Source organism: Salmo trutta, chromosome 13 (assembly GCF_901001165.1).
Source record: "Salmo trutta chromosome 13, fSalTru1.1, whole genome shotgun sequence".
Lineage (NCBI taxonomy): Eukaryota > Metazoa > Chordata > Actinopteri > Salmoniformes > Salmonidae > Salmo > Salmo trutta.
Genome location: NC_042969.1, coordinates 47,447,698 through 47,519,786, shown reverse-complemented (window position 1 = coordinate 47,519,786; position 72,089 = coordinate 47,447,698).

Genomic DNA, 72,089 nt, shown 5'->3' with positions numbered 1-72,089 from the left:
CAAAGCAGGTGATGTGTGCGGAGTTGGGGAAGGGGTCCTTCAAGATGCTGGTGAAAGCCTTCTTCATGTAGCTGGCTGAGTCGCTTACAAAAGCCCACACATTGTTAAAGTCAACCCTATTGTTGTTGAGACAGGAAATGACAGCTTGGGACACAGTGGTAAAGTTTACTTTATCCAAGAAAGCCAGGTCTGCTACAACAGGTCGCTCACCCACTGGCTGGAGTAGGATAGCGAGTGCACATCTTCTAAAGGCACTGATCATCTCATCAAGGATGACATAAATATCCTTTTCCTCTACAGCATCTTTTATGTCCTGCTCATATTGTGGATAGAGCTCTGGCAGGTAGTCTGTAGGCAGATCGGATGGCGCTGGGAAAGGCCCTCCCTGCTTGCAGTGTTTCTTCAGAAATGTGGATAACTTGGGCCCCTTCTTTAGAGGTATATCTGTCTGATTAATGTTCTTGTGAAGTCCAAGATTAACTCATTTCTCTCAGCTGTGGAGGGAGTCTTTGCCAGACAGGAGGCCAGGGTCTGTGTTCTTGTTTGGACTAAAACAAATGTAGAAAATAAAGAACAATGGTTACATTTGGTGAATTAAAATTTCTCAGGTTGAGTTCAATAGCAGGCCTATAGTGGATCTCAAGCTTGGAAGCTAAGCACACTCTCTCCTGAAGCGACACACACACACACACACACACACACACGCACACAGTCCATAAACCTGACAGCAGTATGTCTCACACACAATGACATTTTCAAACAATGATAGTTAACAACAAAGAAAGTCACAAAAAATATGTCAGTGACTTGCTGCTTTTGTAATTCCTAGCTTGTCACTTGTGATACCTCCACCACGTCGCTTTGGCTAACTTGTTAGCTAACTAACATTACCTCAACTAAGTTAGCTAGCTAGTTTAAATTACGTGATAGAGCTGGAGTGACAGCATGGGAAGCTTACCAGGCTAAGGTTAGCTAGCTAGCTTGCCACTCTATGTAGATACAGACAAAAAATATATTGTCAAGAACAGATATTAGCTAACTAGAACAAGCCTACAAGCTAGTTAGTATATCTGTAGCTAGCTAAAGCATCAGAATGTTTACCTGGTCCACTAGCCCTCCTATTTTTGTGTCGTAGTGACCTCAGGTGCTCCACCGCAGTTTGACACCATACGTAGTTGATTGAAGGCTGAAAGACTTTGCAGTAAGTACTGCTCCATTGAATGCTGGCAGACTTTGCAGAAAAGTACTCCTCCATCTTCGTACAGTTCAGCTGGAAACTCCCTGTCCCTGTCCCTGGCTGTTATTCTGGTCACCAAGTGTTTACTCCTCAGCTCCTCTGCTGTAAATCTGGCCATTTTTTGTTAGATACTTCTCTCCTCAGACAACTGTCATTAAAATACACAGAGCTGTCTGCACCCTGCACCTCTCACTCACACAGGAGAGGGGCCACACTTCTGGCTACACCTTTCGGTGATTGAAATACATAAATAAAAACAGAGGAAATTCAGCAACAACTCAAATTTATTTAAATGTGCTGTCAGCTGGCAGCTTATTTTTAGCTTTAGAATCCTATGCATTCTACTTCAAATTCCACAGATTTTTGTCGGAATTCGGCGTGCGCGGATTCCGTGCGGGTCTAGACATGTCTCACACAAACAGCACCGTAGAGTAGGTGAAACAAAGAGAGGGTCCTTGACAAAGGCTCCTGACTGACATTAGTAATGTAATCCCATCCAACGCCATTTAAGTCAAATGAAATAGACCGTGAGTCTCCTTCTGTATGTACATCACAAATGACACCATATTCCCTTTATAGTCCACTTCTTTTGACCAGAGCCATATGGGCCCTGGACAAAAGTAGTGCACTATATAGGGAAAAGGGTGCCATTTGGGACGCAAGCCTATTTTCATAAGTGACGGTGTGAGTTGAGAAACGGAGCGGCCATCCAGCTTTCAAGTGAGATTAACGGTGGGATAGCGCATGGTGATGGATTGGGATGTCAACCCCGTTGTTCACTTTGCATTCTCTAGGAGCCTCCTAACTGTGAAGCCAAGTGAATTTAAACAGCTCTTTAATATGTATGCCAATGATATATGGCAATACAATAGACCAGTGGTGGTGTAAAGTACTTAAGTAAAAATACTTTAATGTACTATTTAAGTAGTTTTTTGGGTATCTGTACTTTACTATTTATATTTTACTTTTACTCCACTACATTCCTAAAGAAAATAATGTACTTTTTACTCCTTACATTTTCCCTGACACCCAAATGTACTTGTTACATTTTGAATGCTTAGCAGGACAGGAAAATTGTCTAATTCACGCACTTATCAAGAGAACATTCCTGGTCATCCCTACTGCCTCTGATCTGGCAAACTCACTAAACACACATGCTTTGTTTGTAAATTATGTCTGAGTGTTGAACTGTGCCCCTGGCTATCCGTAAATATTTTTTTTTAAATAAGAAAATCGTGTCGTCTGGTTTGCTTAATATAAGATATGTTAAATGATTTATACTTTTACTTTTGATACTTAATGACTTTTTGAACCAATTACGTACAGACTTCTACTCAAGTAATATTTTACTGGGTTACTTTTACTTTCACTTGAGTCATTATCTTTTAAGGTATCTTTACTTTTACTCAAGTATGAATTTTTTTCCACCACTGTAATAGTCTAGCCTGGTGGGTCAGGGTCCCCCCAGTTTTATCATTGGAATGTGATAGTCTAGCCTGGTCGGTCATTTTTGTCCCCCAAGTTTTATCATTGGAACATGATATAAAAGGAGGCAATGGTGTGCTTTAGGACCATGCAGATATCCCGCCCACTTCTAAAACCAAAGTGGCACCCCTATAAATGTGGAGGTATTTTTTCCTATGAAGGGATAGCATTGTGATGCCATTGTTCTCCAAACACTGTCGGAGGCTGCCGCCAAACATGTCCGTTTGTTCTGACATCTTGTAACGCCCTGGCCATAGAGAGGGGTTTTTGTTCTTTATTTTGGTTAGGCCAGGGTGTTACATTGGGTGGGCGTTCTATGTTCCTTTTTCAATGTTTTTGTATTTCTTTGTTTTGGGCCGTGTGTGGCTCCCAATCAGGCACAGCTGAAGCTCGTTGTTGCTGATTGGGAGTCACACATAAGGAGCATGTTTTTCCTTTGGGTTTTGTGGGTAATTCTTTCTGTTAGTGTTTGCACCTGACAGGACTGTTTTGGCTGTCAGTTTTCTTGTTTTTTGTATAGTGTTCACGTTGTTCTATTAAAATTCTAATGATGAACACATCCTCTGCTGCACCTTGGTCTACTTCCACAGACAGCCGTTACAGAATTACCCACCAACAACGGACCAAGCAGCGGAGGAAGGAGCAGCACAAGGAGAGGCACCAGGAGAAAAGCTATCTGGAGTCGTGGACTTGGGAGGAAATCCTGGATGGGAAAGGACCATGGGCTAAAACTGGGGATTATCGACCCGCAGTGGGAGATCGAGGCGGCGAGAGCTGAGAGGCGCTGGTTTGAGGAAAGGGAGCGCAACGGACACGGGAGGCAGCCCCCCAAATTTTTTGGGGGGGGCACACGGGTTGATTGGCGGAGTCAGGCGGTAGACCTGAGCCAACTCCCCGTGCTTACCGGAAGCAGCGTGGTACTGGTAAGACACCGTGTTATGCTGTGGAGCGCACGGTGTCCCCAGTGCGCGTTCAAAGCCCGGTGCGCTACATACCAGCCCCCCGCAAGTGCCATGCGAGTGCAGGCATCGAGCCAGGGCGGATGGTGCCAACTCTGCGCGTCTGGTCTCCAGTGCGCCTCCTCGGTCCAGGTTATCCTGCGCCGGCGTTGCGCACTGTGTCTCCAGAGCGCTGGGAGGGTCCAGTTCGCCCAATGCCTGCTCTCCGCCCGTTCCAGGCCAAAGTGTACATTCAGCCTGGAGTGTGGGTAAAGAGCGTCCGTACCAGAACTCCAGTGCTCCCCCACAGCCCGGTTTATCCTGTGCCACCTCCCAGGACTAGGCCCCCAGTGGGTCCCACCAGTCAGGAGCCGCCAGAGCCGCCCGCCTGTCCGGAGCCGCCAGAGCCGCCCGCCTGTCCGGAGCCGCCAGAGCCGCCCGCCTGTCCGGAGCCGCCAGAGCTGCCCGCTTGTCCAGAGCAGTCAGAGCCGCCCGCCAGACTGGTGAGTCCTGTGCCTACGCCTAGGGTCAGGCCTCTTTCATGTCTCCCCAGCCTGGTGAGTCCTGTGCCTGTGCCCAGGGCCAGGCCTCCTTCATGTCTCCCCAGCCTGGTGAATCCTGGGCCAGAGCCGCCCGCCAGCCCGGAGCCGCCAGAGCCGCCCGCCAGACTGGTGAGTCCTGTGCCTGCGCCCAGGGCCAGGCCTCCTTTATATCTCCCCAGCCTGGTGAATCCTGGGTCAGTGCCGCCGGAGCCGCCAGGGACGCCCGCTAGCCGGGCGCAGCCAGGGACGCCCGCCAGCCGGGCGCAATCAGGGTCGCCGGGCGCAGCCATCGCCGCCCGCCAGCCGGGCGCAGTCAGGGTCGCCCACCAGACCTTCGGCGTGGCCAGGTGCGCCACCTAAGAGGGCGACGCCAAGGGTGGAACAAAGGCCACGTCCCGCACCTGAGCCGCCGCTGTAAGAAGGCCCACCTGGACCCTCCCCTTCAGTGTCAGGTTTTGCGGCCGGAGTCCGCACCTTGGGGGGGGGGTACTGTAACGCCCTGGCCATAGAGGGGTTTTTGTTCTTTATTTTGGTTAGACCAGGGTGTTACATTGGGTGGGTGGGCGTTCTGTTCCTTTTTCAATGTTTTTGTATTTCTTTGTTTTGGGCCGTGTGTGGCTCCCAATCAGGCACGGCTGAAGCTCGTTGTTGCTGATTGGGAGTCACACATAAGGAGCATGTTTTTCCTTTGGGTTTTGTGGGTAATTCTTTCTGTTAGTGTTTGCACCTGACAGGACTGTTTTGGCTGTCAGTTTTCTTGTTTTTTGTATAGTGTTCACGTTGTTCTATTAAAATTCTAATGATGAACACATCCTCTGCTGCACCTTGGTCTACTTCCACAGACAGCCGTTACAGAATTACCCACCAACAACGGACCAAGCAGCGGAGGAAGGAGCAGCACAAGGAGAGGCACCAGGAGAAAAGCTATCTGGAGTCGTGGACTTGGGAGGAAATCCTGGATGGGAAAGGACCATGGGCTAAAACTGGGGATTATCGACCCGCAGTGGGAGATCGAGGCGGCGAGAGCTGAGAGGCGCTGGTTTGAGGAAAGGGAGCGCAACGGACACGGGAGGCAGCCCCCCAAATTTTTGGGGGGGGGCACACGGGTTGATTGGCGGAGTCAGGCGGTAGACCTGAGCCAACTCCCCGTGCTTACCGGAAGCAGCGTGGTACTGGTAAGACACCGTGTTATGCTGTGGAGCGCACGGTGTCCCCAGTGCGCGTTCAAAGCCCGGTGCGCTACATACCAGCCCCCCGCAAGTGCCATGCGAGTGCAGGCATCGAGCCAGGGCGGATGGTGCCAACTCTGCGCGTCTGGTCTCCAGTGCGCCTCCTCGGTCCAGGTTATCCTGCGCCGGCGTTGCGCACTGTGTCTCCAGAGCGCTGGGAGGGTCCAGTTCGCCCAATGCCTGCTCTCCGCCCGTTCCAGGCCAAAGTGTACATTCAGCCTGGAGTGTGGGTAAAGAGCGTCCGTACCAGAACTCCAGTGCTCCCCCACAGCCCGGTTTATCCTGTGCCACCTCCCAGGACTAGGCCCCCAGTGGGTCCCACCAGTCAGGAGCCGCCAGAGCCGCCCGCCTGTCCGGAGCCGCCAGAGCCGCCCGCCTGTCCGGAGCCGCCAGAGCCGCCCGCCTGTCCGGAGCCGCCAGAGCTGCCCGCTTGTCCAGAGCAGTCAGAGCCGCCCGCCAGACTGGTGAGTCCTGTGCCTACGCCTAGGGTCAGGCCTCTTTCATGTCTCCCCAGCCTGGTGAGTCCTGTGCCTGTGCCCAGGGCCAGGCCTCCTTCATGTCTCCCCAGCCTGGTGAATCCTGGGCCAGAGCCGCCCGCCAGCCCGGAGCCGCCAGAGCCGCCCGCCAGACTGGTGAGTCCTGTGCCTGCGCCCAGGGCCAGGCCTCCTTTATATCTCCCCAGCCTGGTGAATCCTGGGTCAGTGCCGCCGGAGCCGCCAGGGACGCCCGCTAGCCGGGCGCAGCCAGGGACGCCCGCCAGCCGGGCGCAATCAGGGTCGCCGGGCGCAGCCATCGCCGCCCGCCAGCCGGGCGCAGTCAGGGTCGCCCACCAGACCTTCGGCGTGGCCAGGTGCGCCACCTAAGAGGGCGACGCCAAGGGTGGAACAAAGGCCACGTCCCGCACCTGAGCCGCCGCTGTAAGAAGGCCCACCTGGACCCTCCCCTTCAGTGTCAGGTTTTGCGGCCGGAGTCCGCACCTTGGGGGGGGGGGTACTGTAACGCCCTGGCCATAGAGGGGTTTTTGTTCTTTATTTTGGTTAGACCAGGGTGTTACATTGGGTGGGTGGGCGTTCTGTTCCTTTTTCAATGTTTTTGTATTTCTTTGTTTTGGGCCGTGTGTGGCTCCCAATCAGGCACGGCTGAAGCTCGTTGTTGCTGATTGGGAGTCACACATAAGGAGCATGTTTTTCCTTTGGGTTTTGTGGGTAATTCTTTCTGTTAGTGTTTGCACCTGACAGGACTGTTTTGGCTGTCAGTTTTCTTGTTTTTTGTATAGTGTTCACGTTGTTCTATTAAAATTCTAATGATGAACACATCCTCTGCTGCACCTTGGTCTACTTCCACAGACAGCCGTTACACATCTGCTCCTAAAAAAATATAATAAAACGTAAACAATATTTTGGTGAGTGCGGATTTTTCCTTCCTTCAAATAATAACATCCACCATTTTGTTAGGAAAAACTATTTATTGCATTAGCTACAGTGTACATTGCACATACTTGTTTTCTGTGGCAAAGTTCTCAAAAATAGTTAACGCTGTGGTTTCCAGCTGGCTCTGTGTGGATATGCACGGGGGGACATGTCCCCCCACATTCTGAAATTGCATTTTTGTCCCGCCAGTTTTATCAATGGAATGTGGTATAAAACGAGGCAACGGTGTGCTTTAGGACCGTGGTTTCCAGCTGGCTCTGTGTGGATATGCACGGCATCAAGTTTCCCACCAACCTGCAGAGTGGTCATTAACACTTTTCTTAAAGCCAAGACAATTATCCAACTTGCTATGTCATTGTTTTACTGGTCTACTACAAAATTAAATGTGTATTGTTAATCGCGCACAACATATTTTGCAATCCTACAACTACACTTTCCCCCACTTATTTTACATTTTAATTTCCCTATTTCTGAGTGGACGGCTCTATCTGCTGTCTGAAACAGGTGAAAGAGAAGGCAGGTAGGTTTGATTTGATTATAGTGTGTGGTTCTTGTCAGCCAATTACACGCAATTACTAATAGGGATCTGATCTCTTACATGTGCAAATTCAGCTTCTCAATGGCCAAGCATATTCCATGTGGAGTACAAAGACAGCAACACCAGGTATTCGCTCCACACCACTGCTATTCCTGATGCTAATAAGTCAACAATGTACTCTTTTGAGGCTGGGCATCTCATCAGCATATTTTGGTTTTCATCTGAAAGCAAGCATCCCAGGAGAAAAAATACCTTCAGCAACAGGGACAGTTCCAGTATGAATTTAATCATACATTGCATGCAGTTTGAATCGATTTGAATGTCATTTGTCAGGGGATGATTGTAAGCCTACTTTAAGTGCAATTGCAACAATATAATTGCACTTGCCTCCTTAATTTTCAGATTTTTTACATCAAATGTATTTCCCCTATTTTGACATTGGCACAACAGGTTTTGGATAGCTGTATAATTGATTTGTCACCGTTTGGGAGAAAAAGGAGCAGTTATTTTCTCTTGGTAACAAGTGTTCATGAATTTTGATGTGGAAAAATGGGCATTCTGGGATTGAAACAACAAAGAAGTGGTCACCCCTTAATGGTAATTTGAACCATGTCTTGAAGCTACAATGTGTGAGTTTACAATTACATTGTTTACAAACAATGGAGTAAAACAAGCTAATATTTGGGTTCTGCAAGACATGAGGTATGTATGAATTATATTCTTCAAGAATCAATGGCTAAACATCTGATAAAAAAACAGATGTACCAATCCCAGATTTCCCCTTAAGCACACATTGCTTGTGTAACTACAGAACAAGTGAGCACTTAATAAGGAGTTGGCAAAAATGGATGAAAGGCAGAATAATGAGAAAACAATGGGATAATTGAAGACGTTTATATTTCATGCATTTTTTTCTCACAATTCCTCTTGACAAAAAAAACCTATGTGAAAAAGACGAGGAAATATCACTCTGATGTCTGTCTGCAAACCATTTCCATCGCAAATCACCCTCCACAATTTTGTACAGACTTGAATAGCTCTTCTGCGCATGGCACTGTCAATTTCTGCAACAGGCAACTGAAAATAAAGAAACCCAATTGCATATTTGTCTCATTCCTTTGTGATGAAAACTTCAACCACTTCCCTGACAATCAGTGCTGGTCTGAAATAGGACCACAAGTCCAAAACACTTCACAAGATCAATTGTGGTCGACTTTAGGTTAATAATAGCCTATCTAATTTGACATGAGGAAGTTGTGATTAGTGTCTCACCCTACATAACACCTACTATATATAGTACATTGCGTGAGGCACAGCACAATACAGGTTCATCCAAATCTCTAAAGGAGCTCATTCTATTGTGGCAATATTTAACTAGCAACTAACAGAGAGAGAGTGACTTTGAAAGACAGCATCTCCATGGTTTGCTCTGACTGTCCCTAACTCCAGTGTCAAGTCAGTCAGGGGCATCTCTCAAGTCTCCTTACCCACTTACGGTGTCATTGGTTTGGAGGATACTGAAGCCATTGTTTAATCGGAACAGCGTCTGGCCAGTGCCTGTTAGGAAGAGCAGATAACGTCAGGATTGGGAGGCCTTTCCCTACCTCAGTGAGCTCCATACATCATCACAGTGCGCCCGTGACCAGGTTTCAGAAACACAATGCCTGGCGGTCAAGGGCAGGAGAGAGTGGAATAAATAAAACTCATCCAGAGCCAAAGATCCTCCGCTATTTCCCTCATAAAGACGAAGAGACCGGCCCTGTACGCAGAGAAAATGTAGGAGAAGATGGAAAAAAAGATCTGCCGAGGTGATTTGGTGGCGAGAGAGCCGGTAATGTTAAGCAGGCCGTTTCTACACTCTCCTTGGAGATGTTCAACTGTGAATGATGTAACTTTTGCCCTTTCATTGAATGACATTGTAAGACAGTCAGTCTTACAAGCAGTAGATCATCTGACAAGTTGTATTCGTCCATATGAGGAGGGAAGTGAAAACCCAGACTGGAAATGTTAGGTAGTAGTCTACCATTGATAGGATTGATTATTGTCACTGATGGTCAAGTAGTTTGTTCTAATTCAGTGGTTCCCAAACTTTTTATAGTCCCATACCCCTTCAAACATTCAACCTCCAGCTGCGTACCCCCTCTAGCACCAGGGTCAGCGCACTCTCAAATGTTGTTTTTTGCCATCATTGTAAGCCTGCCACACACAAACTATACGAAACATTTATTAAACATAAGAATGAGTGTGAGTTTGTCACAACCCGGCTCTTGGGAAGTGACAAAGAGCTCTTATAGGACAAGGGCACAAATAATACTCCGAGCACAACCCAATCCAGAAATCTGGCAGTGGCTTCTGATTAAATTCAATTTTCACAGAACCGCTTGTTGCAATTTCGATGAGGCTCTCTTGTTCAGATATCGGTAAGTGGACTGGAGGCAGGGCATGAAAGGGATAACGAATCCAGTTGTTTGTGTCATCCGATTCGGGAAAGTATCTGCGTAATTGCACACCCAACTCACTCAGGTGCTTCGCTATATCACGTTTGACATTGTCCATAAACTTGAGTTCGTTTGTACACAAAAAAAATCATATAATGATGGAAAGACCTGTGTGTTGTCCTTGTTAATGCAGACAGAGAAGAGGTCCAACCTCTTAATCATAGCCTCAGTTTTGTCCCGCACCGTGAATATAGTTGCTGAGAGTCCCTGTAATCCAAGATTCAGATCATTCAGGCGAGAAAAAACATCACCCAGATAGACCAGTCGTGTGAGAAACTCGTCATCATGCAAGCGATCAGACAAGTGAAAATTATGTTCAGTAAAGAAAACTTTAAGCTCGTCTCTCAATTCAAAAAATGTTGACAATACTTTGTCCTTTGATAACCAGCGCACTTATTTATGTATGTTGTAAAAGTGTTACATGGTTGCTGCCCATATCATTGCATAGTGCAGAAAATACATGACAGTTTAGGGCCCTTGCTTTAACATAGTTAACTATTTTCACTGTCGTGTCCAAAACGTTGTTCAAGCTGTCAGGCATTCCCTTGGCAGTAATAGCCTCTCGGTGGATGCTGCAGTGTACTCAAGTGGCGTCAGGAGCAACTGCTTGCACACGTGTTACCACTCCACTATGTCTCCCTGTCAGGGCTTTAGCGCCATCAGTACAGATACCAACATGAGCAGCAGCTACGTTTGGCTACATACGGACCGTTAGTGGAATTCCTGCAAGAGAGTAACGGTTAATGGTTAATGTGATTGGATGTTAATTATTTGACTAGGCTACATGTATTTGACATTGTGTTGTTATTTCACTGAACACTAGATGGTTTAATTTTACTTTTGGCAGTGAAACAAGGCTACTCAGGTGAGAAAAAAAAATTGCACCCAAATGTATAGTCCCGTTGGAAAAAATAAATGGACTGTTAGAATTTTCTTTTTAAATGTGAATCACATTTTCATTTGGTGTACCCCCGACGACATTGCGCGTATCCCTGGGAGTATGCGTACCCCAGTTTGGGAATACCTGTTCCAATTGATACTGGCAGTTCACACATATTATGTAAATGTAAGTTTATAGTGGGAACAAGTGTGCATCTTAAAGGCTGTGTAGTCAAATTTCAGTTTTTCCCGTGTTTTGTATCATATTGTTTAACAGCTGATGAAACTGTTAAAGTGTGAAAAAATGTGATCATTGCTATTTCTTACTGGTTGAAAATACAATGTACACAGGACCTTCTAATCAGCCTGTTTGCATGGGCGGAAGTTTTGGCTTGCCTGGTGACCAATAACAAACAACAAAGAGAGTTCAAAACCTCTCTGTCAATAACAGCTAGTTCTCCCCACTCAGACCACTCCCAGACAAATTCTTGCTTAAGAAACAGTTTTTTGGCGAAAAAGCTATTTTTGTCAATTTTAATGGAAAACTATAGTTAATATAAAAACAGCTGCATTGGGCCTTTAAATTATTTCAAATGTGATAAATGTGACACCTAAAATGTCAAATGATTCAACATAAAGGCTTGTATACACTAGCTACCGTGCCGCACTACACCATTTTTGCACAAGTCATCCAGTACTGTACCTCTGCATTCTACGCAATCTGAGGTGTTGGTAATAGAACAGCTCCCAAATGAAGGCTTGAAATGTAAACACATATGTGATCGGTTTCAGGAAACTTAGACGTATGTTGCGCGTCACTACTTCACAGGAGAACCATTTGAACTTAACTTTTTTTAATCAAAATGCATTTTTTGGCAGAAATTTCTTCTGGAACATGTGAACTTTCATGTGCCTTAATAACAAACTTGTCTGCTATCTGTAAATACAAATAAAATTGTTAAATTACGAGCCTAGTTGGTTTAGCCACAGAAAAAGTTGGCAACCTTCACACTAGCCATGATTGGCTGAGATAATGAGCGGGCTGGACATGCCGAGAGATGAGTTCGGATTGGTCTGCCATGTAGCACGCTTCTGTCTCTTTGAGCTGGTCAATATGTAATCCTTTCTAACGCGGCTTTTGTTGAAAGATATCGCGTAGTATAACTGCATAAGTGTAGCTCTCATAAGCTCTCCCCTTTCTGGAGGACCAAGTTTTGAAATCAGTGGAATTAGAGTATAACAGCTAAGAAGATGAAGAAAATACCTGTCTCCGGATTACATCTTCAAACTAAGAGCAACGATGGCATCCGTGACAGAGCGGGAGAAGCGTCCATCCATGTATACGGATAAGATAGTCTAGCTAGCTACATTTTCAGAAATTGCACATTTCTAATTTAGTCAGAAAGTCATTTTCATTTCAAGTTAGTGTACTGTTAGCTAGCTAGCTATCTAACGTTAACTGGCTGGCTTGCTAGCTAACGTTATGTGTAATCTGTGTAGTAATATTATTTGTATCCCAGAACCATTTGTTTTGCTAGTTATAGCCTAGTGTTAGCTAGCTAACATTGAACCTGATTGGTCAGCTACCTGCAGACTCATGCATGGTAGTAACGTCATGAGTTGGGATGAGTTGGGATTATGGGTCATTGCTAGCTAGCTACATGTCTTAACAAAAGACTCCACTATGCAAGTAACCATTGCAATAGAATGTTCATGATGTCACTGCGACAACTTTTGATAGACATAGCTGTAAATTCACTCTGGCTATTTCAGAGCACTCTCATCTGACTATGCTAGAGCGCAGAATAACTGACAAATTTACAAATGCTCAACACCTGTTGAATATGGCTGGTGTCAGTAAACGTTGTCAAAAAAGCATAATGAAATTATTGCCAGCAGCACAGTTGCAGTCACCAACGCTCTGGATAATATTTAAAAAACTTAACCAGGTGAGTAAAATGGTCAGAGTGAGCTGTTCTCTCATTTGTGTCTGGAAGTAGCTAGCAAGCTAGCCAATGTTAGCCAGTTAGCTTGGGTGCTTGACTGCTGTTGTTAAGACAGAATGCTCGGATCAACCATACTCCTCGGCCAGAGCATCCAGTGTGCGCTCTGAACGCTCCTTAACAAGAATTTAAGCTTTCTGCCAATATCAGATATGTCTATGTCCTGGGAAATGTTCTTGTTACTTACAACTTCATGCTAATCGCATTAGCCTATGTTAGCTCAACCGTCCCGCAGAGGACCCACCGATCCTGAAGAAGTTTTAAAGAGATTGGTGGTGCTAAAGCTTAAGAGGGTGTGAACGATGCTGAATGGGTGTAGACAAAGAAGAGCTCTCCATTTAAAAAAAAAGTGAGGTTACAAGTTTATCAACTTTCAAAGCAGAATTACTTTCCCAATGTTCCTCAACTGTAGTGTATGATATACAATTTCCTAGCTCTGAGTGTTTACTTTTATCCAGTTTAAAAAACATAATTTAAAATGTTGCTACATAAGACCGAATCGAGCCAGTCAGTCACATATTTATCATTGCACTTCCGTGTGTCCTTTCCTCTGCTTACCTAGCGCCTCGGCTGGGCAATATTGGGGAGTTTGCTGAACTGTGACAAACAAATGTACCATGAAGAGAAATCAATACTGCAGAGGTGTCAGGTCAGGTCTTCCCTTCTGGATTTTATTTTCAGTAGATTACAGATTGACCATAACCACAACAACAAACATTAGGTCTGTGCAGTGATTTCGTCTCCACAGAGTTTCACATTTCTTCAGTAACTGTAGATGAAATGCATTTTTCAGTTGACTACTAGAACCACGAATAAGAGAAACCCACCTGTCAACGCTGTCCTCCCTTGACCTAAAGGAGCACCCATTGACATCCATTTGGCCCACAGGATAGGATGAGTAAGGTCGAGGAAGCGAAGCGAGAAATAACATTCACACACACTCACACATGATTTGGAGGGAGGGAAAAACTCCCAAAAGAGTACTCACAGTCTGTAATGGCGTGTGACAGAAGCTTGAGCCCTCCGCAGTAGTATAACGAGAACTGATCGGGTCTGTCCAGCTTTTTCAACAGTTGGAGCACTGTAGTGGCCTTTTCTTTTCCCTTATCAAGCTCCTCCCATGCTTTGCTTTCCTGCCATTCTCTTTCTTCCTCCAAATCCACTTGGGTCAGATACTCTTGACGAAGAAAGGAGAGAACATGGGCTCAGAGACAGATGGCTTCTGAGGAGCCTAGTATGGGTAACCTCATTGCGGTGGATCAAAGGAGCGTACAGTAGGACAGTATGACGACCATGTTTCCTAATATGCATTCATATGCTGTAAATAGCATATGCTATAAACAGCTTGTAGGGACACTGATTAGAAAGAAGACAACGATGCAAGGAGGCCACACAAATATTCCCTAACCCTACTGAATTAAAGGTATCACCTACAGACACTAGTGTCTATTGAATTCAGTTATTATCTTACTTTTAATACACCATTTAGGGGAAGTTAATGAGAGGGTTTTCCAGAAACATTATCATCTTTTCAGATTTTTTTACCTTAATTTAACTAGGCAAGTCAAGAACAAATTCTTATTTACAATAACAGACTAGGGAACAGTGGGTTAACTGCCATGTTCAGGGGCAGAAAGACAGATTTTTACCTTGTCAGCTCGGGGATTCAATCCAGCAACCGCCCAATGCTCTAACCACTAGGCTACCTGCCGATGATGATGAGTCATAACATCTCCATAATCACACATTAACAGCAACAACGAACAACAGCTTCAAAAGTGTGAAAATGATAGTGTCATTATTCATTGGGATTCCATCAAAATCTAAATTGACAGTGAAATGAGCAAGCGACAAAACGCTGTTGGGACCATCTGTTTTAATGACACAAAATACGCTTTCCACAGTTGACGACAGCAATGATGTCACTAAGAAAAAAAAATGCTGCTTTATTGGCAAGGTAACAATGAGTGCCATCCAGCTTTGGGTTGTCATTATAGCCTTGTCCTTGTTACTGGGCTGTTATCATACGTAAATAAAAGAGGGTGCCTAACAGACCTCTCTGCTGAGAGGGGATGAATTGGTGGCAAGATGGTGGGATGTGATCAGGAGTCAGGACAACATCAAAATCTGAATTTTGGGATAGGTCAGTTTCTACAATATACAGTACCAGTCAAAAGTTTGGACACACCTACTCAATCAAGGGTTTTTCTTTATTTTTACTATTTTGTACATTGTAGAATAATACTGAAGACATCAACACTATGAAATACCACATATAGAAAATTGTAGTAACCAAAAAAGTGTTAAACAAATAAAAATATATTTTATTTTTGAGATTCTTCGAAGTAGCCACCCTTTGCCTTGACGACAGCTTTGCACACTCTTGACATTCTCTCAAACAACTTTACCTGGAATGCTTTTCCAACAGTCTTGAAGGAGTTCCCACATATGCTGAGCACTTGTTGGCTTCTCTTTCTTCACTCATAGCGTGACGTATGTTTGTTGTTGTCGAATGCTGTTGAATGCTGTCGAACGCCGAAACTGAAACCTGTCGACTGATGAAACCTGCACTAAAGACCTTGGATTAAAAGCTGACAGTGTTTTTGAATACTTTTATTTTATCTTGAAACCTGCGGCTCTTTTGGGCTAAATAGCTGTGTGCGCTGCTATCTGTCCCGGGATCCTGCCAGATTCCGTATAGGGGGAGAGACGCGAAAGCCCAGCTAACCTAGCTGGCTCGGCGGTCTCAAATGGAAGCCGCTATTGAACGTTGCAGGAGCTGTGTTTACTTAGCTTTGTTCCGGGACCGCGCTGACTTTCAATGTAGCAACTGCTTGCTTGCGGAGGACTACAGGTGCGAAGTAGCTACTCTTAGAAAGCAAGTAGCAAACCTACATAAGCTACTGGGGAACCCACGTCCACCTACTTTTTATTTTTCTTCCACACCATTACCCGGATGCTGCTCTGGTCTGGTGGAAGATTCGCCACCATGTCAGCTCTCCACAGCCAACTGGCTGGTGCTAGGCAGGGTTCCATCACCAAATGGGTCTCCCCCTTCCCTGGATATCAGAGCTCATCTCAACCCAACCAACCAACCATGGAGGTACGTCACTCGCCGTGGAAATCGGAGAAGGCATCCTCTGGCAACAGGAGTCTCCATGGAGATGTTGAGCCCGGAACTGACACAGACGAGAAACAGCTTTGCCGCCCTGGATCCAGAGGTTCCGGCGCCTTTGTCCTTGGTGGCTTCCCAATCAAGATCGGATCCGGAGGTACCTGCGTCTTCGTCCTCGGCTCTGTCTCCCTCTCCAGTGGCTTCTACCTCGGGTTCAGATTCTCTGAGCTTCGAGCCTCACCATACCGTGAGGCTGCCTGAGAGCCCGGCCCATTCAACATCACCAGCTGTCATCATAAGCAGCTCCATGGTGAGAGACATCTCGGTCCCCAAAGCAAAAACCCTGTGCTATCCAGGAGCACGAGTACTGGACATAACAGGCTGCTTCTGACTGTTCTACCACAGATGCCTGGAGCTGACATTGTCATAGTCCATGTGGGTTCAAACGACATCAGGAGGGCTAGCTTGGAACATTTGAAAATGGATTTTAAAGAACTGATGTTAGCATTGAAAGACTCCAAAAATGGCCAATAATTGCAGGTCCAGTACCATTGTTGGGCCGCGGGTGTGAAAGATTCAGCAGACTGCTGGCATTACACATCTGGCTAAAAGACTACTGTAGATCTGCTGGAGTCCCTTTAATTGATAACTTTGACACCTTCTGGAAACAGAAGATACTCTACAGGAATGACGGAGTCCATCCAAATCATCTTGGCTCCTGGACTCTGACCACGTATTTCAAGGCTGTGTTGAAACAATGACTGGTAAATGATCCAAGACCAGCTCATTTAATCCCTACCATTGTGACAATGAGTCATCATAATGCTGCATCAAATGTACATGATCTTAGGGGCATTGGCAAACACAATGTAAGTAATTTAATTTATGTACCCCTAATTGCACTGAATACAGCTATTGTAAGCAGTAATCATGCGCCTATAAACAAGAGTTACATTATTAGCACTGAGGCGGTGTGCAATAGTAGGAAGACCACTTTATGCAGCTCACCCTGCGCTATCAGCTCCTATGTAAATAACATGAGTAAGTCTACCTCTGATAAGCTTTCCAGTAAAGCATTAAAAACAATCAAGCAACCCATAAAAGTACAAAAAATAGCCCATATTAACATATGTAGCCTAAGAAACAAGGTCCATGAAGTCAATAACTTGCTTGTAACAGATGACATTCATATTTTGACTATCTCTGAAACTCACTTAGATAATACCTTTGATGATACAGTGGTAGCAATACATGGTTATAACATCTACCAAAAAGACAGAAATGCCAACGGAGGCGGTGTTGCGGTCTATATTCAGAACCACATTTCTGTAAAGCCTAGAGACGATCTAATGTTAAATACTGTTGAAGCAATATGGCTGGTTCATCTGCCTCACCTAAAGCCCATTCTTGTGGGAAGCTGCTATAGACCACCAAGTGCTAACAGTCAGTATCTGGATAATATGTGTGAAATGCTTGATATTGTATGTGATATCAACAGAGAAGTATATTTTTTGGGTGATTTAAATATGTACTGGCTATTGTCAAGCTGCCCACTCAGGAAAAAACTTCAAACTGTAACCAGTGCCTGCAACCTGGATCAGGTTGTCAGTCAACCTACCAGGTAGTTACAAACAGCACAGGAATTAAATCATCAACATGTATTGATCACATCTTTACTAACGCTGCAGATATTTGCTTTAAAGCTGTAACCAAATCCATAAGATGTAGTGATCACAATATAATAGCCATATCTAAGAAAATCTAAGTTCCAAAGGCTCGGCCTAATATAGTGTATAAGAGGTCATACAATAAGTTTTGTTGTGATTCATATGTTGATGATGTAAAGAATATCTGCTGGTCTGTGGTGTTTAATGAGGAGCAACCAGACGCTGCACTTGACATATTTATGAAACTACTTATTCCAGTTACTAATAAACACGCACCCATTAAGAAAATGACTGTAAATAATGTTAAATCCCCTTGGATTGATGAGGAATTAAAAAATGGTATGGTTGAGAGGTATGAGGCAAAAGGTATGGCAATTAAGTCTGGCAGCCCAACTGATTGGCAAACATACTGTAAATAAAGAAATCATGTGACTAAATTAAATAAAAATAAACTACACTATGAAACAACGCTAAATTATATAATGGATGATAGTAAAAAGCCTTGGAGCACCTTAAATTACATTTTGGGGAAAAAAAGCCAACTCGGCTCCTTCATTCATTGAATCAGATGGCTCATTCATCACAAAGCCCACTGATATTGCCAACTAATTTAATTACTTTTTCATTGGCAAGATAAGCAAACTTGGGGATGACATGCCAGCAACAAACACTGACACTACACATCCAAGTATATTGGACCAAATTATGAAAGACAAGAATTGTACTTTTGAATTCCATAAAGTCAGTGTGGAAGAGGTGACATTTTTTGTTGTTATCTATCAACAATGTCAAGCCACCGGGGTCTGACAATCTGGATGGAAAATTACTGAGGATAATAACATAAATTGAAGCATACAAGAGAGCGTGTGCCCTCAGGCCTGGAGGGAAGCTAAAGTCATTCCGCTACCCAAGAATAGTAAAGCCCCCTTTACTGACTCAAATAGCCGACCAATCAGCTTGTTACCAACCCTTAGTAAACTTCTGGAGAAAATGGTGTTTGACCAGATACAATGCTATTTCACAGTAAACGAACTGACAACATAATTTCAGCATGATTATAGGGTAGGACACTCAACAAGCACAGCACTTACACAAATGATTGATGATTGGCTGAGAGAAATTGATGATTAAATGATTGTGGGGGCTGTCTTGTTAGACTTCAGTGCAGCTTTTGACATTATCGTCATAGTCTGCTGCTTGACAAACATATGTGTTATGGCTTTACACCCCCTGCTATAATGTGGATAAAGAGTTACTTGTCTAACAGAACACAGAGGGTGTTCTTTAATAGAAGCCTCTCAAATATAAACCAGTTAGAATCAGGAATTCCCCAGGGTAGCTGTTTAGGCCCCTTGCTTTTTTAACTTTTTACTAACGACATGCCACTGACTTTGAGTAAAGCCAGAATGTCTATGTATGCGGATGACACTATACACGTCAGCTACTACAGTGACTGAAATGACTGCAACACTCAACAAAGACCTGCAGTTAGTTTCAGAGTGGGTGACAAGGAATAAGTTAGCCCTAAATATTTCTAAAACTAAAAGCATTGTATTTGGAACAAAACACTCACTAAACCCTAAACCTCAACTAAATCTTGTAATAAATAATGTGGAAATTGAGCAAGTTGAGATGACTAAACTGCTTGAAGTAACCCAAAATTGTAAACTGTCATGGTCAAAACATATTGATACAGTAGTAGCTAAGATAAGTAGAAGTCTGTCTATAATAAAGCGATGCTCTGACTTCTTAACAACACTATCAACAAGGCAGGTCCTACAGGCTCTAATTTTGTCGCACCTTAACTACTGTTCAGTCGTGTGGTCAGGTGCCACAAAAAAGGACTTAGGAAAATTGCAATTGGCTCAGAACAGGGCAGCACGGCTGGCCATTGGCTGTACACAGAGAGCTAATATTAATAATATGCATGTCAAAATCTCCTGGCTGAAAGTGGAGGAGAGATTGACTTCATCACTACTTTTATTTATGAGAGGTATTGACATGTCTGTCTAAACTACTGCCACACAGCTCGGACATACACACAAGAGGTCTCTTCACAGTCCCCAAGTCCAGAACAGACTATGGGAGGCACACAGTACTACATAGAGCCATGACTACTATTCCACATCAAGTAACTGACGCAAGCAGTAAAATTAGATTTTAAAAAACAGATTAAAAAAACACCTTATGGAACAGCGGGGACTGTGAAGCGACACAAACATTGGCACAGACACACACACACACACACAATAACATACGCACTATACATACACATGGATTTAGTACTGTAGTTATGTGGTAGTGGTGGAGTAGGGGCCTGAGGGCACACAGTGTGTTGTGAAATCTGTGAATGTACTGTAATGTTTTAAATTGTATAAACTGCCTTAATTTTGATGGACCCCAGGAAGAGTAGCTTCTGCTTTGGCAGCAGCTAATGGGGATCCATAATAAACGCAAATACAAAATACAAACTCATCCCAAACCATCTCAACTGGGTTGAGGTCAGGTGACTGTGGAGGCCAGGGCATCTGATGCAGCACTCCATCACTCTCCTTCTTGGTCAAATAGCCCTTACACAGTCTGGAAGTGTGTTGGGTCATGGTCCTGTTGAAAAACAAATGATAGTCCCACTAAGCGCAAACCAGATGGGATGGCGTACCGCTGCAGAATGCTGTGGTAACCATGCTGGTTAAGTGTGCCTTGAATTGTAAATAAATCACAGACAGTGTCACCAGTAATGCACTCCCATACCATCACACCTCTTCCTCCATGCTCACGGTGCAAACCATACATGCAGAGATCATCTGGTTGAACACAAAACTTTGGACTCATTAATCCAAAGGACAGAGTTCCACCGGTCTAATGTCCATTGCTCGTGTTTCTTGGCCCAAGCAAGTCTCTTCTTATTATTGGTGTCCTTTAGTATTGGTTTCTTTGCAGCAATTCGACCATGAAGGCCTGATTCACGCAGTATCCTCTGAACAGTTGCTGTTGAGATGTGTCTGTTACTCAAACTCTGTGAATCATATATTTGGGCTGCTATTTCTGAGGCTGGTAACTCTGGGTCTTCCTTTCCTGTGGCAGTCCTCATGAGAGCCAGTTTCATCATAGTGCTTGATGGTTTTTGAGATTGCAATTGAAGAAACTTTCAAAGTTCTTGACATTTTTCGTGTTGACTGACCTTCATGTCTTAAAGTAATGATGGACTGTCATTTCTCTTTGCATATTTGAGCTGTTCTTGCCATAATATGGACTTGGTCTTTTACCAAATAGGGCTATCTTCTGTATACCAACTCTCCCTTGTCACAACACAGCTGATTGGCTGAAACGCATTAAGAAGGAAAGAAATTCCACAGATTAACTTTTAACAAGGCACACCTGTTAATTGAAATGCATTCCAGGTGACTACCTCATGAAGCTGGTTGGGAGAATGCCAAGAGTGTGCAAAACTGTGATCAAGGCAAATGGTGGCTACTTTGAATAATCTCAAAAATAAAATGTTTTTATTTGTTTAACACTTTTTTGGTTACTACATGATTCCAAATGTGTTATTTCATATTTTTGATGTCTTCGCTATGTAGAAAATAGTAAAAAATAAAGAAAAACCTTTGAGTGAGTAGGTGTGTCCAAACCTTTGACTGGTACTGTATATGAATAGAGGGTATATAAAAAAGCAGTCATTTCTGATTAATCAGGAAGAACAACATCCCTGAAGATGGTGGGTTAGCCTAGGCCCTAGGGTTCCCCTACTGGCTGTGATTTTATTTGTCCCGCCAAGGTTTCTGAGCCCAATAAATGTATATATTTTGGAACATAAAAGACTGAAAAAACACCAGCAAATCAGCTCCAATTTTTTTACATTTAGGAAATCTGTTCCAAAGTATTCCCATGCATTTGTGATCATATACAAATGCAAGCAAGGTTCGAAATGATTATGTTTTAGTCAAATATTATATTTGTTTGGGCTTCTTGCAGTCAATTTGCAGTCTACAAATTATTTGTAATTATTTTGCGGCCTTCTAACCATCCGCTCAAGAAAAAAATAAGCCCGCGGCTGAATTTAGTTGATGATCCTTACCCTATGGTTACATGGGTCATATATAACCCCATACATAGTATGACTTTGCTGAGTTTGCTCATAAATTATTTGTGAGGCATCTATATAGTGTTTATGGAGATGTTATGAATGCTCTATAAAGCCTTTATGAATTGTAGTTTGTTTAAGTGGCACCATGAGCGAATCTGATTAATAGACTTCACTAACCAACATAACTTTTCAGCGTGTTATCTGCCTTACCTTTGACCATCTTTCCCATCCTGGCTCAATTTCCAGTATCTTTAGATAGTACATTTGCCACAGTAAAAAGAGATCCCCATAGAGACTGCCAACGGTCCGGACAACAGGCCCTCCGATTTGACACACTGAACTCTATCTGAGAAGTAGTTGGTGAACCAGAAGAGGCAGTCATTTGAGAAACCAAGGCTGTTTAGTCTGCCGATAAGAATACTGTGATTGACAGAGTTGAAAGCCTTGGCCAGGTCGATGAAGACAGCTGCACAGTACTGTCTTTTATCGATGGCAGTTATGATATCATTTAGTACCTTTAACGTGGCTGAGGTGCACCCGTGACCAGCTCGGAAACCGGATTGCAGAGTACAAGGTACAGTGAGATTCGAAATGGTCAGTGATCTGTTTATTAACTTGGCTTTTGAAGACTTTAGAAAGGCAGGACAGGACGCATATAGGTCTGTAACAGTTTGGGTCTAGAGTGTCACCCCCTTTGAAGAGGGGGATGACAGCGGCAGCTTTCCAATATTTAGGGATCTCGGACGATACGAAAGAGAGGTTGAACAGACTGGTGATCGGAGTTGCAACAATGGCAGAGGATAATTTTAGAAAGAGAGGGTCCAGATTGTCCAGCCCAGCTGATTTGTACGGTTCCAGGTTTTTCTGCTCTTTCAGAACCTCTGCTATCTGGATTTGGGTGAAGGAGAAGCTGGGGAGGCTTGGGCAAGTAGCTATTGTGGGGGACGGAGCTGTTGGCCGGGGTTGGGGTAGACAGGAGGAATGCTTGGCCAGCCGTAGAGAAATTCTTATTGAAATTCTCGATTATCGTGGATTTATCGGTGGTGACAGTGTTTCCTTGCCTCAGTGCAGTGGGCAGCTGGGAGGAGGTGCCCTTATTCTCCATGGACTTTACAGTGTCCCAAAACTTTTTGGAGTTAGAGCTACAGGATGGACATTTATTTTTGAAAAAGCTAGCCTTTGCTTTCCTGACTGACTGCGTGTATTGGTTCCTGACTTCCCTGAAGAGTTGCATATCGCGGGGACTATTCGATGCCACTACAGGATGTTTTTGTGCTTTGTGCTGGTCGAGGGCAGTCAGGTCTAGAGTGAACCAAGGGCTATATCTGTTCTTAGTTCTACATTTTTTTTGAAAGTGGCATGCTTATTTAAGATGGTGAGGAAATTCCTTTTAAAGAACGACCAGGCATCCTCTACTGACGGGATGAGGTCAATATCCTTCCAGGATACCCGGGCCAGGTCGATTAGAAAGGCCTACTCGCAGAAGTGTTTTAGGGGGAAATCAATTCACATATGGTGTCCAGGGCACAGCTGGGAGCAGAGGGGGGTCTATAACAGGCGGCAACAGTGAGAGACTTATTTCTGGAGAGATTCATTTTTTAATTAGAAGCTCAAACTGTTTGAGCATAGACCTGGAAAGTATGACAGAACTTTGCAGGCTATCTCTGCAGTAGATTGCAACTCCTCCCCCTTTGGCAGTTCTATCTTGACGGAAAATGTTGTAGTTGGGGATGGAAATCTCAAAATTTTTGATGGCCTTCCGAAGCCAAGATTCAAACACCTTAAGGACATCAGGGTTGGCGGAGTGTGCTAAAGCAGTGAGTAAAACAAACTTTGGGAGGAGGCTTCTGATGTTAACATTACGGGTACAGAAGTCAACAAATGAGAGCGCCTGGGGACACACAGGGCCTGGGTTAACCTCCACATCACCCTGAGGAACAGAGGAGGAGTAGGATAAGGGTACGGCTAAAGGCTATCAAAACTGGTCGTCTAGTGCGTTGGGGACAGAGAATAAAAGGAGCAGATTTCTGGGCGTGGTAGGATAGATTCAGGGCATAATGTACAGACAGGGGTATGGTATGGTAGGGTGCGGGTACAGTGGAGGTAAACCTGGATGCACTATTTATACTGGGTGAGGTCACCGCATGTGTGGGAGGTGGGACAAAAGAAGTAGCTGAGGCATGTTGAGTGGGACTAGGGGCTTCGCAGTAAACTAAAACAATGATAACTATCCTAAACAACAGTATACAAGGCATATTGACATTAGAGAGAGACATCAAGCCAGGCATAAAGCAATCACACGTGTTGATTGGGAGAGCTAGCTAAGACAACAACGGGTAAGACAACAACAGCTAATCAGCTAAGACAACAACAACAGGTAAAATGGCAATGAATGGGCAGAGAGGGTCAGTTAACTACACACAGGGCCTGAGTTCGAGGCTGGGGCAGACAGATAAACAAAAATAAACCAAATGGAGTACCGTGATTAATGAACAGTCCAGCAGGGATCAGCTATGTGGCCAAGTGATCATAGGGTCCAGTGAACAGCAATAGATGAAACAGGGAAGCTGCTGGATAGTCGTTATTACGCTAGCAAGCGGGAGACACGGCATTCAAAATAAGTTAGCAGGCTGGGGCTAGTAGAAGCATCTGCTCCGACATCCAGCAAAGGCCGGTTGAGGGCACAACGGATAGAATTACGTCGTCAGACCAGTCGTGATGGAACGGCGTGTCGACCAAGGGTCTAGGCCACTTGGTAAAAGAGGTATTGTAGCTGGAGTAATTTCGTTTGCTAGCGGGAGATGCACCTGGCTCGCGGCTAACTGGTGCTAGCTTCGGGACAAGGGCATTAGCCACTATAGCCACTCGGTAGCAGCTAGCTAGCAGCAATGATCCGATGCAAAGGTCCAGTGCTTACGGCAAGAATCCGGTGGAGTAGTGGATTCTAGTCAAGTTAGTGAAGAGTCCGGGAGGCATTAGCTGTGTAGCCGAGTGATCACTGAGCAGGCCGGGAAGTGGGCCTGGCTCAAAGCTAGCTTCGGGGCTGGGCCACTCGGTGGCAGCTAGCTAGATTTGATGATCAGGAGTAATGGTCCAGGGCTTACGGCAGGAATCCAGTGTTGTAGTGGCGAAAACAGTCCGATACTGGCAGGCTGGAAAGTATTATCCAGGCTAAAAGCGGCTGGTGTCTGTGCAAAAGGTAAAGGCCGCTAGAGCTATAATCAAGTTGATGGCAAAAGCATATAGCCTCGGCACCTAGCCTCTTACATCTAGATGTTCCGCTAGCGGAACGTCTGCTCCAATATCCAATGATGGGCGGGGCGCGAAATACAAACTCCTCTAAAATCCGAAAACTTCCACTTTTCAAACATATGACTATTTTACAGCTATTTAAAGACAAGACTCTCGTTAATCTAACCACACTGTCCGATTTCAAAAAGGCTTTACAGCGAAAGCAAAACATTAGATTATGTCAGCAGAGTACCCAGCCAGAAATAATCAGACACCCATTTTTCAAGCTAGCATATAATGTCACAAAAAACAAAACCACAGCTAAATGCAGCACTAACCTTTGATGATCTTCATCAGATGACACACCTAGGACATTATGTTATACAATACATGCATGTCTGTTCAATCAAGTTCAGATTTATATCAAAAAACAGCTTTTTACATTAGCATGTGACGTTCAGAACTAGCATTCCCACCGAACACTTCCGGTGAATTTACTAAATTACTCACGATAAACGTTCACAAAAAGCATAACAATTATTTTAAGAATTATAGATACAGAACTCCTCTATGCACTCGATATGTCCAATTTTAAAATAGCTTTTCGGATGAAGCACATTTTGCAATATTCTAAGTACATAGCCCGGCATCACAGGGCTAGCTATTTAGACACCCAACCAGTTTAGCCTTCACCAAAATCACATTTCCTATAAGAAAAATGGTCTTACCTTTCCTGTTCTTCGTCAGAATGCACTCCCAGAACTTCTACTTCAATAACAAATGTAGGTTTGGTCCCAAATAATCCATCGTTATGTTCCATCAACGACGTTTTGTTCGTGCGTTCTAGACACTATCCCAATGGTAAATCACGGTTGTGCGCATGGCGCAGAACGTGACAAAAAAATTCTAAATATTCCATTACCGTACTTCGAAGCATGTCAACCGCTGTTTAAAACCAATTTTTATGCAATTTATCTCGTAGAAAAGCGATAATATTCCGACCGGGAATCTGCATGTCTGTAAACTGAGGGAAAAACCGAAAGACGGGGGCGGGGCAGGTCGCGAGCCTAAGCATTTCTCCACTGATTGGTCACTTAGCTTTTGATCTCGTGTGCTTCAGCCAGGGCTTTGAATTACGTCATTCCTGTTTTTCCCGGGCTCTGAGAGCCCATTGGAGACGTGGGAAGTGTCACGTAAGAGCAGAGATCCTTTGTAATAGATAGAGAGAATCAACAAGGGCAAGAAATGTTCAGACAGGGTACTTCCTGAACAGAACCTTCTCAGGTTTTTGCCTGCCATAGGAGTTCTGTTATACTCACAGACACCATTCAAACAGTTTTAGAAACTTTGGAGTGTTTTCTATCCAAAGCTAATAATTATATGCATATTCTAGTTTCTGGGCAGGACTAATAATCAGATTAAATCGGGTACGTTTTTTATCCAGCCGTGAAAATACTGCCCCCTAGTCATAAGAGGCTAGATAAAGCTGAGTGACTCACTCATTCATGACTTTGGATCAAAATAATTAAGTACCAACATTATTTCTGATAGTCTTTAATAAAGAAAAGTTTTGGTTTTCCTGACCTGGATGCCATGTAGAGTATTATAATAGCCCATTATGGGCTATTAGCAGGACTATATACGCTTACCAACACCTCTCTGTATTTTGATAATTTGTGTAAGGCAATTGATCAGCATTAAAAACTTCTGGGGGGGATTCTGGTAAGATGCCGGCAAAGTCGGCTGAATTCTGGTAGACGGAAACGGCCCGATGTACGGCCCGATGTATGATTTTGGGCAGTCATTCATTTTGATTCCCGGCCGAGTCCGACACCCGATTCCGGGCCGATTCAATCAGTTCCGGCCGCTTCTGGGCCAATTCCTCATTGCTAGCTGGGATGGGATTGACTCTATTTGACTCTTTTTACCTGAGTACAGTACCTGTACAGAGATTCAATTTTACACTAGACACAGAAAAGGTCCATGTCAGAACCAATTAAAATAAATAGCAATTGAAACGGGGACTACAGTACATTCTTTTCACAGGGGGAATTTAGAGAGCACTATTTGGATTGTGAAAGATAAATTATTTGGAAACATAAACACAGGTACAGAATAAACTGGAGGCACCGTCCCTACGGTGAAGCATGGTGGTGGCAGTATCATGCTGTGGGGAGGTTTTTCAGCGGCAAAGACTGGGAGACTAGTTAGGTTCGAGGGAACGATGAACGGAGCAAAGTACAGAGAGATCCTTGATGAAAACCTAATGCAGAGCGCTCAGGACCTCAGACTGGGGCGAAGGTTCACCTTCCAACAGGACAACGGCCCTTAGCACACAGCCAAGACAGTGCAGGAGTGGCTTCGGGACAAGTCTCTGAATGTCCTTGAGTGGCCCAGCCAGAGCCCGGACTTGAACCCGGTCGCACATCTCCCCATCCAACCTGACAAAGTGTGAGAGGACATGTAGAGAAGAGAGGGACAAGCTATCCAAATACAGGTTTGCCAAGCTTGTAGCATCATACCCAAGAAGACTCGAGGCTGTGATTGCTACTGAAGGTGCTTCAACAAACTACTGAGTAAAGGGTCTGAATACCTATGTAAATATGATATTTCATTTTTATTTTATTATAAATTTGCCAAAATTTCAAAAAAACTGTTTTCACTTTTTCATTGTGTGTAGATTGATGAGAAAATAAAACAATTGAATCCATTTTCGAATAAGGCTGTAACGTAACAAAATGTGGAAAAAGTCAAGGGGTCTGAATACACAATATGTTAAAATGGAGAAAAAGTCTCAGTTTACATGGTTAAAAACATAAATGTTTATTCCCCCCAAACATTATACAAATGAAAATTGTTTGATAACCGTGTTTGTAAGCTTTTAGCTGATAAATACAGTTCATGACAGCAGGGGTCTGCAATAAGTTTGGCCCATTTTTTTCTCAGCTAAAATTCAGAGACACATTACATAATAGCATCCCAATTCATAGGCCTACACTACAAATTAAAACACAGTTTTTAACACATCTGGTTAGTAAGCTATATAATCAGTAACATGTCAATAACATAGCTTAATATGTTCATTATGATTACATTTTTAAATTCACCAATGTCTCTATTAATTTAGTTTTTTATATTTCTGTGTGTGTTGATTGGGGACAAACATCTTGCAATCAAAAGAAGATTTTGGGCTGAAAAGGTCTCAAAAGAAAGGAGGATAATGAAAATAAAAGTTTCAGGGAAGAATGGACAGAGAAATAGGCATTCTTACCATATTTCTCCAACGTCAAACCAGAGTGTCTTGTTTGCAATTCTGTTTACAGACTTCAGACAATGTGCATGGCAAAATGGACTCCAACCCATGATGGACCCCGTAGCCCAGTCAATAAGGGAATTGTGCCTCTGGAGCCATGACAACCCCAAAACCATGGGTACATGAGGAGACTCCAGGAGCAGAAACTGCATGGATTCACTGTGGTTGCCTGACACTTGCAGGTGGATAGGAACCGTGCTGTGGTTGACATTGCCAATAGAATGCCCATCCAGCGCTCTGATGTCCATCGGAATGGAAAGGGGTTGAGTTGAGATACCCAGTTCTGACACCGGGGTAGTGTCCATAAAGCTCTCATCGGCCCCAGAGTCAATGAGCACCCGGATGGATTTGGACTGGCCTCCCCACAACAGGGTAGCATAGTGGGGTTATGAGTGGTAAGGGATTGGAAACTCCCCGTACGGCTCACCAGTGTACTCGTACCTACTGATGAGCCTGGTCTTTTAAGGAGACAGCGTTGCGGAGTTGGTCAGTCATAGCACAAACTGGCCATCAGGACTCAGGCTAAGACCTAGATGCAGACACAAGGAGGCAGATAGTACGAGTCTCAGAGTTTATAATAGTTCAGGGGGCTGACAAAGGGACGTAATCCAAATCAGTGTCAGGCAGGTACAGAACGGCAGGCAATCGGTAGGTCAAGGCAGGCAAAGAGTCGTAATCCAAATCAGAGTCAGGCAGGTGCAGGATCATGGTCAGGACAGGAAGAAAGGTCAGAACTGGGAAGACTAAGAAAAACAAAAACTAGAGCACAGGAAACACGGGAACACGCTGGTAGGACTTGACTGGACAAGACGAACTGGCAACAGACTAACAGAAAACGCAGGTATAAACACACAGGAATCATTGGGGACAAATGGGAGACACCTGGTGGGGGGTGGAGACAAGCACAAGACAGGTGAAACAGATCAGTCTGTGACACCTTTTTTATGTCATGTCATAACTTGCAATGATTACTATTTTGAGGAAACCTAAATTTTGCTTCTACGTCGTTACAAATTACTATGATATTCCTTCTTAATTGGTTCGATAACGTTACGGAAAAAGGGTTTATTATATAGATATGGCAACTCCTCTCTTGCTGTGACATTTTTTTGGTGCTAGTTTTCAAGCCTTTTGGGCATTGGGCTAGAGATTTTAGCTCGACCTGGCAAACCTGAAGTCAGCTAGCTACTGAACTGAGGATGAAGGACTGGTGGTGTCACGTCCTGACCAGTATAAGGGGTTATTGTTTATTGTAGTTTGGTCAGGACGTGGCAGGGGGTATTTGTATTTATGTAAGAGGGGTGTTTGATTTATGTGTTCCGGGGTTTTGGGGTATGTTCTTGTTTTGTATTTCCATGGTTTTCTATGTTGTTGCACTGCTGTGTGTTAGCCTGCAATACTGTTCGTTCGATCGTTTTCTTGTTTTGTTTCGTTTGTGTTCAATAAAAGTCATTATGAGCACTCAACCCGCTGCGCCTTGGTCCACTACGTGCGACGACCGTTACAGGTGGTGGTGCTGGTACTTACTTATTCCATCAACATTCTTCAAGAAACTCTCAAAATCTTAGATTTTTTTGTGATGTTCCTTTGTTTACCAGTAATCTGCTAAATGAAGATTATGCAATACCATTGAAAGAAGCTGTTTTCTTTGTTTAGCTAGCTAGCTACAATAGTTGTGGCTGTCTGTTTACTCTTCCTCTTGACTTGAGTGTGTAATATACTCGTAACTATAATAACGATCAACCCTTTTTTTATCCAAGGGATTGGATTTCTAAAAGTAGGGGCGTGTGGTTTCAAAGCATTCAACACCCATAGTGAGTCGTTTACCTGTGCAGTACCTTATCTACATTTTCTACCAAAACATTGATAAAGGCTTGATATATTAGGCCTGTGATAGCAGCTCCAGTCCTATAGCAGAGAGTGCTTGCCACTGCCACCCCGCTGAAGAGCAGAGCTCACCTTTTTTCAGTCCATTCTTCGGTTCATAATGGACTGTTTACAGTATTATCTGAACACAAAGAGACCAAGAGTGCCGCCATGAGATTTTCAGGGGTATTGAAAATGTGCACAGTTTACAAAAATGTCCTCAAGATTTGAGTGATATCCACCTATTTATTGTACCATGAATTGCAAGCATGTATTTTTATCAGTGTAGCATAAATGCACCATGGTGCTGGGTCATATTATGCGTCACAGCAAAGTCATCAATATGTTTTAAAGTTTACTGAATAGTCCCCCCAGGTGAGTAATTAGGCCTGATTCTGCTTGTAAGGATTATTTTTAATCTGAGTTACAACCAAAGTAGCAGCAAATTCCAACCAACGTGTCCATCATCAGCAAACATAGTTTCTAGAAAGATACATAGATTAGCCTACTGTATAAATCAAATACTGAAACAATAGCTCTGTATCATGATGTGTTCTTATCAAGTTCCTTTTCCCTTATTGGTCAGCGCCTGTTATTTTAGCGCCTGTTATCTTATCTCCTGTTCTAGGTTTACGCCTCCTGTATTAGAGGGTTCATTTCAGGTAAACAGATTTTTATTAGGGGCGGCAGGTAGCCTAGTGGTTAGAGCGTTGGGGCCAATAACCGAAAGGTTGCTAGATTGAATCCCTGAGCTGACAAGGTTGAAATCTGTCGTTCAGCCCCTGAACAAGGAAGTTAACCCGCTGTTCCTAGGCCATCATTGTAAATAAGAATTTCTTCCTAACTGACTTGCCTAATTAAATTTAAAAAAAAGATATTCTGTGAGGAGAAATATTTTGATTGGACTACTCAGAATGTGTAATTCATTATGAATAGAGTATTCATGGGACGTGTTATGCAATTAATTGGTTTATTTTTAATCATAATTCTAAGCAGTTTATAATAACACCTTATATCTTGTTACCAAACCAACACTACAAACTAAATTCAAAGTTGTTATTAATAACCTTTCTTTCATGGCTTAATTACTGTTTTATTTTAGTACCAATCCCCCCAAAATATGCCTAGTATTAAAAGTACCTCAAATGTTACTTGGAAACCACTGTACTGATGTGCGCTGAGAGTCGGGGAGCAAGTTCAGGGAGCGGGTGTTTTAATAAAATAAACGGAACATAATATAAAACAAGAAACACTAACAGCACACAGACATGAAACTGAAACAATAAGGCCTGGGGAAGGAACCAAAGGGAGTGACATATATAGGGAAGGTAATCAGGGAGGTGATGGAGTCCAGGTAAGTCTGATGACGTGGAGATGCGCGTAACGATGGTGACAGGTGGGCGCCATAACGAGCAGCCTGGTGACCTAGAGGCCGGAGAGGGAGCACACATGACAACCACTTTCACTAGGTAGGATATTGTAATTGGAGGTTGCCACTTGTTAGTCTCTCTTCCCGCTCATAACTCCAGCAAGCTTCTGTCCAGCCCCCAGACACATGATGCCCACTAATCCCTTGGTCCTCCACTGTTGCAAGGAAATTAAGATCTTTACTTTGCCCCTTGTTTTGCCTACCACCCCTGAATAAAAGCCTGTTGATCCCCAATCTCCACCACTTATTTGGGACATACACTGACCGGCTCTAACTTGGTTCACTTTAGTACATTTAACTACAGAAAAACATAAACAGTGGATGTAACCCAAGCCAGCACCAATGGTCCATTTTTAAGACTTTATGCTGCTGTCTCCCACTTCAAATCAATCAAATGTGATATATCAAATGCTTTGTAAACAACAGGTTGACTGTGAAAGTACAGGAGGGGACTAAGTACACACCCCCTGAGGGCCCCCGTGTTGAGGGTCAGCGTGGTGGATGTGTTGTTGCCTACCCTCACCACCTGGGGTGAACCATCAGGAAGTCCAGGATCCAGTTGCAGAGGTAGGTGTTCAGTCCAACGGTCCTGAGCTTAGTGGTGAGCTTGGTGAGCTGTAGTCAATTAACAGCATTCTCACATATTGTAGGTGTTCCTTTTGCTCAGGTGGGAGAGGGCAGTGTGGAGTGCCATAGAGATCCAGGGTGTCTGGACTGATGGTGTTGATGTTAGCCATGACCAGCCTTTCAAAGCATTTCATGGCTACATATGTGAGTGCTATGGCGCAATAGTCATTTACACAGGTTACCTTGGCGTTCTTGGGAAAAGGGACTATGGTATTACAGACTGGCTCAGGGAGAGGTGGAAAATGTCAGTGAAGACACATGCTCTGAATACACATCCATGTAATCCGTCTGGCTACGCGGCCTTGTGAATGTTAAACTGTTTAAAGGTCTTACTCACATTGGCTATGGAGTGCAAGATCACAGATGTCCGGATCAGCTGGTGCTCTCATGCATGGTTCAATGTTGCTGGCATTGAAGCGAGCATAGATGCATTTAACTCGTCTGGTAAGCTTGCGTCACTGGGCAGCTCGCGGTTGGGTATCCCTTTGTAATCCGCAGGGGAGCAACATTCAATGTCCCCCCCACATTTTGAAATTTCGTTTTTGTCCCCCCTAGTTTTATCATTGGAATGTGATACCATGCGAATGCCTCCAAGCTGCCAGGTAGGCTGTTTGGAGTGTTTATCCGACTTGATAAAAAAATATATATATATAATTATGTCCCCCCCACTTCAAAAGCCAAAGTGTGCCCCTGGTAATCCGTGATAGTTTGCAATCCCTTCCACATCCGACGAGTGTCAGAGCCGGCGTAGTAGGATTCAATCTTAGTCCTGTATTGACGCTTTGCCTGTTTGATAGCTCATCGGAGGTCATAGCAGGATTTCTTCTAAACGTCCAGATTAGTGTCCCACTCCTTGAAAGCGTCAGCTTTATTCTTTAGCTCAGTGCGGATGTTGCCTGTAATCCAATGCTTCTGGTTGGGATATGTACGTACGGTCACTGTGGGGACGACGTTGTGGAAGCACCTATTAATGAAGCAGGTAACTGATGTGGTAAACTCTTCAATGTTATCCTCTTACATCTGCTCCAATATCCAATGATGGGCGTGGCGCGAAATACAAATTCCTCTAAAATCCGAAAACTTCAATTTTTCAAACATATGACTATTTTACAGCATTTTAAAGACAAGACTCTCGTTAATCTAACCACACTGTCCGATTTCAAAAAGGCTTTACAGCGAAAGCAAAACATTAGATTATGTCAGCAGAGTACCCAGCCAGAAATAATCAGACACCCATTTTTCAAGCTAGCATATAATGTCACAAAAACCCAGAAGACAGCTAAATGCAGCACTAACCTTTGATGATCTTCATCAGATGACACACCTAGGACATTATATTATACAATACATGCATGTTTTGTTCAATCAAGTTCATATTTATATCAAAAACCAGCTTTTTACATTAGCATGTGACGTTCAGAACTAGCATACCCCCGCAAACTTCCGATGAATTTACTAACAATTTACTAAATTACTCACGATAAACGTTCACAAAAAGCATAACAATTATTTTAAGAATTATAGATACAGAACTCCTCTATGCACTCGATATGTCCGATTTTAAAATAGCTTTTTGGTGAAAGCACATTTTGCAATATTCTAAGTACATAGCCCAGCCATCACGGGCTAGCTATTTAGACACCCGGCAAGTTTAGCCTTCACCAAAATCAGATTTACTATAAGAAAAATGGTCTTACCTTTCCTGTTCTTCGTCAGAATGCACTCCCAGGACTTCTACTTCAATAACAAATGTTGGTTTGGTCCCAAATAATCCATCGTTATATCCAAACAGCGGCGTTTTGTCCGAATGGTAAAAAAAAATTCTAAATATTCCATTACCGTACTTCGAAGCATGTCAACCGCTGTTTAAAATCAATTTTTATGCAATTTATCTCGTAACAAAGCGATAATATTCCGACCGGGAATCTGCGTTTCGGTAAAAAGAGGGAAAAACAGAAAGGCGGGGGCGGCCAGTGCACGCGCCTAAGCCTTTTGTCTGCTGATAGACCACTTAGCAAAAGCGCTCGTGTGTTTCAGCCAGTGCTTTGAATTACGTCATTCAGGTTTTTCCCGGGCTCTGAGAGCCCATTGGAGCCGTAGGAAGTGTCACGTAACAGCAGAGATCCTTTGTAATGAATAGAGATGACAAAGAAGGGCAAGAAATGGTCAGACAGGGTACTTCCTGTACAGAATCTTCTCACGTTTTGGCCTGCCAAATGAGTTCTGTTATACTCACAGACACCATTCAAACAGTTTTAGAAACTTTGGAGTGCTTTCTATCCAAAGCTAATAATTATATGCATATTCTAGTTTCTGGGCAGGACTAATAATCAGATTAAATCGGGTACGTTTTTTATCCAGCCGTGAAAATACTGCCCCCTAGCCATAAGAGGTTATCGGATGAATCCTGGAACATATTCTAGTCTGTACTAGCGATACAGTCCTGTAGCTTAGCATTCACTTCATCGGACCACTTCCGTATTGAGCGTGTCACTGGTACTTTCCATTTGAGTTTATGTTTGTAAGCTGAAACCAGGAAGATGGAGTTATGGTCCGATTTGCCAAAGGGAGGGCGATGCAAATCAATGTATAAAATTTTTGACATGCGTTTTTCTGGATTTTTTTGTTGTTATTCTGTCTCTCACTGTTCAAATAAACCTACCATTAAAATTATAGACTGATCATTTCTTTGTCAGTGGGCAAACGTACAAAATCAGCAGGGGATCAAATACTTTTTTTCCCCTCACTGTAATGGCTGTGATAGGAGACAACTGAGGATAGATCAAGAACATTGTAGTTACTCCACAATACTAACCTAAATGAAAGAGTGAAAAGAAGGAAGCCTGTACAGAATAACAATATTCCAAAACATGTATCTTGTTTGCAATAAGGCACTGAAGTAACATGTCCTGAATACAAAGCATTATGTTTGGGGCAAATCCAACACAACACATCACTGAGTACCACTCTTCATATTTTCAAACATGGTGGTGGCTACATCATGTTATGGGTATGCTTGTCATCGGCAAGGACGAGGGAGTTATTTAGGATAAAAAGAAACGGAATAGAGCTAAGCACCTGGTTTTAGTCTTTTTCCAATGGACAGTGGAAGACAAATTCACATTTCAGCAGGACAATAACCTAAAACACTAGGCCAAATATACACTGGAGTTGTTTACCAAGACGATATTGAACGTTCCTGAGAGCCCTAGTTACAGTTTTGACCTAAATCAGCTTGAAAATCTATGGCAAGACTTGAAATTGTCTGTCTAGCAATGATCAACTTCACAGAGCTTGCAGAATTTAAGAGTGTGCTCCTAATCTCAGCTCGTTACCTGTATTAAAGACACCTGGGAGCCAGAAATCTTTCTGATTGAGAGGGTGTCAAATACTTATTTCCCTCATTAAAATGCAAATCAATTTATAAAATTTTTGACATGCAATTTTCTGGATTTTTTTATTGTTATTCTGTCTCTCACTGTTCAAATTAACCTACCATTAAAATTATAGACTGATCATTTCTTTGTCAGTGGGCAAACGTACAAAATAAGCAGGGGATCAAATACTTTTTTCCCTCACTGAATAACACGGGACAAGCCCAAAAGGATGCATGTGTGGGTTGTTCACAGTCCATCAGCCTTCAGTAGTTATTCCGTCTGATGAGAGCCAGACCTGGGTTCAACTAGTATTTGGTTTCTTTCAAACACTTTAGCTGCGCTGAATTGAGCTTGCCTGACGCAATGGGACCAATGGAATAGCGCAATAACTGCACACCCCCACCTTGTGAAACTTCAGTCAGGCTCAATCAAACGTTCAAAGTATTTTAAAGATTTGAAATTCTATTTGAATCCGGGTCTAATGAGAACCAAAATGGAAAAATAGTCTATTATATTTACACATTTTCCAGCAAGATTCACAAACTCTACTGATCTCAATTGACTCCATTCTGGGATTTCTTAGAAGTTTCCTTTGTGGCAGAGCATTGCTCATGTGTGTGTAGTGTAGTTTCCTTGACTGCCAAATGACATCTCAGTTGATCTGAAACAGTAGCTGTACAAGAACTTTCACTTACTTTAATTCCAAGTACAATGTCTTAAAAGGAAATGGGAAACATGAAACCATTAGCTGAAAGTCACAGTGTTTTTCCCCATAGCAGAGCCCCCCAAAAAGATAGAGAGACAGAGACACAGAGCCCTGGAGACCATGGAATGTGGCCTTTACGTAAACAAGACAAAGGAAATAGTCTGAGTGAATAATCTTTCCGTAGCCTACAGTGTTAGGAAGTTAGAAAAACTATGCCTCCCTATCGTATGCTTTAAGCGTGTAGAAATAGCATTAGACAATTACAACTTAACATAGAAATTAAACTTGACATGTGTAAATACCTGTCAAGTATAACAAGACCATCTGACCATCTGACTCATTCTAGAATGTCTTCAAAAGCAAGTTGGATGTCATCCAGGACTCATGCATAACCACCAAAGCAAAGGAAGACAGCGTTTATTGGTAAGAAAATTTAGACAACAATCAATTATGACAGACTATAACAAGTGACTGCATGCTGTAACAAGTTGATAACTGCTAATGGGTCTGTCTGTATGGCACTATAGCCATACAGTGCCTACTGTATGGCACCGTATGGCTATATACTGTGTGCACTATTATTAGGCAAATTGTATTCCTCATGATTCATTTTATTGTTGAACAAACACAATGCTCTCAGTCAATACAAAATCTTATTGAACCTCAAACCTGAATGTTTAACAAAGGAAAAGTGTGTTTTGTCTTTCTCAGGGGAATATATAAGTGTGCACAATTATTAGGCAACTATTAGTGTGCAGAATTATTAGGCAACTAAATTACAAAAATAATTTCTCCCACTCACTTGTTTATTCTACATTATTAGAGTAAGTGTAACAAATAACTAACACAAAAAGACAATTAAAAAAAAATGTTGGCCTTTCAAAAATATTCAGTGACCAATATAGCCACCCTTCTTTTCAATAACTGCCATGAGCCTTCCATCCATGGAGTCTGTCAGTTTCTTGATCTGTTCACGATCAACTTTCGCTGAAGACGCAACCACAGCCTACCAAATGCTGTTCAAAGAGGTGTATTGTCTTCCCTCACTGTAAATCTCATGTTTGAGAAAGGCCCACAAGATCTCAATAGGATTTAAGTCAGGTGAGGAACGGGGCTAGGTCATTATTCGGGCATCTTTGAGGCCCTTGCTGTCTAGCCATGCAGTGCAGTACTTGGATTCATGTAATGGAGCATTGTCCTGCATAAAGATCATGGCCTTCTTGAATGCTGAGGAATTATTCCTGTACCACTGCTTGAAGAAAGAATCTTCCAGAAACTGGCAGTAGGTTTGGGAGTTGAGTTTCAGTCCATCTTCAACCCGAAAAGGTCCAACTACCTCATCCTTAATGATAGCAGCCCATACCACTACCCCTCCTCCACCTTGCTGGCGCCTGACTCGAAGTGGTGCCCTGTGTCCATTATTGATCCAGCCACGGGCCGATCCATCTGGTCCATCAAGAGTCACTCTCATTTCATCTGTCCATAAAACCTTTTAAAAATCTGTCTTCAGGTATTTCTTTGCCCAATCTTGACGCTTCAACTTGTAAATCTTATTCAGTGGTGGTTGTGTTTCAGCCTTCTTGACCTTGGCCATGTCTCTGAGCACTTGACAGCTTGTACTTCTAGACACTCCAGGTTAGTTGCAGTTCTGGAATTATGGTGGCACTGGAGGATAATAGGTTCCTGGTAGCTTGACGTTTAATTCTTCTCAAGTCTTTTGCAGTTAATTTGCGCCTTTTCTTCTCCATGCGTTTTTTGCACCCCAGTTTACTATTCGCAAACAAAACGTTTGCGAATAATAGGTGGTCACACGCCTCAATAGTTGAGCTTTTTCAAGAGTGTTGCATCCATCTGAAAGGCATTTTACGATTTTTGACTTTTCAGTGTCAGTTAAATCTATTTTTTGGCCCATTTTACCTGAGGTAATGAAGCTGCCTAATAATTATGCACACCTTGATATAAGGTGTTATTCACTTTCGCCACACCCTCCCTCATTACACAAATACATATCACCTGAAAATTATTAAATCCAATAAGCATTCAAGTTTATATGGTTTGGAGTTGGAAAATGTGCATAGAAATAATGATAAGATCAGAATACTCACTTGCCTAATAATTGTGCACGCAGTGTAGTGGATGGCTGGCTTATGTTTCAAATACAGATTCTCTGTGTTGCATGCAAACCTTGAATTCCAGGGTGCCCCTGACAGAAAATCTGACATGGTGTCAGTTCAATGAATACTCTATTGATAGCTGCTTATGACTTCCTGTATATATAATGATCCCACTCATTTGGTATGACTGGGGTTCATTAAAATGTAATCACTGAAATAAATTTGACATCACACATCTGTATCCAAATGGATGAGTTGGTGTTTAATTTCTCCTTCTTGTTCATGCTTGATGTGTTTGAGACATACAGTGATTGCAATCCCAGCAAACTTGGAACACACCCAGAACATTAGCTAACATTCCAATTAAGTTCTAGTGTAGGGTTTAAGCTAAAATTAGGTTGACAACACCCCACCCAAAAAACTCCTTGTTCATGCTTGATGTGTTTGAGACATACAGTGAATGTAATCCCAGCAAACTTGGAACATACCCAGAACATTAGCTAAGATTCAATAATAATATCCTTAGAATGTTCTCCTAACATTCACAAAAATGTTGTGGACAACATCTGTAACAACCAACACAGAACATTCCCCCAAAGTTCTCATTAGGTTTCCAGGTAATGTAATAGCACAATGTACCAGTAATGTTTTCCCAGCAAACTAAAATAGGTTCTGTGAAAGTTCCCAGAACATTTATTGTGGCAAATGTTCTCATAATACAAAAACTGTCCAGTCGTGCTGATGATTATACATTGTTTGTATAAAACATTTGCCTATTGATGCAAGAACGTTTACAGAACACATTTTTTCCGTTCTTTAAAGTTTCCTAGAATGTTTCATTAGGTTGTGGGAACAGTCTGGTGGGAACATTGTGGGGACATCACAAAAGATATATTCCCAAAACACAAAAACTGTCCAGTTGTGCAGATGATTCTACAATGTTTATTTTAGGGTGAAAAAAACATTCTCCTAATGTTTCAAGAACGTTCCTAGAACACATTTAATCTGTTCTTTAAAGGTTCCCAGAATGGTTTATTAGGTTGTGGGAACAGTGTGGGTACGTTAAAGAGAAAGGTTCTCAAAACACAAAATATTCGCAGTTGTGTTGACATTCATACAATGTTTAAGTTGGGTTGTACATTTCCTTATTGTTTCAAGAATATTCTTGTGATATTCCCACAATGTTGCACAATGTTCCACAACTTCCAAATAAGTCTGTTATTATGACATTCATAGCACATTTGTTTTAGGTTCAACATAATATTCCATTGATGTTCACACAATATATATTTTAATTTGTCTTGGAGGTCCTCATAACATATCTAGAAAATTCAGAAAATGTTATATTTAAGTTTTACCTAATATTAATATAACATTCTCAGCATGCAAATGTGTAGCTCCTTAAAGCATAAGAAAGCGGATTGGAATACTTACGCATTTTGTTTCTCTCCAGATTTCTGATTGGATTTAAAAAATCTGAACAAAATAAAGACTCTTTTAGTATTACACAATTTATTTTCTCCAAAAGCAACATGGTTAAAAATTGAACCTACAATCTTCAGATCTGCAACCAGGTTAATAACCCTCTGTGCCACCATATGGTCAATCAGGACACAGAACACAATTTCTAAGTTATTAAAATGTCCCTATCCTCTTCATATGCTGTGAAATTTTATGATTTAGCTCTTTGCTATTGAGCTTTTTTGTTGTTGTTGACAATTTTAATTTAAAACAATCAAAGTAAGTAAAGTATTGAATTGTTATCCAGAAATGATTTGATATTGAGATAAAAACGTCTGCATTGGACCTTTGTTTTTGTATATATATTATGTATCATCATTTTTCAGAATGGATATTTTGTGCATTTGTATCTCTTTTGATTGAAATTTAGAAAAGGTCAAATTGTTTTCTTATTTAGTTTGAAGGTTCTGAGCCTGTATTTAAGAAGCATATGAATACACAATGATACGTTATAATGATAAGTTATTTAAAGGAAGCTCTATCCAACATTTCTTAAAACAGTAAGGAAAGAAAATCATAAAATACATTGTCACAAGTACACAGCATAATAACTCAGAAATTGTGTTCCGTTTCCTGATTAGACTGAAAAAAATACTCTATCACAATTATACCCTGGTGGAGCACAGGCCGTGGGCGCGCTGGGTTAATGATCTGACTGCAGAGACAATGATTGCAGGTTCAAGCAAACATGTAATATAACCATGAAATTGAGGCTAAGATATAATCTACTAAAAGAGAGGAAGTTTTTATTTTGTCCAGATTTAAAAATCAAGTCAGAAAAACTGAATTTAGACTGTGTAAAAATGTACATGTCAACTTAAAAAACACACCTGATATAATTCCTACTATGAGACGCTTGAAATTGTCCCTATTGTTTTATTTTGTTGCTTTTGAAAAGCAAAAGTGATCCTAGATCAGCACTGATAGTTTTGGAAACTTTGTAAAAATGGGCCCAGAAGTATGTAGCATATGAAGAGGATGGGTGAAGTGATGGTGAATAACCCAGTCACCAGTATTTCTCTAAGGCTAAAAAGGATGCATGGAATTTCTGATTTTTCAGTATATAGCCATGGCAATATGGTCAGAGTTGCAAGAGAACTTCACTGGTGGTGCAGACGATAAAAGACCTGGTTTGGGCCAAACATTGCAGGTTCAAACCTCACATATGCAAATTATCAGCATATGAAGTGTAAAACATATGGTTGTGTCTAAGATTTAATGCTTCTCAAATGTCCTCCAAGACAAGGTATATTGTGTGAACATCAATGGATGGATTAACCTAAAGCAAATATTCTACGAATTTAAAAAAACTGACTTATTTGGAAATTGTGCAACATTGTGGGAATGTTCTGTGCAACCTATGTGAGTATCACCAGAATATTCTTGCAGCATCCCAGTAAAGTCCAAAAAATGAATGTTCTGGGAACCTTTAAAGAACTTAGACCAGATGTTCTGTCAACATTCTTACAACATTATAGGAATGTCCTGTGAAACCTAACTTAAACATATGAATGCCATCACAACTGAGCATATTTTGTGTTTTGGGAACCTATATCTTGTAATGTACCCACACTGTTCCCGCAACCTAATTAAATGTTCTGGGAACCTTTAAGGAACTCAGAAAGCCTGTTCTGTCAATGTTCTTGCAACATCAAAGGAATGTTTTGTGCACCTTGATACTAACGTTATCTGAATGTCAGCACAGCTGGACAGTTTTAGTGTTTTGGGAACCTATCTCGTCATATCCCCACAATATGCCGACAGCCTAAAGCAACATTCTGGGAACGTTTTTGAATGTTTTTTTGGACCCTAAAATAAACATTATGATGGAATCATCCACACAACTGGACAGTTTGTGTGTTTTGGGAGCATATCTTTTGTGCTGTCCCCACAATGTTCCCACCGGACTGTTCCCACAACCTAATGAAACATTCTGGGAACCTTTAAAGAACAGATTAAATGTGCTCTGTGAGCATTCTTGTGATATCAGATGAATGTTTTTTGCACCCTAAAATAAACATTGTAGAATAATCTGTGAAATTAGACAGTTTCTGTGTTTTGGGAATATAGATTTTGTGATGTTCGTACAATATTCTCACCAGCGTTCCCACAACCTAATGGAACATTCTAGGAATCTTAAAGAACAGATTAAATGTGTTCTAGGAACATTCTTTCAACATCAGGCGAATATTTTATACAAATATTCTACAATCATCAGCACGACTGGACAGTTTTTGTGTTATGAGAACATTTGCCCCGACCTAATGAATGTTCTGGGAACTTTCACATAATCAATTTTGGTTTGCTGGGATGGCTACATGGACATTTAGTAAGTGAATTGGCATTGACATGACAACAACTTCTCCCTCAACATCAGCAAAACAAAGGACTTGATTGTTGACTTCAGGAAGCAAAGAAGGGAACATGCCCTGATCCACATCAATGGGACTGCAGTAGAGAGTCAGCAGTTTTAAGTTCCTCGGCATCCACATCACTGAGGACAAAAACAACGGCACTCTTGTCAAGAGGGTTCAACAGCGTTTCTACTTCCTACGGTGGCTGAACAAATTCAGCATCCCACCCCAGGTCCTATACAAATACTACCGCAGCACCATTGAGAGTGTTCTTCCGGTTGCCTCACGGCCTAGTACAGGAATTGCTCCGTGCATAACAGCAAGGCCCTCAAGCGGATGGTGAAGACGGCCCAGTACATCACTTCCTCTGATCCCTTGAAATGACACACCTCTTAGTCCACAACCCCACAGTCCACACCCCCTCAATAAAGAGTTGTTGCTCCCCAACCCCATCACTTATTTGGGACAGGCACTGACCAGCTCCAACTTGGTTCACTGTAGTACGTCCAACTACAGAAAAACAGAGACAATGGAAGGAACCCAAGCCCGCACCAAAGTGACATCCTACCAGGGATGGTACATTTTCAACACTTTATGCTGCTGTCTTCCAATTGGAATTGCTGCAATAAATTTGCTCATGCAGGGTAAGATATCAAAAATTCAGACTCAATTGTTCAGCAATTATAAAGGTATTACAAAAGCTTGTGCTGATTAACTATTGAATAGTTTGTGTGATTTTTTAAGCGGATTATATGGTTATCTAAGTGAAAATGGGATAATGCATTGATTATCCCCATTGTGTGTTTGATGGCGGATAATGCAAACGCAGTTGGAGAGGCAACAGCGGCAGCAGAGGCGTCCAGGATAGCCAAGATCCTCAACATCGTTGGATTGGTCATTGGAATTGTGTTGATCATCATTGTTGCACTGAAACTCACTGGTGGTACGTGAAAAAGGAGGATGTGTTTTTGTAACATATTTTGCCCTTTGCATTCCTTTTTGCGACTTCATACAACACACCAGCCCAGACCTGATGGAGGACCAGCTCTGTCCCTAACCGAGCCCCAGCGTAAACGAACGCCCTGCAAGTAATTAACAGACCAGCGCTTGTGCTGGAACAAATAGGTAGAACTTGACTGAGTGTAAGGGCTGTCGGAAGAGAGAGTAGACCAAGGTGCAGCGGAGTTAGCGTTCATCATGATATTAATTTAATAAAGAACACTACACAAACAAAACAAGAAAACTGACAGCCAAACAGTCCTGTCAGGTGCAAAACACTCAACAGAAACAATTACCCACAAAACCTAAAGGAAAAACATGCTCCTTATGTGTGACTCCCAATCAGCAACAACGAACTTCAGCTGTGCCTGATTGGGAGCCACACACACGGCCCAAAACAAAGAAATACAAAAACATAGAAAAAGGAACATAGAACGCCCACCCAATGTAACACCCTGGCCTAACCAAAATAAAGAACAAAAACCCCTCTCTATGGCCAGGGCGTTACACTGAGGATGTTGCAGTTGCTGCTTTGAGAAAATATATGAAGCTTCCTGACTGTCAAATGTAATAATAAACACATGAATCCACCACAATTCATGGTCTTTACTTCCAAGCACATTTGAGACATAGAAATGTTGATACAAGCAACACAGGAATAACGGTTTACATCAAAAGTGCTGACTGATCATTGCAAAAAAGTTTATAAATTAGTCTTAGATTTTTTTTAAAGGTTTAAAACGATGAAATAACACACATGGAATCATGTAGTAACCAAAAGAGTGTTCAACAAATCAAAATATATTTAATATTTGAAAATCTTCAAATTAGCCACCCTTTGCCTTGATGACAGCTTTGCACACTCTTGGCATTCTCTCAACCAGATTCACATGGAATTTTCCAACAGTCTTGAAAGAGTTCCCACATATGCTAAGCACTTGTTTGCTGCGTTTCCTTCACTCTGCTGTCCAACTTATCCCAAACCATCTGAATTGGGTTGAGGTCGGGTCATCTGATGCAGTACTCCATCACTCTCCTTCTTGGTCAAATAGCCCATACACAGCCTGGAGGTGTGTTGGGTCATTGTCCTGTTGAAAAACAAATGATGGTGGGACTAAGCGCAAACCAGATGCGATGGCATATCGCTGCAGGATGCTGTGGTAGCCATGCTGGTTAAGTGTTCCTCAAATTCTAACTAAATCACAGAGTCAACAGCAAAGCACCCCCACACCATCATACCTCCTCCTCCATGCTACACGGTGGGAGCTACAAACACTGAGATCATCCGTTCACCTACTCGGCGTCTCACAAAGACACGGTGGTTGGAACCAAAAATTTGGACTCATCAGACCAAAAGAACAGATTTCCACCGGTCTAATGTCCATAGCTCGTGTTTCTTGGTCCAAGCAAGTCTCTTTTTATTATTGGTGTCCTTTAGTAGTGTTTTTTTGTTGTTGCAGCAATTCGACCATGAAGGCCTGATTCACACAGTCTCCTCTGAACAGTTGATGTAGAGATTTGTCTGTTACTTCAACTCTGTGAAGCATTTACTTGGGCTGCAACTTCTGAGGCTGGTAACTCTAAATTATCGTCTGCAGCAGAGGTAACTCTGGGTCTTCCATTCCTGTGGCGGTCCTCATGAGAGTCAGTTTCATCATTGCGCTTGATGATTTTTGCGACTGCACTTGAAGAAACTTTCAAAGTTCTTGAAATTTTCCGCATTGACTGACCTTCATGTCTTAAAGTAATGATAGACTGTCGTTCCTTTTTGCTTATTTGAGCTGTTCTTGCCATAATATGGACTTGGTCTTTTACCAAATAGGGCTATCTTCTGTATACCACCCCTACCTTGTCACAACACAACTGATTGGCTCAAATGCATTAAAGGAAAGATATTCAACAAATTATCTTTTAAAAAGGCACACCTGTTAATTGAAATGCATTCCAGGTGACTACCTCATGAAGCTGGTTGAGAGAATGCCAAGAGTGTGCAAAGCTGTCATCAAGGCAAAGGGTGGCTACTTTGAAGAATCTAAAATATATTTTGACATGTTTAACACTTTTTTGGTTACTACATGATTCCATATGCGTTATTTCATAGTTTTGTTGTCTTCACTATTATTCTACAATGTAGAAAATAATACAAATAAAGAAAAACCCTTGAATGAGTAGGTGTGTCCAAACTTTTGACTGGTACTGTATATGAAGGTTGTCTGTGGTAACGGATATTGCCGTAGCACAAGCAAGACACAGTCTACACATTGCATTGCGGCAAAACAATTAGCAGTTTATGTGATGGTTATGCTGCGATATAGCCAGCAGGTTTCCTCCTGATTAGCCAATGTTTGCAATGATGATGAAAAAAGAACATTAAATCACTATTGAATGCCCGTCTGTGTCTTGCTTGTCTGATATGCTGTGTAGGCTACACAGCTGCATGTAACGCCCCTCCTGAAAAAATAACATAAAATTACTAGACAACCTGTTTGTGTCATGCTTATGTTTGCCATAGCCTATTTCTACAACAGACAAAGAACTAAGTTTGTTCAAACTGTTTTGTGGACAAGCAGCAGCGGAGTCACGGAGTGTCTGCGCAGAAATCTCCGTATTTTCTGGTTTCCAGAAAATCAAGAACTATAGACACTTAAAGAAATCTGCCCAAAAAAGCTACTTCCTGCTCCTTGAATGACTTTTCCTAAATATTTATATTTTACATTGCCAGTCGTCAGAATTGTCCAATCAATCACAAAAATAAATGTATTTAGAGGCTGTTTAATTGTTCATTTTGTATGTATTTTTTTAGCTATTGGTACCTTAAGGGGCTAAGACAAACGTGCTGAAGGGCGTTGGTACTCAGGCACTAATGCGTCTCTCTCCTCACTGAATGAATGACATCAATGGATGAAATGGTGATAGAAGCTGATAATTGTGCATGTGACTTCACAATTTAATTTGAATTAGCGGAATGATGTGGGTGAAGAGCAGTTACGGCTGCTGAGGGGAGGACGGATCATAATAATGGTTGGAACAGTTGAAATGGAATGGCATCAAACACATGGAAACCATGTGCTTGATGTACTGTTTTTGATACCATTCTACAAAATCCGCTCCAGCCATTACCACAAGCCCGTCCTCCCCAATTAAGGAGCCAACAACCTCCTGTGGTGAAGAGGATGATTGAATTTAGAACAATAGTGCTGTTTGAACTGTCTGATTGTGCTGTACTTGTAACTGTCGTTGTGGACTTAGATTAGTTTCAGGCCTATTTGTTTAATAGCCCTTGATAACTGAAGGGTGTTTTTAGTGGGAGTGGCCTTGCCTGTCTTTCCTGACTATTTAAGGAGCCTTACTTTGCCCCAGTCTTAGTGTGTCATCTATAGTATGGAAGGGGATCAACTCCTACAAGAGAGAGCAGCAAGTATATTTTTGGATTCAGTTAGTAGCTGTTGGTATTCTCTTGCTGGGGCAATTGAATTGAAGTGCTGTCTTTTATCCAGTAGCCTAGTTAAATCATTGCTGTTTGAACTGTCTGATTGCTCAGTACTTGTGACTGTCGTTGTGGACTTGGATTAGTTTCAGGACAATTCTCTCTGTCCTGGCACCCCAATGGTGGAACAAGCTTCCCCCTAAAGTCAGGACAGCGGAGTACCCACCCATCTTTTGAAAACGTCTGAAACCCTACCTCTTTGAAGAGTAACTTAAATAACTCTCACGGCGTCCCCGACACTGAGTACAACACACGCGTGTAGTTCAAAATGGCAATCCGAACCAAACAAATGGACGCACTGACAGCATTGAAAATGCCTGACTGCAGAATTTAGAAGAGCTGGAATCGGATGGAGGATCGGATATTGAGCTTGAAATCAGTGTTGCCGATGAAGACTCTTCAACTGATTCTGATGTTGACTTCGAGCCTCCGCCTCCGGTGTCTGAGCCTCACCGCAGAAAAAAACAGAACAAGGCCAACAGACGGTTATCCCAACTGTCATGGTGAGACAAGTCTGGGAGGGATGGCACGGTTTGGGTAGAAAAGAGTGATGAGAGCGCAACAGGAAGGTGGCCTTTCCAGAATATTCTCACAGAGAGAGCAGGCCCTATATGTCACGCAAAGAGAAACTGCCAGCGCACTCTACAGTTTTCTTTGCTCATGTGACATGCAAATGTTGAAGCACAGAGATTGTGCTGTCGCTTATGCACACAAAAAAGTAAACAGTACGTGGGTGGGACATGTCTATAGATGAACTCAAAGCATTTATTGCACTTTTGTAATGCGTGGCATATGACAGAAAGAGCAGGGATGTGGAGTCATTTTGGTCTGATATGAAGGGGTTACATACCTAAGCCCCTGGTCCTAACATGCGTCCTTTGTCCTGTCCTTGTCCACATTCTGATTGTGCCCACATTTTTTGACAGGTGTAGACGATTAAGACACATTTGATCTGATTGTGATTAGATCTTCCTTATCACCTTCAGAGGTAGTCAGGGATGCATTGTGTCTGGATATATTACAAGTGTAGATGGTTCTGGACAGTGAAACCATATAAATCATAATTATCCCGCCCTCCAAATGAATCACAGGTGGCACCATTGACTTATGGCACCAATATTTGTCCTAAAATAAATTCATGAATATAATTTTGAAAAACAATATCTGTCAAATGATTCGCATACAGGGAAATCTGGTCACAATGCGGACACAGTGGACGGGTAAGAGGCATTTCAATACCATGTGTAGATGCAACGGCTAATATATGGACACAATCAAAATGTGAACAAGATCAAGACAAAGGACGCATGCTAGCACCAGGTATAAACAGATTACGCTACATCTGAGTTTCGATGACAAGGAGACAAGACCAACATGTGTGCGGACGGACAGGTTTGCCGCACTCAAACACATCGAAAAGTTTTGTGAAGAATTGCATTGCTTGTTACAAGCCAGGATAGGACATACAGTAACTGTTGATGAGCAACTGTTTCCAACCAAAGCTTGTGCCGTTTTATCCAATACATGGCCAACAAACCGGACAAATGTTTATTTAAGTTAAGCCGAAACCAAGTACTTGCTCAATGGCTTTCCATATCTGGGGAAAGATTAAACGAGGCCAGTGGGTGAGCAATGGTCCGAGACTGTGGTTTTGAGACTCGTGGAGCCTTACATGGGCAAAGGTAGAAATGTGACTATGGACAACTTCTTCACGTCAAATTTCCCTTGCAGACAAGTTGATTGTAAAGAAGACCTGATAGGAACATTGAACGAACAGAGATGGGAGCTGCAGCACTCTGAGGAAAACAATATACCAGCAGAGCTGTACTCCATATCAGTGATGGAGAGTGGTAAAAGCAACACTCATGGTGTACAGATGTAAAATAAATGAGTCCTCAGCACCATGCCATCAGCATTGACCAGAAGCAGAAACTGGAGACGGTGACGTACTACAATAACACAAAAGGTTCACTACATGACCAAAAGTCTGGACACCTGCTCGTCAAACATGTCATTCCAAAATCACGAGCATTAATATGGAGTTGGTCCCCCCTTTGCTGCTATAACAGCCTCCACTCTCCTGGGAAGGCTTTCCACTAGATGTTGGAACATTGCTGCGGGGACTTGCTTCCATTCAGCCACAAGAGCATCAGTGAGATCGAGCACTGATGTTGGGCGATCATGCTGAAACAGGAAACGGCCTTCCTCAAAATATTGCCACAAAATTGGAAGCACAGAAGAATTGTCAAGAATGTCATTGTAAACTGTAGCATTGAGATTTCCCTTCATTGGTACTTATGGACCTAGCCCGGACCATGAAAAACAGCCCCAGACCATTATTCCTCCTCCACCAAACTTTACAGTTGGCCCTTTGCATTCGGGCAGGTAGCGTTCTCCTGGCATCCGCCAAATCCAGATTCATCTGTCGGACCGCCAGATGGTAAAGCATGAATCATCACTCCAGAGAACGCGTTTCAACTGCTCCAGAGTCCAGTGGCGAGGAGCTTTACACCACTGCAGCCGACACTTGGTATTGCACATGGTGATCTTGGGCTTGTGTGAGGCTGCTCAGCACTCGGCGGTCGCGTTCTGTGAGCTTGTGTGGCCTACCACTTCGCAGATGAGCCATTGTTGCTCCTAGACGTTTCCACTTCACAATAACAGCACTTACTGTACAGTTATCCGGGCAGCTCTAGCAGGGCAGAAATTTGACGAACTGACTTGTTGGAAAGGTGGCATCCTAAGACAGTGCCACGTTGAAAGTCACTGAGCTATCCAGTATGTGTGTCTATGGAGATTGCTTGGCTGTGTGCTCGATTTTATACACCTGTCAGAAACGGGTGTGGCTAAAATAGCCGAATCAACTCATTTGAAGGGGTGTCCACCAACTAACGGTCAATACAGTTGTATTGCATTGTTTCCACTGAAACTAGAAATTTAGTTGCGCAAGTAATTCAATTGTCATGTGTTTCATGCCAGTGCTTCGGAATTGAACAGGGTGGAGCTGTTGACCAATTAAAAATGTCCTTTTGACACAAAGATCCCGATACATTTTGGGAGGATTCAGTTCTCAGTATGTGGTGGTCAGACTTTTTTGGGGAAAAAAAAGTTTGTGGAAAGCAACTAAGCAGTTTGGGAGATTTCAAAATAGATTAAAACAGACCGGAACAGCTTCCATTCCCACTGAAAGGTCACTTCCAAGCAGTGTGGCTCAGCACAGCTTTCAAACATCTGTCATTTCCATGTGTTTGAAGCAAACACTTGCAGCTAGAAGTCATGCAAAATGTAACTATAATCTTATATATATATATATATATTTAATCTGGGCTGATTACAGTTACATCATTTTTGTAATGTCATTACCTAATCCCTGTTGCAGGTTATCCGTTACTACCCAACCCTGTTGATGATACAGTCATAAGCACATTGTCATCTCCAGACAGTATTTCGGAATATGGTAGATACTACGTCTCAAATCACTCCCTATTTCCTAATATAGTCCACTTCCTTTGACCAGGGCCCATAGTGCTCTAGTCATAAGTAGTGCACTCTGTGGGAAAAAGGTTGCTATCTGGGACGAAGGTGGAGTTTGGCAGCACCTTGAAGAATACCCGTTGGAAGGCAGGACTGGAGTCAACGCTCATGTCCCCAACAGCGACGTGTGACAGGAGCAGAGAGAATCCTCCCGCTGACTGCAGTCTCTGGCAACGCACAAACACTGTTTGCTCAGTCTCCTACCAACACACGACATCAGTTAGCAGCAAACAGATGTGGCACAGATGTTATCACAAACATCAGACACTAAACTCCAAGATTCAGAGCTGTCGTTCAATCCTAAAGGGAAAGATTTTAGTGATGTTGATTATTATGTATTCAGTACAACATGCACACTGTTCCCCAATGCATATTTTATTCCAAAATAGAAATGGCACCTCTCATTTATTCATACAAACACATGCATGCACGTACAACAGAAATTGGGACATCATCTGATAGACGTAATTTCGGAGTAGGATTTTTTTTGTAGTTATTAGATGGAAGACTAGTTGCTATCTGGAGTAACACTGCTGGAGTCTATGAGAGGAAAAGTATTAACAATTGGTGCTAAGCGCATTCACACTGAAAAATATTTTTAAAAAACGTTCGCATAGGCAGTAAAGACCACATATTAATTAATAATTTATCTCCCTTTGACTGGAAAGGTGAGTTGAACAATGCTTTGAACTATGCCCATCACTAACCTCTCTCAGTATGTTGGAGAGAATGTGAGTGACTAACCAGTTTGAGAGCATGTAGTGTTTGCAGTATGTAGTGTTTGCATTCCCCCTCAGATTTGGCATGGTGCCTGAGATCCTCAAAGGTTCTACAGCTGCAACATCGAGAGCATCCTGACTGGTTGCATCACTGCCTGGTATGGCAATTGCTCGGCCTCTGACCGCAAGGCACTACAGAGGGTAGTGCATACGGCCCAGTACATCACTGGAGCTAAGCTGCCTGCCATCCAGGACCTCTACACCAGGCGGTGTCAGAGGAAGACCCTAAAAATGGTCAAAGATCCCAACCACCCCTGTCATAGACTGTTCTCTCTAGTACCGCATGGCAAGCGGTACCGGAGTGCCAAGTCTAAGACAAAAAGGCTTCAACAGTTTTTACCCCCAAGCCATAAGACTCCTGAACAGGTAATCAAATGGCTACCCGGACTATTTGCATTGTGTGCCGTCCCAACCCCTCTTTTTACGCTGCTGCTACTCTCTGTTTATCATATATGCATAGTCACTTTAATTATACATTCATGGACATACTACCTCAATTGGGCCGACCAAATTAGAGCATGACAGACGTAGGTTTACCATGTTGAGAAATAAGGTGATGAAAGAAATCAGACAGGCCAAGGCAAACTTTTTTATTAACATAATTGGTGAGGCAAAGGGAAATTCTAAATTGATCTGGGAGAATCTAAAAAAAGTTAACAGGGAAAGCCCATCTATAATTTAGCCCAAACAACTACCTCTTCCCCTACTGTATTTATTTATTTTGCTCCTTTGCACCCCATTATTTATATTTCTACTTTGCACTTTCTTCCACTGCAAATCTACTATTCCAGTGTTTTACTTGCTATATTGTATTTACTTAGCCACCATGGCCTTTTTTGCCTTTACCTCCCTTATCTCCTCATTTGCTCACTTTGTATATAGACTTATTTTTCTACTATATTATTGACTGTATGTTTGTTTTACTCCATGTGTAACTTTGTGTTGTTGTATGTGTCAAACTGCTTTGCTTTATCTTGGCCAGGTCGCAATTGTAAATGAGAACTTGTTCTCAACTTGCCTACCTGGTTAAATAAAGGTGAAATAAATAAATAGTAAGACTGCAAAAAGACTAGAAATCATAGTGAATAACAATCTAACACAGGATGCAGTCGAAATAGCAATAGCCTTCAATTCCTACTTTATTGACTCTGTCAGGGTACTGACACAGAACCCCTCCACTGGTTTCTTGTGCTCAGTGCTAGTGAATGATGCTCAACCTGTCTTCATCATAAGGGAGGTTTCTGAGTCAAAAGGTGAACAAGGTGATTAGCTCACTAAAGAACTCTAAATCCAAAGATGTGTTTGGGCTGGACTCTACCTTTCTTAAAAACTACAAAGAGTCACACATTGGCCCCATTACTAAGGTCACCAACACATCTATTGGTCTGGGGGTGTTTCTAAGGGTATGGAAGTTGGCCATAATAACGGCCATCTTTAAATCGGGCGACCCTGCTGACGTGAGTAACTACAGGCCCATTAGTGTACTACCTGTGGTGTCGAAGGTTGTTGAAAAGTGTGTAGCAGAGCAACTGATTGCCCACCTCAACAACAGCCCCTTCACATTACACTCCATGCAGTTTGGCTTCAGAGCGAAACACTCCAAAGAAACGGCCAACTGCTTTCTTCTGGAAAATGTAATGTCCAAGATGGACAAAGGGGGCGTTGTTGGGGCTGTGTTTCTGGACCTAAGGAAGGCTGTTGATACTGTTAACCATGAGATTCTCATCACAAAATCGTCCAAGTTCAACTTTTCCCCAGATGCCTTGAGATAGATGAAATCATACCTTTAAGGCAGAACTCAGTGTGTCAGGGTGAGCAATGAGCTGTCGCCCACTCTTAGCTATGATGTGGGCGTGCCCCAAGGGTCAATACTGGGGCCCCTCCTGTTCAGCCTGTACATTAATGATCTGCCCTCTGTCTGAAGTTCAAATGTACATTTTACATTTACATTTTAGTCATTTAGCAGACGCTCTTATCCAGAGCGACTTACAGTAGCGAATGCATACATTTCCAAAAAAAAATATTCTCTCCGTACTGGTCCCCCGTGGGAAACGAACCCACAACCCTGGCATTGCAAACACCATGCTCTACCAACTGAGCCACACGGGACCTGTATGCAGATGATACAGGGATATGTGCATGCAAAGAGCAAACAACAAGCTGCACAAGAACTCACTACTGTAATGGTCCAGGTTAAAGTGGCTCAGTGACTCGTGTTTGCATCTCAATGTGAAAAAAACTGTTTGCATGTTCTTCACAAAGAGGGCAACAGATGCTACTGAGCCATATCTATGTGTCAGGGGAGAAGCTCCAGGTGGTGTCTGATTTTAAGTACCTTGGCATCATACTTGATTCTAACCTCTCTTTTAAAAAGCATGTGAAAAAGATAATTCAAATATCCAAATTCAACCTAGCTATTTTCCGATTTATACGAAATTGTTTGACTACAGAGGTAGCAAAACTGTACTTCAAATCTATGATACTCCCCCACTTAACATACTGCTTGACTAGTTGGGCCCAAGCTTGCTGTACAACATTAAAACCTATTCAGTCTGTCTACAAACAGGCTCTCTAAGTGCTTGATAGGAAGCCCAATAGCCATCTTCACTGTTACATCCTCAGAAAGCATGAGCTCCTGAGTTGGGAAAATCTTGTGCAGTACACCAACGCATGTCTTGTATTCAAGATCCTAAATGGCCTGGCTCCCCCTCCACTTAGTATTTTTGTTAAACAGAAAACCCAAACATATGGCAGCAGATCCACAAGGTCTGCCATGAGAGGTGACTGTATAGTTCCCTGTGAGAGCTTCCCATGTCTGGAAGACACTGCCATCAGACACACAACTGCACCACATATTACACTTTCACAAAATGCATGAAGACATGGCTAAAGGTCAATCAGATTTGTGAACATAATCCCTAGCTGTGTATTGCCGCTTTCCATGTTGTCTGTTGTCTGTAGTTTGTGAGGTGTGGAAACACTTTGTTGCTTTTATGGATTTTGTCTTGTTGCTCTATGTTGCTCTGTCTGTATGCTACATCTTGCTTGTCTGATGTTGCTCTGTGTGTGCTCACTGCTCATTGATTGTCTGTATTGTAATTGTTTTCAATAACCTGCCCAGGAACTGCGGTTGAAAATTAGCCGGCTGGCTAAAACCGGCACTTTTACTGAAAAGTTGATAAATGTGCACTGTCCCTATAAAAATAAAATAACCTCAAACTCAAACCAGTTCTCCCGCACATTGGCTAACCGGGCTATCTGCATTGTGTCCCACCCACCAACCCCCTCTTTCACGCTACACCTACTCTCTGTTCATCATATATGCATAGTCACTTTAACCATATCTCCATGTACACACTACCTCATACTACCTCAATCAAAACGTATGTGAAACCTTTGGAATTTCCTGGATTTCTGCATAAATTGGTCATCAAATTTGATCTGATCTTCATCTAAGTCACAACAATAGACAAACATAGTGTGCTTAAACTAATAACACACAAATTATTGTATTTTTCTTGTCTATATTGAATACATCATTTAAACATTTGGAAAAAGTATGTGAACCCCCTAGACTAATGACTTCTCCAAAAGGTAATTGGAGCCAGGAGTCTGCTAACCTGGAGTCCAATCAATGAGACGAAATTGGAGATGTTGGTTAGAGCTGCCTTGCCCTATAAAAAACAGTTTGCTATTCACAAGAAGCATTGCCTGATGTGAACCATGCCTCAAACAAAAGAGATCTCAGAAGACCTAAGATGAAGAATTGTTGACTTGCATAAAGCTGGAAAAGGTTACAAAAGTATCTCTAAAAGCCTTGATGTTCATCAGTCCACGGTAAGACAAATTGTCTATAAATGGAGAAAGTTCAGCACTGTTGCTTGAATGCTCAATGAGGTTAAGAAGAATCCTAGAGTGTCAGCTAAAGACTTACAGAAATCTCTGGAACATGCTAACATCTCTGTTGACGAGTCTACGATACGTAAAACCCTAAGCAAGAATGGTGTTCATGGGAGGACACCATGGAAGAAGCCCCTGCTGTCCAAAAAAAACATTACTTCACGTCTGAAGTTTACAAAAGTGCAATTGGATGTTCCACAGCGTTTCTGGCAAAATATTATGTGGACAGATGAAACTAAAAAGTTGAGTGTTCCGGGTTTGGCTTTTTGGTTGCATTTTTGTTGTGTAATTTCGTCATTCACTTCATAGTCCGCCTGAAAACAAAATCATATTATTATGATTCTATGTATTTTCTCACCTTGTCTCACCTAGCTACCTTAAGATAAATGCACCAACTGTAAGTCGCTCTGGATAAGAGCGTCTGCTAAATGACTCAAAAGTAAATGTAAAATGTAAACAAAGACCGCCAAAGGGAGGGGAATAATGTCTCACGGTGTTGAGAAACCTCGAAGGATAAGAAGCATCTGTGGCGTTATGTCGCTATGTCAGACACTTTGGCTGCTTTTTTCCCCATGGTGGTGGGGTGATTTGATTATGATGGGTGGTCAGTGTTGAGGAAGCTACTCTGGAAATATAGTTTACCAAGCTACCAATTACTTCACACTGGAAGAAGTTAGGCTACACTAATGCTACCCTTAAGAAAAATATAGTTTACTTAACTAAAGTTACTTTGAAAAAGTAGGTCACTTCATAAACTACTTAGTGAAAAATTATCATATGTAAATCGAAAATGTCAGACTACAAATTGCAAGAACAGATCACTTCGGGGTCATATGGAAACACACTGTAATGTGTAATTTAGCCTATTAAACATAAAAACAATGACTAAAAATGAGAATTACGCAGGCCTGATGCCGAAAAAGAAAATTATTATGCAGTTCCAGTAGTTAGCTACACCGCTACATGGCAAAAAAGACATTAACTACTAAAAAGACATTAACTACTAGTTGTACTGTACACTACATCCCATCACTGTGGATGGTAATCCTTATCTAAGAATTTGTTTGTTTCAAAGTGCTTCACACAAAAACTATATCTAATCTCACCTCAACTTGATTAATAAAGCTTCTTGCCCATCCTGTCATGAGTCCCATGATGAATGCACCAACTGTAGCCAACTATTACCGACGAGCAGCACTGTAGAAACTAAATACATTACAAAGGAAAGTCTTGATTAGTGTTATGTTAGCTAGCTACAAAGTTGTTTTTGTATCATGACAAGGTGTAGTACTGAAACAATCGAGGTTACCTAGCCAGCTACACGTTCAAAGTCAACAACGCAGCAACTGCTAGCTAGCCTACTCCACCAGCCAGCAGTACTGTATCATTTTCGTCATTTTAGTCAATAAGATTTTTGCAACGTAAGCTTAACTTTCTGAACATTCGAGACGTGTAGTCCACTTGTCATTCCAATCTCCTTTGCATTAGCGTAGCCTCTTCTGTAGCTTGTCAACTATGTGTCTGTCTATCCCTGTTCTCTCCCCTCTGCACAGGCCATACAAACGCTTCACACCGCGTGGCCGCTGCCACTCTAACCTGGTGGTCCCAGCGCGCACAACCCACGTGGAGTTCCAGGTCTCCGGCAGCCTCTGGAACTGCCGGTCTGCAGCCAACAAGGCTGAGTTCATCTCAGCCTATGCTACCCTCCAGTCCCTAGACTTCCTGGCACTGACGGAAACATGGATTACCACAGATAACACTGCTACTCCTACTGCTCTCTCCTCGTCTGCCCACGTGTTCTCGCATACCCCTAGAGCATCGAGCCAGCGGGGTGGTGGCACTGGAATCCTCATCTCTCCCAAGTGGACATTCTCTCTTTCTCCCCTGACCCATCTGTCTATCTCCTCATTTGAATTCCATGCTGTCACAGTTACCAGCCCTTTCAAGCTTAACATCCTTATCATTTATCGCCCTCCAGGTTCCCTTGGAGAGTTCATCAATGAGCTTGACGCCTTGATAAGTTCCTTTCCTGAGGATGGCTCACCTCTCACAGTTCTGGGTGACTTTAACCTCCCCATGTCTACCTTTGACTCATTCCTCTCTGCCTCCTTCTTTCCACTCCTCTCCTCTTTTGACCTCACCCTCTCACCTTCCCCCCTACTCACAAGGCAGGCAATACGCTTAACCTCATCTTTACTAGATGCTGTTCTTCCACTAATCTCATTGCAACTCCCCTCCAAGTCTCCGACCACTACCTTGTATCCTTTTCCCTCTCGCTCTCATCCAACACTTCTCACTCTGCCCCTACTCGGATGGTATTGCGCCGTCCCAACCTTCGCTCTCTCTCTCCCGCTACTCTCTCCTCTTCCATCCTATCATCTCTTCCCTCTGCTCAAACCTATCTCCTGATTCTGCCTCCTCAACCCTCCTCTCCTCCCTTTCTGCATCCTTTGATTTTCTCCGTCCCCTATCCTCCAGGCCGGCTCGGTCCTCCCCTCCTGCTCCGTGGCTCGACGACTCACTGCGAGTTCACAGAACAGGGCTCCGGGCAGCCGAGCGGAAATGGAGGAAAACTCGCCTCCCTGCGGACCTGGCATCCTTTCACTCCCTCCTCTCTACATTCTCCTCTTCTGTCTCTGCTGCTAAAGCCACTTTCTACCACTCTAAATTCCAAGCATCTGCCTCTAACCCTAGGAAGCTCTTTGCTACCTTCTCCTCCCTCCTGAATCCTCCTCCCCCTCCCCCCCCCCTCCTCCCTCTCTGCGGATGACTTCGTCACCCATTTTGAAAAGAAGGTTGACGATATCCGATCCTCGTTTGCTAAGTCAAACGACACCGCTGGTCCTGCTCACACTGCCCTACCCTGTGCTTTGACCTCTTTCTCCCCTCTCTCTCCAGATGAAATTTCGCGTCTTGTGACGGCCGGCCGCCCAACAACCTGCCCACTTGACCCTATCCCCTCCTCTCTTCTCCAGACCATTTCCGGAGACCTTCTCCCCTACCTCACCTCGCTCATCAACTCATCCTTGACCGCTGGCTACGTCCCTTCCGTCTTCAAGAGAGCGAGAGTTGCACCCCTTCTGAAAAAACCTACACTCGATCCCTCCGATGTCAACAAGTACAGACCAGTATCCCTTCTTTCTTTTCTCTCCAAAACTCTTGAACGTGCCGTCCTTGGCCAGCTCTCCTGCTATCTCTCTCAGAATGACCTTCTTGATTCTAATCAGTCAGGTTTCAAGACTGGGCATTCAACTGAGACTGCTCTTCTCTGTGTCACGGAGGCTCTCCGCACTGCTAAAGCTAACTCTCTCTCCTCTGCTCTCATCCTTCTAGACCTATCTGCTGCCTTTGATACTGTGAACCATCAGATCCTCCTCTCCACCCTCTCCGAGTTGGGCATCTCCGGCGCGGCCCACGCTTGGATTGCGTCCTACCTGACAGGTCGCTCCTACCAGGTGGCGTGGCGAGAATCTGTCTCCGCACCACGTGCTCTCACCACTGGTGTCCCCCAGGGCTCTGTTCTAGGCCCTCTCCTATTCTCGCTATACACCAAGTCACTTGGCTCTGTCATATCCTCACATGGTCTAGCCTATCATTGCTATTGCTTTCCCCCCTCTGATAACCAGGCGGCGAATCGCATCTCTGCATGTCTGGCAGACATATCAGTGTGGATGACGGATCACCACCTCAAGCTGAACCTCGGCAAGACGGAGCTGCTCTTCCTCCCGGGGAAGAACTGCCTGTTCCATGATCTCGCCATCACGGTTGACAACTCCCTTGTGTCCTCCTCCCAGAGTGCTAAGAACCTTGGCGTGATCCTGGACAACAGCCTGTCGTTCTCCACTAACATCAAGGCGGTGACCCGATCCTGTAGGTTCATGCTCTACAACATTCGCAGAGTACGACCCTGCCTCACACAGGAAGCGGCGCAGGTCCTAATTCAGGCACTTGTCATCTCCCGTCTGGACTACTGCAACTCGCTGTTGGCTGGGCTCCCTGCCTGTGCCATTAAACCCCTACAACTCATCCAGAACGCCGTAGCCTGTCTGTTGTTCAACCTTCCCAAGTTCTCTCACGTCACCCCGCTCCTCCGCTCTCTCCACTGGCTTCCAGTTGAAGCTCGCATCCGCTACAAGACCATGGTGCTTGCCTACGGAGCTGGGAGGGGAACGGCACCTCCGTACCTTCAGGCTCTGATCAGGCCCTACACCCAAACAAGGGCACTGCGTTCATCCACCTCTGGCCTGCTCGCCTCCCTACCTCTGCGGAAGCACAGTTCCCGCTCAGCCCAGTCAAAACTGTTCGCTGCTCTGGCACCCCAATGGCGGAACAAGCTCCCTCACAACGCCAGGACAGCGGAGTCAATCACCACCTTCCGGAGACACCTGAAACCCCACCTCTTTAAGGAATACCTGGGATAGGATAAAGTAATCCTTCTAACCCCCCCCCTTAAAAGATTTAGATGCACTATTGTAAAGTGGTTGTTCCACTGGATATCATAAGGTGAATGCACCAATTTGTAAGTCGCTTTGGATAAGAGCGTCTGCTAAATGACTTAAATGTAAATGTAATGAAGCTTCCCATCTGTCTGCCCGCCTGTCCCATTTTTCTGTTTAGACTTTTACTGTTTCTGAAATAGTCTTCTTCTTATTGAACGCCAGAGTTGGTCTCAAATATGAACTGCTATAGTGTCAAATTACACTTGTGTTGCACAAGGACTGACAAAGTGTCCCTCACAAAATGTAATGAGGTGGTACAGTATGCTTTGTTTGTTATTGTTCATTGTTTGGTTATTATATATTGTGGTATGTGGTGGAGCAATCGTGTGTGTGTGTGTGGGTGTGTCTGTGTGTGAGGGTCCTCTTTCATTTCTACAATTCTTCGGCTCAAACACATCACAGGATGTTCGTGATGTGCTTTTGATTATACAGACTATTTGTGACAACATCGACGGAAGGTGGCGCCCCTCCTCGCCGGGCGGCGCTCAGCGGTCGTCGGCCTCTGTTTATTTTCTGTTGGTCAGGTCTAGTTTAGGTTTGCACCTGTTTAGTATTAGTTCATTAGTGGGGGTGGGGTTATTTAGTCTTTCTGTGTAGGTTTGTTTTTGTGCGTGATTATGTTCGTCAGGTTGTACGTCTGGGGAACAGGTGTTTTTTCCCTCTGCCTGTGGGTTTTGTGGCAGCGTGTTTTTGGGCTGTGTCCCTACGCTGTGTTCGGGCTGTTTATTGGTATTTGTTTTACTTTGCCCTGCCCTACCTGTTTTTGGCAAGTGTGGATTATTTATTAAACGTGTGTTCACGGACTTGTGTCTCCTGCGCCTGACTTCAACCCTCCTGCTTCCTTGAGCATTCTGACACTATTGTGTAACCCACCTTTGAGGTCCCCCCCCCAGAAGTGCTGCATCTCGCGCCAGGCCACTCAGCTTCCTCTCCACACCGTTTAGCAGGTGGAAGAGTGGGGAAAGCTCCAGCAGTTTATCCCACTCCTCCTCTGTATGGGAAACATCACAGAGACATATGGTACACACCTGGCAGGTCACAAACATTTACATGCCATTATGAGACACTCATAACTTATCTCAGGGCTACATTTACAACAAGTCATCCTTGTGATCTTGTCGGGGAACTTCTGCTATTCATGTCCAAATACTATATGCAGTTAATGTGCTCCCCACAAGGTAGAGACATAGTCAAAGCACTTGAGTAGAATTGAAACGAGACAAGATAACAATTTCTCTGCACACAGTCATAGTGGAAACAAAATACTGGTCATATTAAATATTTATTTTGTAATAAACAGCACATTTCAATGTTGTTCTTTACCTGACAATGTGGGGACACAGACATGTGACGGCTCAACAGATTCTTGCATAGGCTCGCCCTCTGTGAAGGAATGGGATATCATTAGAACTCTTCATAAATATGATCAGCAGAGCCTCTAATGAAGTAAAAGTAAGTCATTAACCAATTAATCTTACTTTGTGAGTGTATGTCAGAGATTGTAGTCTTTCTGTGAGCTGTCTGTGAGTGAGGAGGACTGGGCTGGGGGACACTGGGGCCCTTAGAATCCTGGTCCTGAGGCAGAGCCTTCATTGGGTCTCTCAGAGACTGGGTGGAGATTCCTGCATAGGGATCTCTCACTGTTAGCGACATTGACCCATCAAAAATAGATCCCTTTTTACAAGACAAGGCAGTGTCATGAACAACGAGCAACCGCAGTTAAATGGTTCTATCACATAGAATAGTGTGATTATTTAGCAGACCCTTTTTAAGTCTATCTGTGACAACCCAAAACACCAGTGTTGCCAGTACCACGCTCCAACAAACTGAGCCATCTGAACCATTAGGGCCTCCGTCTATTGTGCCTACCTTTAAACATAGGCTCTGACTTGGTCCATGCACGAGGATATATCTCCAATCCAAACGTCTGTTTTGTTGACAAACCTACAAACATATTTTACAAAAAAGGTAAGGGTACAATATCCTTATCACCCCCGCCCCCCCCCCCCCAAAAAAAAAAAAAAAACAGACTGATAAATGCAACTTCACGCATGCTGAGGTACCAGAGATTTGGCAGCTTGTTCTCCTCCAGTAGCTGAATGAGTCACTCCAGGAGAGGCACGGCTTTCTGCTGGGTCAACGATAACACATTCAAAGAGTTACTGGGGACCGTCGGCCTGGCCAGATCAAACTCCTTGTACCAGAAGGAACCTGATAACAGACTGGATAGAAAGACACGCTCAACAGCAACACTAGTCAACTATATTAAAGGGATAGTTCATTCAATAACAAATATACAGTAAGCTCCAAAACTATTGGGACAGTGACCAGTTTTTTGTGAAATGATACAATGACTATGAGGTTAAAGTTCATCCATATCAGGTGAACCGTTCAGAAATTACAGAACACTTTTTGGACATAGTCCCCCCATTTTAGGGGACCAAAATTATTGGGACAAATTCCCTTATATGTGTATTAACGTAGTAAAAAGTTAAGTATTTGGCCCCATATTCATCGCACACAATGACTACATCAAGCTTGTGAGTCTACAAATTGGTTGGATGCCTTCCCTGTGGCTCAGTTGGTAGAGCATGGTGTTTGCAACACCAGCATGGTGTGTGCAACGCCAGGGTTGTGGGTTCGATTCCCACGGGGGGCCAGTACAAAAAAATGTATGCATTCACTACTGTAAGTTGCTCTGGATAAGAGCGTCTGCTAAATGACTAAAATGTAAAATGGAGGCATTTGCTGTTTGTTTCGGTTGTGTTTCAGATGATTTTGTACCCGATTAGAAATTAATGGTAAATAATGCATTATTGTGACATTTTGGAGTCACTTTTATTGTAAATAAGAATAGAATGTTTCTAAACACTTCTACATTAATGTGGATGCTACCATGATTACGGATAATCCTGAATGAATCATGAATAATGATGAGTGAGAAAGTTAGATGCAGAAATATCATACCCCCAAGACATGCTAACCTCTCACCATTACAATAACAAAAGAGGATAGCATTTTGGGGGGTGGATGATATTTGTGCTTCTGTAACTTTCTCACTCATCATTATTCATGATTCATTCAGGATTATCTGTAATCATGGTAGCATCCAAATGAACGTAGGAATGTTTAGAAACGTGTTCTATTCTTACTTACAATAAAAGGGACTCCAAAATGGCACAATAAGTGCAATGGGATCTCCTCTGGGATTCTGACTGGTCAGCCTCCTGAAGCTCCGCTGCAGCCACCCTCAGCTTCCTCTCTGTGTCCGCCCAGTGGGCCTACAGTGCACACACACACACACACACAAACTCACACACATACAGGCATGTGCACACACAAACACACAAACACAATGCATAGGGATCTCCATTATACAGTAATGCCACTAGGGATATTAACATAAATGAAAATGACATGTATGCATTCAAACAATTCAGCATAAGAGAAATCCTTTCCTGTTTGTTGAGGACTGTGCAGCCCCATCCATCTCCCTGCCCTGCAGCCTAGTTCAGTTTACCTGCTCAGAGTCCTCTTGGGTGGCCACAAGGAGACTCCAGATCTCCTAGCAGCTCCTCCTCCTTCTGTTTCTCCTGCTTCCAGTACCTGCTCCTCAGACACCACTCATCTTGCAGGGCCTCCACCTGGCATGCACGACAAGTAAAAAAGAGATAAGTGTGATTTATGCTATGGCACTCAATCACTATTTGTTGATTATGTTAGTCAATTGAACAAGGGACTGAAAAACACTCAAAACACAACATGATGGGGCCACCTTGTGTGATTAACCTGTCATTTTAGCAACATGTATATTAACCATGGCCAAGTTAAACATGTTGAAAAGAAAAGTAGCCAGTGTAATTTACCTTCCTTATCAGCACACTGTCAGGATTATCTCCCAGAGCCAGGCAGTATGAAGCAGTAACAGGCACAGCAGTCTGTCTGGACACATCCAGGAAAACCTCCACAACAGGAGCCAGCACCCCTGTTACAGGGTCCACTGTCAGGGCCCCGAAACTAATCGCAACCAGTCCTGTCAAATAACATACAGTAGCACAGAAATACTGATATGAAGTACTGTAAATGTATGACAATCAAATATATTAAATGTGCTTCTGTATCAAGCAATTAGTCAGACAGTCAGTCCATCCAGTGGGTAAAATCAAAGGGGAAGCCAGAAAAAGCTATATTACAACCTACGTGTTGTGGTTATTGCGGTGGTTGCTCTATAACTTGTTAGTTCATATGCTTTGCGACCGTAATATATAGGCCTAAAGGCCGAGGCAATAAGACACAGTGGCAGAATAAATTAAACCACACCTTTGTTTCATCTCTGTCCGGTGAAGTCCACAAAGCATATTGCATGTAATAAACAGTTACATGACCTACAGCATGGTCAAGCAAGTTAATATTTGACATTTTCGGACCACTAAATAACTATTGATTTAGAACCACGGAGAGTTAGCGCAAGTCGCAAAGAAAACAGGAGCTGCCTCCACTATTCCAGCACCATTTCAACATCAAATCACCTATTACCTAAACTATAAAAATACCAAAAACTATTTTGTCCAATCAATGTAAGCTAAATAGGATGTGACTGTCCATGGTTCTGATTTCTGTGTGTGTGTGTGTGTGTGTGTGTGTGTGTGTGTGTGTGTGTATGTGCGTCCGTGCAAGTAGAAAAACATGTTAACTCTACCCTACAATGCCATCCTCCTCTCTTTCATGTTGAAGAAACGGTTTATCACTCTGTCAGTACACACTTTCATTTATTTTTTGTCCTAGGCTACCTGGCTAAAATGATTGCTCACAAGCCTAACTTCCTTTCATGGGCAACGTTAGCCAGTTAACATTAGCGTTCTACATCTAGCTACATAGTGAACTTCCATCCTCTCAGGCCAGGGGCACAACAATGTATGAATTAATGGTTGGATCAGAAATGCCGCCATGATCACTGGCAAGTACGGAGAATTAAGTAAAACCACAAGTCCAAATCCCCATCTCCATCCCATGGCTAATTTAGGAAAGGGAACATTTTTGCTAGTTTAGCGCATTGCTGATTGGCTATTATTTTATACTTTTTATCAAGGGAGGCCAGAAGCTCGCTGGCTTCCCTTGCATTCAATGCTACGGGCGGCAGCAATGTCATACTTTTTTGGACCAGACAGCATCAGATAGATAGCCTACACATACAGGGACAGAGGTGCGCTGTTTCGCTCGCTTGGATGCTTTTCTGAAACACGGAGACGAAAGAGCAATCATTTAACGTTTGTATTTTTTTTCTTGGTCAATTTTTGGATACTCCATCCCAGGCAGCGCACAGACAGATCAGCACCAGGTAGATGGATTTCTCCTAATGTAGTAGGATACAGTGTCAGGTCCCATAACTCTTAACCCTTTTTACCCCGAAAGCAGTGGGTATAAGGGGCGGCCAGGTAGACAGTTGAAACTTTTTGACAAACAAAACGGATTGCTGTATTTTTTCCACCCATTTTCATCCGTCACCGTCTTCCCACAGCCTAAACTTGGCCTTCCATTCTCTCTATTTCTAAACAGCTGGATTGGGAGTAAGGCCAGGATTCAATCAGATCAGCTTTAACCCATAGTAACTGAAAAATGCATAGCTTATCATTGCTCTTGTTAAGGCGATGGCGGAGGTGTAACTGTTGGGATGCAGCATTCCACCCTGCATACCACTGCTGCCTTGTCTCTGGAGCTAAGCAGGGTTGGTCCTGGATGGGAGACCAGATGCTGCTGGAAGTGGTGTTGGAGGGCTAGTAGGAGGCACTCTTTCCTCTGGTCTAAAAATAAATATGCCCCAGAGTTGTGATTGGGGACATTGCCCTGTGTAGGGTGCCGTCTTTCGAGTTGGGACGTTAAACGGGTATCCTGACACTCTGTGGTCACTAAAGATCTCATGGCACTTGTCGTAAGAGTAGGGGTGTAAACCCCGGTGTCCTGGCGAAATTCTCAATCTGGCCCTCATACCATCAAGGCCACGTAATCATCCCCAGCTTCCAATTGGCTCATTCATCCCTGTAACTATTCCCCAGGTTGTTGCTGTAAATGAGAATGTGTTCTCAGTCAACTTTCCTGGAAAATAAGACTGAAATAAAATAAATAAAAAGCTGTCAAATCCATCAGCGGCTACTCTTGTGGTCATTGTCACGAAACCACAACCATCCCAACTCTTTAATTCCCACCCGTGTAAGAGGTTCAGAACAAGAAAGTGTAGGCTATATAGAAATAATGACGATCAAATTGAAACCCAATAAACAAAATAATAAGGATTTATATCAGCCTAATTCAAGCTTAAATTACATCACAAATCCCAGTGTTCGAACTGCATGGGATTTCTACTAATGAAATGGCAATGTTCGCAATAGGCATTACGCTGGGTGCCGCTTGTGGATTAGAACGTTTCAACGCATTTACACCTCACCTCCGACACCACCTAAACAAAAGCAATGATAAGCTATGCGTTTGTTGGTTACCGTGGGTTAAGGCTGATCTGATTGAATTTTGGCCGAAAAATACTGGCAATGTACACAAGCAGGTGTGAAAGCAACCTACCTTGGATGCTACCATCCTGGGCAATGCCCCAGGCCCAGTCCAGCAGGGTCTCCAGCCAGCTCAGCAGCTGCAGGTGACAGTGTAGCACCTTCCCCCAGGCCTGCTCCTTCTCCTTGGCTGCAGCCTGGATCCGTCCCAGCTCAGTCTCCTTCCTCTGGGCCTGCAGACCCTGCAAGCCCATCTCCCCAGAGCCCCAGTCCTCTCTGAGCCCATGCAGAAGCTCCACCAGGTGGATACAGGCAACCAGAGTCTGGCTGTCCAGTAGAGCCTGGAACACCCCGGCTTGAGGCACCAGATTCCCAGCCCGGATACTACCGCCACCCACCTGGACTACTACCATGCCGCTCAGGTGCTCAATGAAATACTCACCCAGGAGGAGGCCGCCTACTGAAAGCACCGCTCCTAGAGAGGGACATGACATTATGTGTAGGTCCAGGAGTTTGTCCTTACCATTTGATCTGACCAAGAGAAATGTAAGGTCCTAGTTACAGGTTATGACTGAGTCTGGTGTTTTTCCTGGTTCAAGTCAAGTGGTCAGGGAAAACTTTAAACTTTGCTTTAGCTAGATCTTAAAACACAAAAGGATTGGTCTAACATTGAAATACTAAACAAACACCAGTACGGTGCCCATATTATGTCTGCATCAAACCTCCATGGAAGTTGGGGAGTTACCCATATAAAAAAATACTAAAGTTTACTTGATCAGGTGTAGTACTTACTTTAGAATGTTGTAGTATATTGTAGAATACTACACTAGACACTGTAGTATCCCTCAATGATGTAGTGCTTACTTTAGAATTGTGTAGTATACTGGAGAGAAATATACCACACACTGTACTAACCCTTTATCATGTAGTGCTTACCAGTGTTGTAGTACTCGAGACCGAGAATTCCAGTCTCGAGACCACATTATTGAGTGTTGCGGTCTTGTCTTGGTGTTGAATACATTTGTACTCGGTCTTGACTCTCGGACAGTGAGGACTCGTAATTTCTTCCCGAGACCAGCAGTAAAAAAACTCAATTATCAGCTTCCATTCAGTCAGCGTATAAAACCGCTTCGCCAGACCAAATATATTCACTCCTTTCTTGAAATATTCGTATCTTAATAGCCTTTATAAAGGTACTTCAAGGTACTGCTGTGGTGGAGGTATACGAGTTATCAATTATGTAGTACAATAGAGAAATCATGCACAAAGTAGCCTACACAATCGCAAAGCAAGTGAAATATACTGCTCAAAAAAATAAAGGGAACACTTAAACAACAATGTAACTCCAAGTCAATCACACTTCTGTGAAATCAAACTGTCCACTTAGGAAGCAACACTGATTGACAATAAATTTCACATGCTGTTGTGCAAATGGAAGACAACAGGTGGAAATTATAGGCAATAAGCAAGACACCCCCAATAAAGGAGTGGTTCTGCAGGTGGTGACCACAGACCACTTCTCAGTTCCTATGCTTCCTGGCTGATGTTTTGGTCACTTTTGAATGCTGGCGGTGCTTTCACTCTAGTGGTAGCATGAGACGGAGTCTACAACCCACACAAGTGGCTCAGGTAGTGCAGCTCATCCAGGATGGCACATCAATGCGAGCTGTGGCAAGAAGGTTTGCTGTGTCTGTCAGCGTAGTGTCCAGAGCATGGAGGCACTACCAGGAGGCAAGCCAGTACATCAGGAGACGTGGAGGAGGCCGTAGGAGGGCAACAACCCAGCAGCAGGACCGCTACCTCCGCCTTTGTGCAAGGAGGAGCAGGAGGAGCACTGCCAGAGCCCTGCAAAATGACATCCAGCAGGCCACAAATGTGCATGTGCCTGCTCAAACGGTCAGAAACAGACTCCATGAGGGTGGTATGAGGGCCCGACATCCACAGGTGGGGGTTGTGCTTACAGCCCAACACCGTGCAGGACATTTGGCATTTGCCAGAGAACACCAAGATTGGCAAATTCGCCACTGGCGCCCTGTGCTCTTCACAGATGAAAGCAGGTTCACACTGAGCATGTGACAGACGTGACAGAGCCTGGAGATGCCGTGGAGAACGTTCTGCTGCCTGCAACATCCTCCAGCATGACCGGTTTGGCGGTGGGTCAGTCATGGTGTGGGATGGCATTTCTTTGGGGGGCCGCACAGCCCTCCATGTGCTCGCCAGAGGTAGCCTGACTGCCATTAGGTACTGAGATGAGATCCTCAGACCCCTTGTGAGACCATATGCTGGTGCGGTTGGTCCTGGGTTTCTCCTAATGCAAGACAATGCTAGACCTCATGTGGCTGGAGTGTGTCAGCAGTTCCTGCAAGAGGAAGGCATTGATGCTATGGACTGGCCCGCCCGTTCCCCAGACCTGAATCCAATTGAGCACATCTGGGACATCATGTCTCGCTCCATCCACCAACGCCACGTTGCACCACAGACTGTCCAGGAGTTGGCGGATGCTTTTGTCAAGGTCTGGGAGGAGATCCCTCAGGAGAACATCCGCCACCTCATCAGGAGCATGCCCAGGCGTTGTAGGGAGGTCATACAGGCACGTGGAGGCCACACACACTACTGAGCCTCATTTTGACTTGTTTTAAGGACATTACATCAAAGTTGGATCAGCCTGTAGTGTGGTTTTCCACTTTAATTTTGAGTGTGACTCCAAATCCAGACCTCCATGGGTTGATAAATTGGATTTCCATTGATTATTTTTGTGTGATTTTGTTGTCAGCACATTCAACTATGTAAAGAAAAAAGTATTTTATAAGATTATTTCTTTCATTCAGATCTAGGATGTGTTGTTTAAGTGTTCCCTTTATTTTTTTGAGCAGTGTATATTCACATGCGCGCCGCAAACAGCCTAGTTTCAGCAGAATATCATCTGCAGGCAGCAAGAGCATGCAGCTCTCAGCTGGTTTTGGCATGGAGCAGTAGCCAGTAGGGTAGGAAAGACATTTCAACTTATGATATCTACCAGTAAATGCTAACTAAGGCAACAAAGGGTATACAAACCATGTATTGAAAAAGTTTAGTCCGAAGTGTTGGTTGGTAGGCTATTTGTGATGCGCAATTGTCATTATGCATTGTTTGCATCAGGGGCGTCGACATGGATAGGCCTGGGTAGACAGAGGCCCATCCACTGGGGAGCCAGGCCCAGGCAGGCCCACCCAATCACATTGATGTGGTTTAAGCATTGTTGTAGACTTAGAACATCACATTTTTTAAATTTTTTCCTATTTAAAAAAAGTGATTTTGAGAGTGACAATCTGAAAAATTGAAAGGAAAACTCATTAAAAAAAATAGGAAAACATGATTTGTCATCCATGGGTGCCTTTCATTCACTGGGCGGGCCAATCAGAAGAGCATTTCCCAATCGAAATGTACAACTATTACTTCCCATTGCAAAAACACATTTCACATTTAGCAAACAAAGTAACTGGTGATCTGAAGTTTAATGTGGAACTGACAGCATTTTACCTACTTTGCAGATATGAAACAAACAGACGATCATAATATCAGTAAAAAATATAAAATTCCCTGTTTATGCTACAAAACCAACTCTATAAAGAGGTTTTAAAAATAGGTTCCATTTGACTCAACATTCCATGACCTACAGGGCATTTGGAAAGTATTCAGACCCCTTGACTTTTTCCACATTTTTTTACCTTACAGCCTTATTCTAAAATTGACAATCATTTTTGTTCCCTCATCAATCTACACACAGTACCCCATAATGACAAAGCAAAAACGTTTTTTTTAAACATTTTTGCAAATGTATAAAAAAAACAGAAATATCACATTTACATAAGTATTCAGACACTTTACTTAGAACTTTGTTGAAGCACCTTTGGCAGCGATTACAGCCTAGAGTCTTCTTGGGTACGACACTGCAAGCTTGGCACACCTGTATTTGATGAGTTTCTCCCATTCTTCTCTGCAGATCCTCTCAAGCTCTGTCATGTTGGATGGGGAGCGTCGTTGGACAGCTATTTTCAGGTCTCTCCAGAGATATTCGATCGGGTTCAAGTCCGGGCTCTGACTGGGCCACTCAAGGACATTCAGAGACTTGCCCTGAAGCCACTCCTGTGTTGTCTTGGCTGCGTGCTTAGGGGTTATTGTCCTGCTGGAAGGTGAACCTTCGCCCCAGTCTGAGGTCCTGAGCGCTCTGGAGCAGGTTTTCATCAAGGGTCTCTCTGTACTTTGCTCCGTTCATCTTTCCCTCAATCCTGACTAGTCTCGCAGTCCCTGCCACTGAAAAACATCCCCACAGCATGATCCTGCCACCACCATACTTCACTGTAGGGATGGTGCCAGGTTTGCTCCAGACGTGACGCTTGGCATTCAGGCCAAAGAGTTCAATCTTGGTTTCATCAGAATTAGAGAATCTTGTTCTCATGGCTGTCATGTGCCTTTTACTGAGGAGTGGCTTCTGTCTGGCCACTCTACCATAAAGGCCTGATTGGTGGAGTGCTGCAGAGATGGGAGAACCTTCCAGAAGGACAACCATCTCCACAGAGGATATCTTCAGCTATGTCAGAGTGACCATCGGGTTCTTGGTCACCTCCCTGACCAAGACTCTACTCCCCCGATTGCTCAGTTTAGCCGGGTGGCCAGCTCTAGGAAGAGTCTTGGTGACTCTAATCAAGTTGTAGAAACATCTCAAGGATGGTCAATGGAAACAGGATGCACCTAAGCTCAATTTCGAGTCTCATAGCAAAGGGTCTGAATAGTTATGTAAATAAGTGTTCCAAAATGTTCTAAAAACAAGTTTCGCTTTGTCCTTGTGAGGTATTGTGTGTAGATTGAGGTGGGAAAAAATTTATTGAATCAATTTTAGAATAAGGCTGTAACATAACAAAATGTGGAAAAAGTGAAGGCCTCTGAATACTTTCCGAATGCACTGTACACTAAGGCATTGTTGGCAGAATAGATGGATGCAGTTCAATGCATGATTAATATAATACAGCAATATAATTACTGGTAGTCCAAAAAATATTGCTACCAAGTTGTAAATGGTGCGTTGTTTGCTGCCTCCATTCGGATGCACTGTTTCAGTTCAAATGACTCGATATTCTGGACAAAAGGGGATGAATGTAACTAAGGCTGGGAATGCCAATGATCACAATTCAGTCATAAATGTGTCTCAGACTAGCGTATCTATTTATGTAGCAAGCTAAAAACATGGAGCCTAACATTAGCTAGATAGCTAGCTGCTAGGAGGATGTCATGTCATGCCATTGGAGGAGTGGGTGAGTGACTGACTTTTTCCCCTCATATTGTTTTTCGGTGGCTATACACAGCAAGAGATGCAGGTGCCATTTGGTTAGCTAGCAAGAACTTGAATGACTGTTATACAGTTAGTATATCTCTTGCATTAGCATATTCACCTCTGGCTATCTACTCCGATTTCAAAGCACTCTAGTCTGAGTGTGCCAGAGCGCAGAACTGATGAATTTTCAAATGTGCAACAACTGCTGGATATAACCGGTGTCAGTAAACGTTGGCAAAAAAAGTCATAGTCAAGAACGCTCTAGATAACATGTAAACAACCTAACCAGCTCTGCTACGGTGAGTAAAATTGTCAGAGTGAGGTGTTCTCTCATTTGTGTCTGGAAGTAGCTTGCTAGCTAGCCAACTTTAGCCAGTTAGCTTGGGTGCTTGGTTGGGACAAGCATGCATTGGCAGTCAAGCTGCAGAAGGATGTGGAGGCTAAAATTCCCCATAGTTTAGTGTAATTTTTCAGGCCTACTAGCTGAAAAAGTTTGAGAGGATTTATCTAATGTTCCTTGTTAGATTTTATCTCACCTTGCTCTGGCTAGCATTAGTTGTTGATCCTGTTGTTGTTGATGTGCATACAGTAACTGAGGGAAATAGAGGCTACCTTTTCATGGTTGTTTGACAAATAGGACTGTAAAGTACCCAAATGTAAGAGGACTCCCATGGTGTTTACATATTTGCAGAAATCCATTCAGGTGTATTTTGTTGCTTTTGGCGAATGTGTTCTAATGATCTAAATTTACATTGTTGCAACTGCCTGTAAACACACAGTCCAGTTCAAAGGGAATGATGGTAGGCCCGTGTGGCAAATGGCTTGTTTGTATATAGGTCTACTATAGCTCTGATTAGCTATAGCTCACCGGTCTGTGTAGACTCCAGTCCTGGA